The sequence below is a fragment of the Callospermophilus lateralis genome, chromosome 10 (assembly GCF_048772815.1).
Source record: "Callospermophilus lateralis isolate mCalLat2 chromosome 10, mCalLat2.hap1, whole genome shotgun sequence".
Lineage (NCBI taxonomy): Eukaryota > Metazoa > Chordata > Mammalia > Rodentia > Sciuridae > Callospermophilus > Callospermophilus lateralis.
The window spans coordinates 38,415,006-38,487,094 of NC_135314.1; positions in this window are offsets into that span (position 1 = coordinate 38,415,006).

Sequence of the window (72,089 nt, forward strand, 5' to 3'; positions counted from 1 at the left end):
GGCATACAAAGAATTAAGCACTTAAAATAAACCAACAGCTAATATTATACTGAATGAGGAAAAGCAAAAGATTTTCAAGACCTAAAACAAAACAGAGATGTCCACTTTTACGTCATTTATTCAACATAGCATTAGAAATCCAAGCCAGAGAAAATAGGCAAAGGAAATAAAGAAAGGGCATCAAAGTTGAAATATAATTCAAATTGTCGCTATTTTCCAATGACATGAACTTATATATAGAACCCCCCAAAACTCCACCAAAAAGCTATCAGAACTAATTAATTCTTTCAACAGAGCTGCAGGATAAAAAAAATTGTGCAAAATTTAGTAGCATTGAAAAATAACAATAGCGAATTTTCTGAAATAGAAATCAATAAAAATATATTATAAATTACATATTTATAATAGCTACTGCAAAAACCAAAACTTTGGAGTGAATGACTTCTATCCTAAAAATTATAAAACATAAATGAAAGAAACTGAAGATGATACAAAAGAGTGGAAAGATCCTGTGTTTATGATTAGGAAAATTTATATTGCTAAAAGTCCATTCTACTCAAAGTGATTTATAGATTCAGTACAGTTTCTATTAACATACCAATAGAGTTCATAGAAATAATAAAAACAGTCCTAAAATTTTTATGAACCACAAAAACTCTGAAAAGCTAAAGCTATTTGAATAACAAGAACACAGCAGAAGACATTATGCTATGTGACTTCAAAACATATCTCAAAGCTGTAGTAAGTTTTAAAAGTGTGATATTAACATAAAGACAGATACAAAAACCAATGGAAAAGAATACAGTTCCTAGATATAAATTTATGTATCTGCAGCCAACTGATTTTCAACAAAGGCACAAAGAATACACATCAGAGGAAGAACAGTCTTGTCAAGAAGTGGTGTATGGAAAAATTGGATTTCCACATGCAGAAGAATAAAGCTAGACATCTATTTCTCACCAGTTACAGAACCCAACACAAAATGAATCAAAGACTTAAATGTAAGACGTGAAACTAGGAAACTACTAGAAAAATAAAACATGAGAAAAATGCTTCAGGACCTTGACATGGGCAAGGAATTTTTGGACAAGACATCAAAAATACAGCAAGTAAAAGCAAAAATTGACAAGTAGGATTCCATCAAACAAAAAGAGCATCTTCAAAACAAAGGAAACATTTGACAGAGTGCTGAGACAATTCACAGAATGGGAGAAAATATTTGCAATAGACATAAACAGACATTTCTCAAAAGAAGGCATACAAATGGCTAACAGTATTTGAACAATGTATTGAACATCACTAATCATTGAGTAAATGCAAATCAAAACCACAAGATACCACGTTGCCCTATTAAAAAGATTAAAGATAACAAGTGCTGGCAAGGATATGGAGAAAAGGGAAAACTTATACACTATTGATGAGAATATAAATTAGTAGAGCCATTGTGGAAAACAGTATTGAGATTCATAAAAAATTTAAGATCAGACCTACCATGACTCAGCAATCCCATCAGTAGGTATCTATCCAAAAAAAAATAAAATCAGAATGTTGATGAGAATATTTGCTTTTTCATATTCCAAGAAGCAATATTCACAATAGCCAAAAATGGGAAAAATCTACATGCCCAACTGAGGAACAAAAAAATTGTGGTGTGTGTGTGTGTGTGTGTGTGTGTGTGTGTGTGTGTATATATATATATATATATATATATATATATATATATATATATAATGAAATACTGTTCAGAAATATGTAGAATCTAAGGAAAATTGATATCATGCAAATCAAAAGCTGAATGTTGGTTATCAGAGCCAGAAAGAGTATGGGAATTAGGAGGGGTGCAGACATGACATGTTTATCAATGGTCAATAAAGTTACTGATAAAATCAATAAATTCTAGAGCACTATTGCACAGTATGGTGACAATAGATAACAATTATGCACTTTACATTTCAAAAAGCTGAAAGAAAGAAGTTTCAATATAAAGAAAGAACAAATTTTAAAGTAGATAAGGATGTTTAACCTGATTTAAAGAGTAGGAATTTTTACACCTTGAACATTACATAGAACCTCATTAAAATGTACAATTTTATGCTTTAAAATCTAAAAATACTTCTTTTCAGACACATAAAATACAAAACAAACAAAACCCAGAAAAAAAAATATATGGCTTAATTCCTTTGGGTTTAGTGAGCAATGATAGTCACATCTAGGAATGCAAGCATTTCAGACTTCATTATCACATTTTTTGAGTAATTTTCAACTCAAATGTCTTTTTTGGATCTTTTGAACTCTAGCTTTCAAATACTTGATGTGATTTTTTTAATCAAAGATCTGCAAAGTTTCAAGCAGATGAGCAGACATTTTTTCATTCCTCACCTTAGGAAATTTAGCTAAGGAACTAAGAAAAAAATTGCTTGGAATCAAAGGCATTTGCTCTCCTTTCAATGGAGAAGCTTACTGAGCAACTCCTACTGAAAGGTGCAAGAGCAGTGTGCTGCAGGTGCAGGAAAATGATAAAAATATCAGAAAAAAAGGCCCAGTCAGGGAGCCCCAGAAGGGAGTATTCTAGTACAGATATGGTGAAGAAGTGGAAAGACAACAGGACCTAGAGGAGCTAGATTCTAAGTCAGGGCCATCTCAAATTCATTCAAGATTCTCATGACCCATGAAAATACCATGATCAAAGCAAGAAAGCCATGAATTCTCACTCAACCTCAGGCATTTCATACAACCTAAGTCTAGAACAGTCTCCTCATTGCCTTCCACTGGGCAAAATCTTGGGATGTTGGCACAAAACTATGGTATTATTCAGATTATATTTAATATGATAATATCTCCCTCCAAAAAACCCCCCAAATTCCAATTCAGAATCAGATTAACAAAGATTTAAGAAAATAATAAATATGGAAATTCTGGTACATATGAATTTGTGTTTGAAATGTCTTACCTATTGCACAAGTATTTTCACATAGATGTTTTAAATGCACATTCATTACTAATTTACTGTGCATATTGGTTATATGTCTATAATATGATCATCCAGTTTAATGACTGTTGAAACACTGATGAATACAAAGATGAGTTAAGAATTTTGTGTGACTTTTGAGAAAGAAATCATGGAGTCATTCTTACTGCTCACAATTAAATGCATTCTTCCACCTGTTGTAGTGGTTCCTGAGATGTATGTAAAGGTGAATTCTGTGTAAAGGTGAATTTTGGGTCTGAGCCTAGTAATTTAACCAGAGTTTATCTTTATGCTAACATATTGATTAGTGATATTTGTCATGGATTGTAAAAGGGTTAACAGTAGATTCTGTTTCATTCTAAATTATATTCAGTCTAGTGGTTTCTTTATTTTGGTGGGACCCTTGATTGTATTAATTTTCAATGTTCTGTCAAAATTCACGATATAGTATAAAGTTTAGTAAATTGGTGGGGAAATCAGACCAAACATTTAATAACATGTAACTCTGTTTGATTTACACATGTCTAATTTTGTTTATGTGTAAGTGAATGATTAAAATAGAACTTACTGAATAGGAAATAAATTAAATGATAATAAATTGAATGAAGCTTGGTATATAGAAAATGCTAAGTAAATTAATATGATTCTATGAATCACTTGAATATGTTTCTTTGACTTTATTATCAGCACTTTCTCTAAATATTAATTCAAATGTTACTAGAAAACTTCTGCCAATATTCTAACAAATGTCTTTTCAATGTGGGCCCTTTAAAAAAAAAGCCCAAATTGCAACATACTCAATTATTCAAAACAATAATCATCACAAACACAGAATAAGAAACTAAGACATTAACTGTATGATTAATTTGTTTCTTAATTTGTATTAATGATGCAAATATTTCTGTTTTCTATGCATAAGTGGAACTCAATAATACTGAATACAGTATAAACAATTTTTCTAAGCATAAAAATATTTTCTAGTGTTAGAATTCACCTTCACTTTCCCTTTTTAAGTTTACTCTTCAGATACCATAATTTGATTCCTTTGTTGACCTTGTCAATTTAATTCAAATACTGTTTTAACTAGCTTTTGTATGTGCCTAAGTGTATATGTGTATGCCTCTCTATATAAACCTACTTGAATTGCTTATAGGTTAATCTTTGCTTTATAACACCAAATCTTGACATCTCATTTCTGAATTAGTTACTGTCATTTCACCTGACCTTTTCAATCTTAGTCTTGTCCTTCCTAAAATATAGCAACAAGAATTAAACACAGTAGTCAGAATGTGGTCTTGCTGCAAAGTTAGAGTAATTTTTCATTTTGAAATAAGTTCACCAAGGACACTTTTACTCTAGCCCTGATTTGTTTGTTTTCCTCTTCAAAGTAAAATATTCTAAAGAAATTCAAATGTAATGAATAGAGGGGGTTTTCCTGCAGGATATTGGCTTTTGAGTCAGTAGCCTAAGGGGAGATAATCCTCCATTGATATGAGCAGGTACCAGTTGGCCAGGGGCCTGGTTGGAAGAAAAAGACAGAGATATGGCTAATTTGTGCCTTCTCTCTCTCTTACAACTAGTATAGAATTTTTCTCCTTCCCTTGTACACCAGAACTCCATATCTCATATCTCGTGGCCTTTGAACTCCTGGAATTGCAACAGCAGATTTCCTAGGTTCACAGATCATTAGCCTTAGACTGAACATTATGCCATCAGCTTTTCTGGTTCTGAGGCCTTCCGATCCGAACTGAATCAAGTTATTGACTTCTCTGGTTCTCCACCCTGCAAATGGTCTGTCATGGGACTTTTCATCTTCCTCAATCATGGAAGCCATTTTTTCCTGACAAATCTCCTCTCACTTACTGTCAACCCTCCATATCCCTATATCCATAGATTCAACCCACCATAGATTAAAAAAAAAAAATTAAATTATGTTTGTACTGAACAGTACTGCCATATTTTCTTATCAATGCATCATGGCAACTATATAATATTTATAATGTATTAGGACCATAAGTAATCTATCAATGATTTAAAGCATACTGGAAGATGTGAGCAGATTATATGCAAATACCATGTCATTTTATATAAAGGACTTGACCTTATGCAGATTTCAGTGTCTACGAGGAATTCGAAAAGGATTCCCAATGGGTACAAGGGATGATTCTATCTACTCTGTTTATCTATCTATCTCTCTATCTATCTACCTATCTATCACCTATCTACTCATCTATTCATCCATCCATCTATCTATCCACCTAACCATCTATCCATCTAATTGTTTCTGTTCTCTGGAGAACCCTAGTGTATCTACCTTTAACTAATACTTCTATCTTGAGAAATCTCCATGTCTTCCTTGTAGTCCAGACTAGTTTCTACAAATGACCTCAAGTGAATTCCTCACATGCATCATAAAATTGACATAACCTGGCCAACCAGTGCTTTACAATAACCTACAATCATTTTTCATAGGCCAGTAAATGATATTGACCCTGTGGTTTAACTCAGATATCTGGGTGTTTGCTTTATTTCTCTATCATATATACCCTTATGCAATTCCTTACAGAGGTTCATCATTATTATCTGAAAAACACATCAAAATCTGTTCACTCCCTATTTTTATATCACCACCCTAGTCTATACCAACGTATCTCTTTCTATTGTACTCCATACAAATCTCTTGGTTTATAACTGATTTTCCTTCTTTGATGCAACTAGTATCCTTTAAGTCCTTTAAATGTCACCGTGATCTTTACAATATAGAAATCAACTAATGTAATTTACCTTAAGAAGAAATGAAGCAAGAAAACTGTAATAAACACCTCTAGTTCTTTGGGCTAGATTGCAAATTAAGATCATAACCTTCAAAACTCTAACATGATGTGAACCTGCATATCTCCACACTTTCATTTCACTTAACAGCTAGTTTCTCTTAAGTCAGTGATGCCAGTTTACTTAAATGCTTTGAGATCATTAAACTATTTTCTAATAGAAGGCTTTTTACCATTGCTCCATTTCCTCTGACTGAAATGCCCTAATCTCATTCTTTTCTTGGATAACTGTCTATTGTCTCTCATACCTTAGTTAAATTTCAGTAACATAAAATTTACTTTAATTTCTTTCATAGTTTTGAGTGAAATTTGCAATTATATTATATTTCTGTTTATTTGATTACAACTACTAAATTCAAACTTTAAAGCAGAGTCATTTATCTTTATTCATTAATATTCCAGAAGCTAGAAGAATGTTTGGAACATAGTGGATACTTAATGTGTTTAGTGTGTTTTGAAGCAAAAATAATAAATCCTTGGAAAACTCAAACTTCAAAACAGTTTTTCACATATGAAAGTTTATTATATTTTACTAAAATTAAAATTTCCCAGTTTTATTGCTAATAGGATTTGATTAACTCCTTAAGAACTTTGTTATCTATGCCAGAATTCACTGTGTACTGGAATAGTACCCTCAGTGATAATGCTACTTTTCTGAGGTTAACCATTCTGGTTATCTAAAAGATCAGAATGATACCAGAATAGATTTTGCTCTGTGGATATGGCACAAGTTGATTACTAAGCAAGTTATATAATACTGTGAATTCCATCCATTCAAAGTTCAATGTAATCAGGACACTTTCAACTTTTATGAGACAGTATTTGGAGATGAAATAATATTGTAAACATGGTTGACCACAGAATCAGAAAGAATTCTAAATGAAATAAATCATAATAGATGAAGAGTAAATAATACCAGTTAGCACATAGTTCCTTTTTGAGGCTCCAAATTTCTTTCTTTTTAAACAAACACTAAAACTAAACATTTATATTTGAAATTTAACAACTCTAACATATTATAGATATAAATTTCAAAATGTTTTTCTGCTAATTCTTCATATAACTTTGAAGGTTAAGTTGAAATAAATTATAGTTCTGAACAGAGACATCATATTTAAATTAGACAAATACTATTATTGAATAGAAGTATATCAATTCTTATTTTTAATTTAAATAAAAGGGTAACTTTTCATATTTAGATGCTCGTAAGTCTTTGAATATATATTTTATTTTTAAATTAGTTAAAAATTGTACAAAAGACCCCAAGCATTATTTTCCATAAATATAAGGGATTAAATTAATATTTCTGAAAAAATGAGTATTTCTGTAACACTAAGAGTCAGATATGTGATATCCAATTAGCATTATAGATGTTTATTTCAGTTTTTGTTGTTTGTATTCTTTATAGCTGCCATTCTGACAAGAGTTAGATGATATCTTAGGGTAGTTTTGATTTGCACTTCTCTAATTGCTAGAAATGTTGAACAATTATTTATGTTTGTTGATTGATTGCATATCCTTTTCTGAGAATTGTCTGTTCAGTTCCTTGGGCCTATTTATTGATTGGGTGATTTGTTTTTTTGGTGTTAAGACTTTTGAGTGCTTTGTATATCCTAGAGATTAGTCCTCTATCTGATGTGCTTGTGTTAAAAATTTTCTCCCATTCTGTAGGCTCTCTATTCACCTCACTGATTATTTCTTTTGCTGAGAAAAAGTTTTTTAGTTTGAATCCATCCCACTTATTGACTCTTGGTTTTAATTCCTGCACTATAGGAGTCTTATTAAGGAAGTTGGGGCCTAATCCAACATGATGGAGATTTGGGACTATTTTTTCTAGGAGTAGGCACAAAGTCTCTGGTTTAATGCAAAGGTCCATGATCCACTTTGCATTGTATTTTGTGCATGGTGAGAGATAGAAGTTTAATTTCATTTTGTTACATGTGGATTTCCAGTTTTCCCAGCACCATTTGTTGAAGAGGCTATTTTTTCTCCAATATATGTTCTTTGTGCCTTTGTCTAATATGAGATACTGTAATTATGTGGGTTTATCTCGGTGTCCTTTATTCTGTACCATTGTTCTACAGGTCTACTTTGGTGCCAAAATCATGCTGTTTTATTAGTATTGCTCTGTAGCATATAGGGAAAAAGGCACACTCATACATTGTGGTGGGACTGCAAATTAGTGCAGTCAGTCTGGAAAGCAGTATGGAGATTCCTTGGAAAACTTGGAATAGAACCAAAGTTTGACCCATCTATCCCACTTCTAGGTTTATCCCCAAAGGACATAAAAACAGCATACTACAGGGACACAGCCATATCAATGTTTATAGCAGCACAATTCACAATAGCTAAATTATAAATACAAACTAAATGTCCTTCAGTAGATGAGTGGATAGGGAAATTGGTATATATACACAAGGGAATATTACTCAGCATTAAAAGAGAATAAAATCAAGACATTTGAAAGTAAATGGAGAAAGTAAAGCTAAGTGAAGCAAGCCAATCCCAAAAAAACAAAAGGCTGAATGTTTTCTTTAGTATGAGGATGTTGATTCAAAATTGTGTTGGGGGAGGGGGTAGCATGGGAGGAATGGAGGAACTTTAGATAGGGCAAAAGGGAGGGGAAAGGAAGGGACAAAGGGGTAGGAATGATGGTGGAATGAGTTAGACATCAGTTGCCCTAAGTATGTTTATTAAGACACAAATGGTATGAAAATACTTTGTGTACAATCAGTGACTTGAAAAATTGTGCTCTATGTGTGTAATATAAAATGAATTGAATTCTGCCTTCGCATATAACAAATTAGAATAAATAAATAATTTAATAAAATGGATGTTTATTTCAGCTATCATTCATTAATTTGAGTGGTATTTGAAATAGGAATACTCTTCTGGGCTCCTGTTTTCAAATTATTTTAAGATTCCTTTTTTAGTACATGAGTTGGATAAAAGAATGTAATTTTGGCAGGATATAAAAATTTTATAAGAGATACATATGACCTAGTTTTCTACTTTTTAGAAGTTTTAGAAAATAAATAGACTGGAATTAAAAAGGTAAGTAAGAATGGAGTATTTAGTGATTTTGTACACTGATTTTTTGTGAATTAAAATATTAAAAATGCAGTTTTACTCTAAAAAAAATTATACCATCTCCCATTAACTACCAATTCACTTCTATTGGTCATGCTGAAGTGGTTGTTGTTTATAACATGTTTTGTCATCACGGCCTACATCAGGATCTGAGCCTTTTCAAGGTCTACAATTAGACCAACTTCTGGGATTATACTCATGAATTGAGCCTCAGTTGAACAATGTTGGATGAGATGCTGAAAGGAACATAACAGATAAAGATCCCTGGGGATGTGTACATTCCATGTGCATAAATATGCAATAACACATATACACCATATATATTATTAATATTTATCAATTGCTATTATTTATGTCCATCTTCCTTTCTTCCCTTTTCTGAATGGAAGTTTCTACTGCATTTAAACTGCCCCCTTTCAACAGTTTTTTATATATGTGTTGAGTCATAGGCAGAGAGACTTGATTTTTAGCCCAATTGAAGATGCATGTCTAATCTGAATTGAGAGGACTCAGAAGAGATCTTATATCTTGGGTTGGACATACATCTGGATGGAGCTGTGAATTTTCTTCCACAGGAATGAATGAAAATTTATTTGATAGGAAGAAGGATACAGAGCAAATTCATACCATTGCAAAAAATGTTTGTTATTTTATATTGTTTTTGGTTTCACAGTGATTATCGCAAGTCTACATTTTAGTTAGATATGGTCACTGATTCTGCCTATGAAATGGGAATGAAATTATTGGGCACATTTTGCAGACTAAGATGTAGTCTTCTCAAGTACTTTTTCTTTTAGAGACAGAGAACCCAGATTTATCTGGAAATCACATGTCAAAGATAATAGAACCACTATAATTCTTGAGTTGAATGGATGGATACACAGAACAGTATCACTTGATTGAATTGCAAGCTCACCTTGTAATTTACAGAAGTAAGAAATAAAATTCTACTGTGTTTGAGCCATATGTGTGTGTGTGTGTGTGTGTATAAATTGCATATATATAATATATGAATCGCATATATATATATATATATATATATGTATATATCCCACTTGTAGTAACAGCTAGTATTTTCCTTAATGTCTAGAAACTAAAAATGAAGCAGAAAATTCAAGTAATAAATTAAATCAGTTTTATAAATTAAACATGTCTTTAAATTCCTAAGTATTTTCCTATTATTAATTAATAAATAATAAGCTGTTATGAAACACTCTGATTAAGGAAATGTCACAAATATCATATATGCCATTTATTTGCCTTAATGTGGAATACAGATAAAATTCTTATACACATTCACAATCAGACTTATTTAGTAGGATGAAGAGGAACAAAATGGCATATTGTTAATAATATGAGGACTAGTTTGTCTAGATTGGTGCTTCTCATCCTTGGTTCTACATTAGACCCATTTGGAGCACTGTTTGAAACATTGGTTTCAATTGAACACATAAAAAATTCTTTCACAGTTTCTGAAGAGATTACATTATGAAGCCAGAATTGAAAACTAATGGTCTAAACCGCAATTAAAGTTACAAGCTATACATATTATTTTCATTCCCAGTGTGAGTAAATTGCATGAATAATCTGTGGTTCACATATTGGTCAATATTTCTTAATGAGAAGCATGATTTAGGATGTGCAAGTCTGCATAAAAATACTTTTTGTTTCAGCTGTGAAAATTATGATTCAGTATGTCCAGAACTGGGAGATTCATAGTTTGAAACTTCTCATCTTTTAACTTGGACCTAGCTAAGGGAGGTCACTGCTGGGCCTGGAGTGATACAAAACAAATAGAAATAAAAAACACTGTCTGCACTTTAACCATTTGTCAACATGCCATATAATCTTGCTCAGTTTTCTTCCTCATAGTCTCATATCATCCTGCCAGTGTGTCTGAAATTCCTCAATACAGAAACAAAAATAACAACATCAATAATTAGTCTAAAATAAAAATATTAAAGAAGCAGCACACAGATTGAAAAATTATTTTTACTACTGTTACATCAATTAAATATCTACTTTGAATATTTAATATTAGAATTTTCCCTACATTGAAGTAGTTATATATTAGGAGGGTCACTGGAAGTAATTATAAGGACTAGATCTTCCCCCAAAGTCAAGAAAGCTTATCTTATAAAGATGAAAAGAAACCAGACTCTGTAAGTTAACAGTTTAATCATAGTTGTTCCTACTGATTTCAATTTTTTTGCTGAGGTGGGGCGAGTGGGCATAGAATCAATTCCATTTGTACTTTTTGTTTCTGATTGATTAACAATTCAAGAAATTCAAATATTTAGGGGATTTTCTCATTATAATTCATCTTTCCAAACAATTTGAGCTATTATTCTATTTAATTACTATTATATATAAAAGCAGAAAAACAACGTTGTTTTCAAATATACAAAATACTCAAAGTGAATATTTAAATCTTGTTTTAGAATTATAATGAAAATTTTTGTGAATTTCTACCCACTGTAGGAAATTTTTTTTCCCAGCTTCAGTGAGATACAAGTTGTATTTGCTTTAAATTTGTTAAGAATTGCTCAAGCCAGAACTTTCAAACACTGCTTCTTTATTTCTCAGATGTCTCTTTATAAAAGTGACTCCAATTTTCCAAGTTACTAGGCATGTAGGTACCAACAATTATTGTAAAATTATTCTAAATCACTTACTTATTTTGACCCCAGAAATATAATATTGTATCTAAAAGTAAAATATTTTGGAATTATAATTGTAAATGGTATCAGATTTTTAAGAAAGGTGCTGGTGGTTAAGTTACATAACTGGGTTACAAAGCCTGAGTATGTCTTATACTAATTGGTATAATACCAACTCCAATGATTGGGAAATAGAGTTTTAAAAATTTTTCTAACTAAAATCATGAATGAGTTTCAATTACAAAGCAGAACTGAGTCTTCTGTTGAAGCCAAATGATTGCAAAGTGGGAGCCAGTTTCATTGTAGCTATTGACAAGTCAGAGTTTCACTTTGTAGGCCTATGACTACAAATATGCAAATTTCTAAGAATTCAATGCCCAGAGAATTCTAAAGAAGGACAGGAAGAGAGCATATCATTTTAAATATGCAATCTTTCTTTCTTTTTTGCAATATCATTGGTTAAAAGCAAATAAGGCCAGGCCTTTGAAATTTGACTTAATAAGAAGGAAAAATAATTAAAATAAAGTAAATATGTCAAGCTACAAGTCAAAATTTTGTGGTTGGAGGTCATTTTTACTTTGTTTTTGTCCCGTTTTTTGTTATCCATTTCCATGAAATTTGTAAATTATCCAACAATGTCCCTCTTGAAAAAGTACAAGTTATTCTATAAAAAACTTATTTCAAGTGGCCAGGGTCAGATATCAATCTGTATTTATTTTATTTCAACAACCACTATATGATGTAGTGTTTTAGACTTGGAGGGTCTTCAGAAAGATATGAATATACACACACACACCCCAACACATACCAGTGTGTACTAATATATACATATAGTCATTAGAGATAAATGTATTTCTAATATTGTTGCTATAAACACTTGTGAAAAAAACATCATTGTCTGGTTTAGCCCTTAATTTCAATAGCTTTCAATTCTGGTGTGACTACAGTATGCATGCATGTCATCAATTAATTATTTGTCGAAATAGTAGAGATGTTACAAGGCTTATTACACTTTAAGGTTTTTTTCTTTTTTTTTTTTTAAATTGGGGCTATCTCCTACTTATTACCTTAGTTTTGTGCTTTACATAGAATAGAAAATTGATATGTCTTTCATGGCTAAATAATTATGAGCATTATAAAGAATAAGTCAGGTGGGGTAATATAGATATTTCCATAAACCAGATATTTAAAGATAAATTTAAAGAAATTAGAAATGTATTTATTCTCCTGATGGTTATTTTATGCTAATTTTAGTGAGTTGTGAATTTTGGAAAATGAGAGCCATCACTGACATTCTGAGGGAAACTATTAATACTTTTGACTGAAGAATACATATATGCATATGTCCATAACATTTTTATCTATAATTCAAGGAATTTTCAGAAAGCTTTAATTTTCCCCACATCCCCAGATACACCTCTGAGTTCCTAGACAATCGATAAATTCATCTTGATCTTTTTGTCTAATATGCTTATTATTATTATTATTTTACCTCACTAGATTATCTCCTAGTTTTTATACTTAAATAGATTTTTACTATTACAACCAATTATGAAACATCATCTATGTCTTAAATGTGGTGGTTGTTATATATCTATATATATATATATGTCATAATCTTTCAAATTATATACTCAAAATTGATGTCACGTAGTGAAAAACTCATGTCAATAAAGTCCATTAAGAAATGGCTCTTTCATATTCTATAAGTACATAACCAAGAAAAACACCACTACTCTCATAAAAACATTTCTTGAATATATTACTTGTGACAACATGAACAATTTTGTATCATCAACAACAACAAAAAAAATTGGTAAAATTAGGAGGAAAATTAGGATGAAAATCTGGTGCTGAACTGAGAGACAGACAATCCCACAGTTTACAAATCTTTTTCTGCTACTGGAAGAGAAAATAATATAGCCACAGAATGGAGTGCATTATGTGATCTATAACTAGAACTACATAAAATAAAACCTAATGTCTCTGGTCCAAAATCTTTTCTATTATATTTTTGTGGAAAATTCCTCTGGGGTATCAGTACTTTACGTTTTCAGTTTCAAAGAAATTGAAAATAAAATAAAATGAAAAGAAATGTCTAATAAAGTTTCACTGTGAATATGTGGCACATTTTCTGTATTCATCCATTGATGGATATGTGTCGTTTTTACATCCTGACTATTGCAAATAAAACAAAAATGAACATGAGTGCAGGTATCTCTCTACAAACTTATTTATTTATTTATTTATTTTGGTTACCAGAAGTGACATTGCTAGATCATGTGATAATTATAGCTTTTGGAGTATTCTCCAATAATAGATTTATTTAATATGCTCATATCACACACACACACACACACACACACACACACACACACAGATAAATTGGAGAGGTTATGGATATATTAATTAGCTTGATTGAATCTTTAAGCAATATGTATACAGATGAAAATTTCACATTAAACCCCATAAATACACCCCATTATTATTTGCTAGGTAAAAATAAAATAATGAAAAGTCTAGTAAAAAATATGACTTCTGATTATCAAGTGACCAATATGGTTAATATAATTAGCCAAGCCTTATATTTCTAATGATATCAGTTTTTATCCTTTACAATTTGAATATTGTTATTTTAAAAAACAAAAATAGAAGCCAGGGACATTCAGCTGCCTTAGGAAAACTGAGGTGAATACCTACCCATCTTTACATAAAATGTGCACATGCCATCTATCAGCCAACACCTTCTTCTCCAAATCTGTTTTGACGTATTGTAGTTCAAATATCAGGCATGTGGGAATATAGCTCTGTGCTGTTCATGGTATGTGTGTGTGCTAGGATAGCATTAGGAATGGGGTGAGTAATGACATTGCAAATTGAATTCATCTGTTTATTTTCCACATGTTTGCTTGGAGTAAGCAGCTGCACAGGAATTTCTCCCATATTGCTTTGCTTGTGACCTTGACCCCAAGAGTACCATCGTTCAAAGGGAAATGCTGAATCTCTTGAGAGAAGAACTGTATTACTAATTTATCTGTGTTCTGATTCTTTGTAAATTATAGTATATATTTGCAGTCTAATATCAATATCTTGCTTCACATGCTTTTCTTAATATGCATTGGATATTAGTCAGGACAAAATAAGAAAGAACAAAACATTAGCTCACTATTGTATGAACCCATTTAGTACCAAAAAAATCAAAAGGAATTTTGTACATACATCTAAAAAATGATATATTGTGCATATTTCATAAATGTTTGAGCAAACAAGCATTCTCTTGTTTACTAAACTTATCATAGGCAGAAAGAAATATAGCGTCAATTACCCAGTCTTGACCTTTTCCTGTGGGTATTCCAAATAATAACTAGTTTCTAAGTGCTACATTGTTGCACTATACATGCCTAACTAAATTTCTGCTTTAAAATTACTTAACCATGCATGCTTAAATAAAAGCAAAGGATAATTCTTTATTTGAAAATCAGTGGGATAAAGCTAGGTCCTCTGCACCAAATACTTGGCTACCTTTTTAAAGTTAGTTCCAAATTTGCTATTTCAAATATTTCTGGAATTGTAAACAAATTAAGTACATAGTTTTATGTTTATCCCAAAATGTCTTACATTTTATAATGATCAAAATCACTTTTGCATTTAGAAAATAAAATATAGCATATTGTAGTATAAGAAGCACTAAACTTTAAAAAACAAAACAAAATTATCTTTTTTCTATTACCACCTTTAAAGATCTGTTTGATGACCTTGAGCAAGTCACTTGATCTCTCTCTCATTTTTTTTCTGAACTTATAAATGATAATTTGGTCATTGCTAAGGTCATTCATAATGAAAAACTTCTATTTTCCATGATACATCATTGTAGATCTATAAATATTTATTTGCCAGTCATGGAGAATAAAAGAAGAGGTTATGCTGTCCAATCTTCATGACAATATTTGAAGTAAATTTTCTCCCTGCATATAGAAGCACCAAAAGGGTCCTGACAACATATTTGGTTCTTTCTGGATGAATACCATCATAGTATTATACAATCACTTCTTGACATTTTGTCTTTGGAAGATTTGTTACAAGAATGATTTGACAGTTAAACAGGAAGTATGAAGTTTCTGGATATTTGAATATATACTAGATACATTAAACCCACACACAATATCTGTATTGTCTTGAAGTATTTTACTTGACATATCTATCCTTATTTTTTAGATTGTGTCCCCTTAACTTTTAGTAGCTGGGATCATATGAGGTCAACAAAAGATGAAAAGTTCCTTGTTGGTCATCCTCTGGTGAGGATAAACCAGACAAAAATACTGCCTACCTCCTATTTTCAAAGTGACACAATTTCAGGTAACTTCTGTGATTGATGTGTGGAATTTTTCATCCTTGATGATTCCAAATATACGTGGACAATCATCAATGTCTCAGGAGATGCTTATCTTACTAGCATTAAAGCATCCATATACTGTCAAAAATAAAAATAATGATAACTGTAAGACATATGAGGATCTTATATCGGCATTTTTACCTTGTCAGCTTGGTTTCTCAAACAGCCAAATAAACTTACCACTTACTGTTTTCTCTATAGCTATTAATTTTCCTTGAAGCACATCATCCTGAAAATATTCTAAAAACATGTAGAATAGCCCGATTCAGCTTAGCGACATGATTTTTGTAAGTATTCCTGTCAGAACCTGGTATCCAATCTTTCATGTAGGCGTGGCTCTGTGTATGCCATTACTACATGTCATGGCATGCCAGTCTCCTATGTCATTTGTCCCCACCTTGAAGGAGTTGTCTTATAATCCCTTATAAGACAAGTTCCCTCAGAGAACATTTTGGTTGCAATTTTATATTTCAGCAACTCATTGCATTTCTCTGCCATTCATCTATTACTGATCAGTGGATTCAGGTTTTCAGAGATATGTACATAAATATACCTCATTATTAGATACATCACAAAGCAGAGATTTATTTAAACTGTAAGACAAGCTTCATTTTTAAGTTTTCATTTACTTGGTAAATATTGGAGACTCTTCAGAAAGAAAAAAAGTAATATAAAATTTATGAGGAAATATCTATCTCTTACTGAAATTGCTCATTTTAGAATCAGCTCACTGATAAATGAAGGAGACAGGAAATATCTCACAGCTTTACATCCATGAATTGTAGTTTATAAATGACATTGGTGAGAAATTCTTCCTGTTGTAAACTATGGATCTTGCCAGCCATAATGACATGAAGAACATGATATGTGAGCATAAGAACATCTAAGTGTCTGTTTTTTTCTGCTAATGTGGATACATCAATTACATTTGTTTCTATGAGAGGAAAAAAGTTTTCACCTTGCATCATTTTCTCATAGTCACCATGTCCCTGTAATATTTAACTTGCTACAGAAAGGACAAATGAAATGAAAATCAGAAACATGGTAAGTCTTAAAAAGAGCAACTTATGATAAGAAGCCATAAATCTCAACAAGTATTTAATTTAAAACCATTTTTAAAATCTAAAATTGATTTTAAAAGTAAAAGTAAATGTCAATCAGTCTGTGGTTGCCTAGATTTTTCATTATGAAAAAGGAAATCCTACTAGATAGTATATGGCCTCAGGTAAACTGCCTAGTAATTTTAAATACTCATATGTCTTTCTAATCAAACAACTTGTATTTTTAATTCTTTATGACATAATCTCTTTAAAGTAAGTTGTCTCCTGTTACGTGTTACTCTTCTTTTTGTTTGAATATTTTTGTTTGTTTGTTTTTTATTTATTTATTTTTAATTTTGCTTTGTAGTGGTATGAACTGAACCTGGGGCCTCATACTTGGCCGCATGGATGCTCTGCCATTAAGCTACATCTCTAGCCATGTCTGAGCATTTTTTTTAAAAAGTCAATTCTTTGCTGTAAGTTTTCCAGATTCATCTTCTTCATAGGGAATTACAAGTGTGTCTGAGAAAGAAAATTTTTAATTTAAATCTCTCACTCAGGGCTGGGGATGTGGCTCAAGCGGTAGCGCGCTCGCCTGGCATGCGTGTGGCCCAGGTTCGATCCTCAACACCACATACAAACAAAGATGTTATGTCCGCCGAAAACTAAAAAATAAATATTAAAATTCTCAAAAAAATAAAAAAATAAAATCACTCATATTCCCACCCCAATACAAGTGCATATGCATGCACGTACACACACAGAGACACACACATCCATACACAAGCACATACAGAGGAGACTTAGGGAGAAGAAGCAAGGGGGAAAGTGAAAGATAGTTAGAAGGTGCAGAAGAGATACTGCGTGTTAACAATTGCCAAGACTTTGGTTATATTTAAAATAACAAAGATTACTCTAACAAATAAAGGAAAAAATGAAGTCTTTATTGGACAAATCTGAAATCAAACCTTGCCCTAATTACTTACTAGATAATTTATTTTAGGCTTGTAAATCATAGATATGATAATGCTCATCTCATAGGTAGTGATGTCAGCAGAGTTATTCAAGTTTATTAAAGAGTTTAAAACATAACATTTGGCTCAATAAAAGCCATAATAAATAGATGCTCTCATGAAAATACTGTTTATGCTGCCCCAAGGAATGTACAGTCCAAGGAAGAACAGACAAGTGAACATAATGTACTAATAAAACATGCGAGAAACTAATTTATATATGTGCCCTGGATGTTGTGCAGAGCAGCTCCTGTGGTCTCTGCTGTGTAGAGGATTCAGGAGGCCTGCAGAAGCAGCCACAGACAAAGAGATTTTCACATAATACCGGTGTGAGATATCTTAGGGTACACATTGCAATTCAGAAGGAAGTTAAAGCATACTGTGCTTTTCAAAGGTTTTCCCAAAACAGAAGTTATTTAATATTCCCTCAAAGTCTGTGGACAGAATTGGAAGACATCAAATCCTTTCAAAAGATTGAGATCGTTGTGAGAATGAAATGAGGCAATGCTTACAAAATGCCTTGTAATGTCCTACTGTATACTCAGTGCTCAATACATGTAAGCTGTTTTATACCTTTAGAATTTCAGGTAGTCCTAACATTTTATATCAATTATGTTTTATTATATCCTCAAATGTAGATGATTATTTTGACGTAGAAATAATGTTTGCAAATACTTTTAGAACTAAGACCAATAAAGCTTCAAGATGATACTCTGTTTTCATCATACTTCATTATTCATTCTTCTATCTAATTCATATTATATGCATACTTTAGATAGACATTGAGCTAAATTCTGGAGGTATAATGATAACAAAAAGGGGAACGTCTAGCTCAATTGTGGAGAGATGTATTAATGTAATAAATACATAATTGTAAACTTACACAAATTCTCTAAAGGCAATCCTGCTAACAAATGTGAAAATGCCTTTTAGAGGCATTGAAAGGTTAAAGAAATCTAATTTAGATGAAGAAGAGAGGCATTCAGAGTAGATTTAAACAGAAGAAGCACCAGATAAGCAACAGTTACATACCCCAAATCAGTGGATAAAATGAGTAATGTGGTCAGTGCCTCCTGGCAACGGACTGGAGCATAGAGGCCTTCCTGGGCTCAGGCAAGGTGTGGTGCCTTCACAGAACAAGGGAATGGCAGATTAGCTGGGGCAGAGAGAGTGAGAATGAGCAGAGTATGACATGGAGTTGGGAGGTAGACAGCGATGCTGTGCTGAGCTTCAAATGCCCTTTTTGAAGAGCAACAGAAGGAAACTACAGTGTCTGAAAGAGCAGCGGCAAGTTAAGATCATTTTTTCATTGTGTGAAATGCTTGTATTATGGTAATAAAATGGGAGAATCCGAAAGAATGTTGCAAAACACAACTGGAATATATTAATCCAGGTCCTCTGAGATGCAGAAATCAGATGTGTGAGAAAAGGGGATGGGAGAGATGTGGGTGTTATCAGCCCACCACACAAGTCTGACCATTGTTGGGAGTGAAGGAAGCAAGAAACTTGGGTGGAAAAGTCTCAGCCTGCAGTTCAACATGATTGATGGGAAAATCGTGAGCTATGGTCTTTGAGGTGAGTCCTGGGTCTCCCAGAAAAACTCTGCTCTGGCATCCCTGTGGTCAGTTGTGCTCTTTGGCCAAATACATTCAGCCATAAGAGAGTTAAGTGGCACGTTTCCATCAAGGCCACACACACTGTATTGACTGAAGATGAAGGAGGTAAACTGATATGATCAATATTTACAAGATACAGTCAACATCAAGTTACAATTTTTTAAAAAGGTTTAAATGCCAAGATGTCATGAAGTCTTGCCTGATCTGTACCCTCCTTCTCACACAAACTCTTGTTCTCTGGTCCAGTTTTGTTTTGAGAATTGGCATTTACCCTCAAATTAATTTTCTATTTGTTTGAATTATTTATGTCTGTCTGTCTGTACTTCCCTCTACCCTCACACAATTTAAGTTAATTATTACAAAGGGATAATGATTACAAAAAACTTCCTTGCATTTTACTGGTGCTTTTTTCAGCAGCTGAAATAGCGGTAAAAGCCAATGAAGGGATAGAGACTGAAGGATGGAAGAAAGGTTGTTAAAGGAGGTTCCCAGTTTTACCTTGTTGGACTGGATGAGTGCTCATTCAGGCCCTAATGAAATACATAGTATGAATTCTGAGCTGGTGGATCAGAAAATACCAAGTTTTTCCTTATATGTGTTGAACTGAAAATTCCTTTGAGATATCCAAGTGGAATGTGTACCCTTTCTCAATATACAAAATATAGCAGTTAAAAATTCAAAACAGATAATGAAAAATTTTAAGTGAAAGTATAGAGTAGATCAGTTGTGAGATCATTTTATACTTTATTGAAAAGTTGAAACTTTACTATTACAAAATCAACATATATCCATAAGGCTCTATGAAGAGATGACTGAAGAGATTAACATTCATGTTTGGCATTCGAAGGGTGATCAGATGGTTAAGAAAGGAAGGAATAATTACTGAAGTAAAAGTTCTCAGTATGCACTGAAAATTTATAAGGAAGCTATTGGATCCTTACAATTCTCTCTGGCAGAATGTTCCCTCTGTGAAGCAGATGTACATATTTTTGTTAAACATACCATTAAATATTTGCTTTATCAAACTCCTTCAATTCTGATTTCACATTCCAAAATTGAGTGTTGTACATTTTTTTTTTCACATCAGTTGACTATTGAGAAAATAAGGTCAAATGCCAACAGTATTTCACTGTAAGTTAATGATTTGGGATCAATGCTTCATATAAAAATCTAGTGTTTCCCACACTTACTCACTCCTAATAATGGTGAATCTAGGTCACAGTATGTTAACAAATACAGCTTCCGAGCATCCAACATTCAAGTTTGGATCCAAAATCTAACAAATCCTTCAAAGACACAAAACGCCAGGCTGAGAGTAATTTGGAGAAAGCTTAGCAGGCTTTATTTTCAGTGGCAAAATTTGGACAATGCTAGTGCCATAGAGGGAATAAAATATGATGCCAAATTAAATGGCAGTTGGCTTGCTCTCCAGAGTAGATCAGTTTTCTACTCAACAGTGAAATAATTTTGTCCTTCTAGGAACAAAAAGCAATTTAAGCAGTTAATGTTTAATTGTGAGCTATGAAATGATTATAAATGTGAATTCAATTATAGTCCATCCACTTTAACACAGTGTGACATTAGCAATTCACTTTACCTCTCTGTAACCAAACATTCATGTTTGTAAGAGATAATAATACCAAATGTAAGAGACTGCTATGAATAACACATGATACAAAGTACATGTGAAGTGCCTTAACACATAGTAAACACCCAATAAACAGTATTAGGACATTATGAATATATGGAAGCTTTGGAATGAAAAGGAAAACATTAAATAAACCTTTACTTATTTTCTTTATTTTATTGGAAAATAAATACTTCCTGCCACTAATTTCTCTTTGGTATATTATATATAAACAGAAATGCAATTATACATTTGGTCAAGATAACCAAAGAAATGCCTATAAATGCAGTAATGTACCTATAAACAAAAGCCTTCACTTTTCAAGATGCCCTGTTAAGTGAGACTCCTCTCAGAGCTGTGCAAAGCAAAGACACTGCTCTACAAATAAGTTTCAGGAATCGTGCTGGACATGAGACTGGCCTACAGTGTATTAATCCATGAATCATTAACAACTGTGAACCTAATGACTTTTTTGTTCTTTCATTTATTTTTAAGAAAATGACATTAAAGCATATAATACTGCTCATTGCTCTACTCTTGTGTTGTGGCTGTTGTGTGGCAGAGCATATGTTGGATGGCATATAGATGGCCTTCTCTAAAAGCATGTGTCATCTCTCTTGCAAACTTGTCCTTCTTTCTTTACTCACTGTTAAAGAGATTAGTATCCTCCCAGTCATGAGATGTAAAACCTTGCAATTATCTTTAACTTTTCCCTTCGTTAGCCCTCAGATCCAGTGGGTGGCTAAGTACTCTCATTTCTGGCATTATGCTCTCTGCCACAGCTGTGCTTTTTGCTGTAATTTTATTGCTCCACACGAGATTAGACTGCCATTATCTTTCCCCTGGATGGCTGCATAGTTCTCAGCCTAGACTGTTCTGCCTTTTTTCCCCTCAAAAATAAGCACTGTGTTTACCAATTAATGTATTCATACACAGCTATGATTGTGCTATTTCTCTGCTTACAAGACATAGACTGGCTGTTATGATTTGGATGTAAGGTGTCCCACAAAACTCACGTGTGAGATAATGCAAGAAGGTTCAGAGGAGAAATGATTGGGTGGTGAGTCTTAACACAAACAGTGAATTAATCCCCTGATAGGAATTAACAGTGGTAACTGAAGCAGTAGGGTTATGGGTGGAGGGGGTGGGGATTGGGGGAGTGGCTTTGGGGTATATATTTGTATCTGACAAGTGGAGACCTCTCTCTGCTTCCTAATTATCATGTGAGCCACCTCCCTCTGCCACACTCTTTCACCATGTTGCCCTGACTCACCTTGAGCCCTGGGAATGAAGCCGGTGTCTGTGGACTGGCATCTCTGAAACCGAGAGCCCTCAAATAAACACTTCCTCCTCTACAGACGTTCTTGTTGGGTCCTTTTAGTCACAGCAGCTAAAAAGTTGACTAAAACACTAGCCAATACTTAGGTACAACAATGTCTTGATCCCAGGACTCCAATTACCTTTTCTGTCTTCAAAATTCACTTCAAAATTCTGTCTTCAAAGTTCACATATACCATCAACATATGTCTCTAACTCCACACTCACCTAACATTCAAGGAATATAGAACTGGGCACTGTTTTGAGACATACGTATCTATCTATATAAATATATATATATATACACAAATACACACACATTTTTCATCTGTAATAAACAATTACCTTCTTTTCTCCCACTTTCATTTTTCACATGCATCTACCATATCCTCCACATGTCTGCCCACATTTTCTCCATTTTCAAGACAGCATATAAACAACCACTTATTCTACAGACTGCCTGACTCTCCAAGCTAGATGTTCTCTCTGTCTTCTTTTCATTCTGTTTCCTTTGTTCCTTAAAATTCCTATGGCAGATGAGAACAGGTACTTTCATTCTGTAGTGATATCTCAATGCTCATAGAAGCACAATCCACAATAGTCAAGTAATAGAACCAGTGTAGGTGCCATCAATAGACAAATGGCGTGCATACACAAATCAGTTCTATACAACCATAAATCAGGATGAAATTATGCTATTTGCTGGTAAATGGATGGAACCACAAAACATCCTGCTAAGTGAAATAAGCCAGACTCAGACAGTCAAGTGTCACATGTTTTATTTCATAAACAAAAGGTAGATAAATAGATAGAAATATCTATCTATCTATCTATATGTGTTATATAGATATATATGGGGATCTCACAAAAATTGAGATTAGTAGAGTACAAGTGGAGGACTAAGGGGAAGGGAGGAGGGAAAGAAAAGGGGAAATTTGGGAAAGAAAGTTTGAAAAATTATGCTATTTGAATGTATGAATAGGTCACAATTAATTCCACTTTGATATATAATGCACCAATTAATGAATAAATAAATAAATAGAGGATGAGGATCACAGGGAGGGAAAAGAGGAGAGAAAGAGAGAATACTGGAGATTGAAATGAGGAAAACTATGTTATGTGCATTTATAAATATGTCAATATGAACTCAACTATTACATATAACTATAATGCAGTAAAAAATAAGGAAATTTAGAAGTTTCTTAGGGAAGAATCCATTTTAGGTACAGATACTCATTGACTAACAATGGGATTAGATCTTGATAAATTCATTGCAAATTAAAAACATAAGTTGAAAACACACTTAACCTACTAAATGTCCTAGCTTAGCAACACAGTTCACTATAGTGCATGGCTCTTTTTCTGGAGTTTCAATGGCTGACTGGAGACTGTGGCTGATTTTCACACCTGTGTAAATTTGAAAAGTCAAAGTTAATCATGTAAGTCTGAAAACATCTGTAGTTATTTGTGAATGCATAAGCTTCCAGCTATCTTAGAGTATCCACAAATATGGAATCTGGGTCTGTTTCATTTATGCTTTCCTTCTGCACCACACACTGATGAAGGATAGTTACATGCCAAACACTTCTACTGTAGCAAAGTAAAAGAACAATAAAGGAGTTGTCCTTTAATCATTTTAAGGATCTATATAAGTGCCGCTACATCAATTCAATAATTTGTTATGCATGTTCACAGTTTTAATTATGTTCTCTATTTAAGAAAAATAAATAACATCATAACATTTTCATAAAAAAGGAAACAATTACAAAGAATATGATTCTCAAATTGATATATAATTGTGTTTATTTCTATTTATTTTGCTATTCATGCTTAGAGAGAGGTTTTATAATTTCAATTCTGAGTCTTATTATTTAGAGGAAATATACTGGAACAAAATCAACTTAAATTCTCAATTGCTATCTACTTTAAAATCATTTCATTTAAATATACTTAGAATTCTATGGCAAACACATTAAGAGGATTATGTCTTCTCTCATAGTAAGCTCATTTTCTTTAGGGCAGAACCAATAATCAACTACCAGGTATTTAATCTTACTAAATTTATAGCTTTTTTAGAAAGTCCATTTAAGATTTTTGAAGATTTATTTTCTGTGAAATCACATATTCCATTTTTATGGAATTATGGCATCAAGAACATCACTGCACACTAATAGAGAAAAATTTCTTTTTAAAGAAAACTAGAGCACCTAGGCCATTTTTTATTACACATCTTTGATGTGAATCTTCAATACTGGCACTTTGGTACTCTGGTGATATCGGGCAACTTTTTTAACCCTCAGTAGTTCAACATTTACAGAGAATAATGGAAATAGTTACCTGGATGCTATTCAATGCTGATCTCTGGCCTAGGGAGACACACATATAAGAAGATGTGGTGCAGAATTGGCAGCTCATTTCAGGAACCACCACATTATTTTGCATTACCAATTATTTTTGAGAAAGATCTTTATCAACTCAAGCCATGTACAAAGTACAAACAGATGGCTAATATTTTATGACAGAAAATTTGAGAATTATTGTCAAATGAGCAGAATATATCAGATGGCATCCTCACAAGAAGACATTTGAACATTCAAATATTAACGGCCAGTATAGATTAAATATTTTGGTAAAATATATTCTTTTATTTTAAATCAAATTAATGTTTTATAAATTGATGTTTCATGAATGTTTTATTGCTTGTATTTCATTGTGTACACTTTTCAATCTAGATGTTACTGTTGACCTTGAATTTGGAATACCTAAGTTTGTATGTTTCTCATTGAGATTGTGTGGTTCTGAGCAAGGTCCATGGCTGCCTGAAACTTCATTTTCACTACAATGTTTCCTATAAATCTTACTCATTTTCTTATGAGAGAAGATTTATTAACTTCTACATCCTGATCAAGCATAGAATAATGCTGAAATTCTTTAAAACAGTCCAAAGTTGAAGCAATTAATTTTGCTTATTATGAGAATGCTATGGACTGAAGTTTGTACTCCCTGAACTCATATGTTAAAACCCTCACCTTCGATTTGACAATATTTGGAAATAAGAGCCTTATGGAAGTAAAGTTAAATGGGGTCATAAAGGTGGAGCCTGATCCAAGGGGATTATTTTCCTTATGAGAAAAGATACTGGACAACTCTTTCCCTCTGTTCTCTCCAACTCCCACCTCCCTCCCATTGAGCACCAAGAAGGTGGCATGCCAGGAAAGGAGCCCTCACAAGAACCTGACCATTATGGCAGTCTGGGCTTTGATTTCCAGCTCCCTTAACTGCAAGAAAATAAATACTTGTTGTTTAAGACAGTTCATGCCATTTTATGACAGGCTTAGCTGATGAACACAGAGAAAATTGAAGAAGACAGCAATAAATACAAGTATTTGTTTTGAGTATTGATTGCGTCAAATAAATTGACATAAAGAAATTAACTGGAAGCATACTTCTTATAATAATACATTCATAAAGTAGATTTCTCTGCAGAAATTAAAAATGATATGCAATTACCTACATGGGTTATATATATATGTGTGTGTGTGTGTGTGTGTGTGTATGTATGTGCGCGCGCATGTGCGCGCGCATAAAATGAAATTTCCAGTGTTAGTTTTTTTATTTGGTAGAAATTTGAGCCTCTTTAAATTTCTTCTTCTTTGGCTTAAATCTATTGTTTTGCATAAATGTGGATTAGTTATATAATAAAAAAAATCAGTGATGTTTATGAATGTGGTTTGACCAAATTACAAAATATTTCATGTTAGCAACACAAATAAATAAATAACAAGAAGAATATTTTATGGAAATAATACCCAGAACTTCAGAAAGATTTTGAAATATGCAATATTTTAAATCTGTCCTTCTCAGATTATAATTCTAGGACATACCTTTATATTTTGAGTATCTCCCTACTTACATATGAAACATAGTTCATATATGGTATTTATATGCATATCTGATATTACACATTTAAAAGTTTTCATTATATATCATCAAAAATAATCCAATTTTTTTTCTTAAATTCTAATTAATGAACTGTTTACTAGTGTAGTTACTAGCAAGCAACTTATGCAGTGGACACTCTTTCAACAAATGCCGCCTTTACTCAGTTTTTATTATCATTTATTATCATATAATCATTCAACTCAGCCTTCTTTTAAGTTAAACATGGTGACAGAGAACACTGAAGAGTTTACTCTAGATGGATAGAGTTTTAGTAGCAAAAATTATCACTATTTTACAATATTTGGTGTTGAAATATTCTGATCAGGGTTATGTTGGGGTGAGAAGTCAGTCAAGAAGTGCCATAATCTTCTTTATTAAGATACATTCAGGAAAATTACTATGGTAAGTGTCAAGGGAAGAGTGGAGGTCAAAGGTGGAGCACTTCATACTTAGTGGATGTCAAAAGTATAAATTCACACTTACTGATTAACAGACACTAATGCAGGTACTGGAGCTATAAAAGAGAATAAAATTAATAAGGTATACAATCATCTGGAACTGCCTTCAAGGAAGATAATAATATTGCTTACTAAGTAAACAATAAACAATAATATAAGTTTTGATGGCTATATGACACCATGTTCATAGGACAAATTGACAGCAATATTATAAAAAGCACTAAGAAAGAAGTATCTTCAGTTTATGCAATCAGGAAAGGTGTCTATGAGATACTAATGTGGAAGGACTTAAAGGACTGTAAATTGGCTTCTATGAAAAGATCAGAGGAAGGATATTCAAGACATACAGTACTGAAAAGACAAAGACAGTAATAAGATTGGCGTTGACAAAGAACAAGACTTTGTACAAATCTGTATATTGGGCTTATGAGTATGCAAGAGCATGGTAAGAGAGACATAGGATTTGTAGACTAAAGCAAGGAATTCAATTTTTCTTTTGTGTGTAGAATAAAAAGCTATTGGAATGTCTTAGTCAGAAGAGTAATATAGTATAATTAACATTTGAAAATGACCTCACTAGTTCATCAACTGAATTAAATTCTCAGGGGTTGGGAGGTGAGAAATCAGAATGGTTTTTACAACTGACTCAGAGGAGTTTTCTAATCAGTCACATTTGAGTGTCTTTGTTTTAAATGGGGAGTGCCAACTTTGGCCACTAGGGAAACAATGCTTAAGTCAAATCAGATATCACAACACTAAATTTTGTTCACTCTGACTAAGGGATATTCATACAAATCAGCATTTTCAGCACATCATTATTATACATGCATGGTGCCACAGCATGAGTGAATAGCACCTCCCAGATCAGGGAAGAGTTTCTCTTAGTCATTCAACAAATGTCATTATGACTTGTAGAAAGAAGTGTCTGTAACAAGGTCCTGTATCCAAGCTCTTTCATTTGATTTTTAAGGTCTTTGATGTTTAGTTATTGGTAAATATTAATATATGTATAGGTGCCATTAAAATGTTCATATCTCATGAAAATATACCTGTTAATATATTTAAATATGGTGATTAAAAATTAACTATGATTTATTCTTGGTATAAAAGTATAAAGTGTACATATTATATTGTACACAAAAATCAATATAAAATAAAAAGTACTTCTAATCTAAATCTAATGGCAAAAATTATAAAGTTCATGTGAAAGAATACATCAACAAAATTAGAAAACATCAGAACCATGACAGTCAGTTGAAAAGATAGGAAAACATCACCATTAAATAGAAAATAGAAGACTTTTAGAGTGAACTATAATTTCATACAGTTAAGAACTAAGGCCATTGTTTAAATATAGTATAGTATAATAATTAGTTTAATTAGAAATTATATCATAGTTACTTCAGTAGTATATAGATTAAATGTACACATTAGTCAATTAATGTACATATTAGAGGTCAATTCACATTCATATTAGTAATTATAAGTATGCAATATTTACTAGTATGTAAAATTTTATTTTTTCATATAGAGATTTAACAAATAAAAGGGGGTTTCTCTTAGGAAAGTTTCATATGCATTTTCAATGAATGTTACACTAAAGGCTAGGTTTTTGTAAAATGATTTCTAAGGGAGTTTATGGTAAATTTTTGTCTTGATCTCAAGAACAAATTCTTATCAATTATTTTCCTGTAGGTATACATTATTTATCAGAGCATAAATTTCTTTTAATATTTGAGATAGATCAGGACAAAGCATGAGTCTTCAAGGGTAGAGTAATGCACATACATCAAAGAGACGATGATACAGTGATAAATAGCAAGGAAATTCATCCTGAAGGGTTGAACAGGTCTTTTCATGAGAGATTTATGTATATATTGGAAGAAAGGAAATGTCATTTGCTGGTTAAACTATGTGGTAGCTTTTTGTGGACGGATGAATAAATATATGCTCCTAGTGGAAACTGACCCTTACTGAGGAAAGCTGGTATAGCACTTGAATATTCACAAAGAATTGGAGTGGATTTAAAGGTCGCATAGGTAAGAGTTGGTTCCTTCTTATGCGATTCTTTATACAATTTTGCAATATGATTAAAATAGTGTGAATTATTAGAATAGTGTTCTTATTCAGTGCTGTTTATTTGAGGAGATCAAAGACATTTCAACATTTCAACTAAATGATCTACTGTCGTAAGCATTACAGAAAATACATTTGTTCAAGAAACTGTCAAACAAAAAATATGCTCTTGACCAAAAGAAAGCAAGTTTATTTGCCTTAATGTTTGATATTAAGTACAGAGTTAATTTGCCTAACAATGCTGAATGGGTCTATGATACATCTAACTGTAGGACTCAATGCCTAATAATTAAATTTTATCAGATTCTTCCTGATTTTTAATGAACTCACAAAAAATGGTTATATCACTGTCATTGTTTAGGACTGAATTTTTTTGCGTGAAACCCAGCAATTCAATTCTAAGAGGCACATTCTCTCTAATGTACTCACTATTTATGAGGATTATTAGGAAAGTTTGAAAAAATCATAAACAGGAAAACTATTTTATGATAAATGGAATGATATCAGGATTAGAACTCTGTTAAACAGGGTATGTACTTTCAGTCTGAGTTAAGTCAGTCAAAACAGAAATAGATAAATATTCAAAGAAGTAATGATGTTTTGCCAAGTGTGTGAAAGTTATTGGCCATTTTTCATTTCATTCACATCTAAAAGCAAAAAACTAACACTTATTTTTAGTGAATCTCAAAGTGAATACCTTTTCAACCACAGACAGAGAGTCCAAATTTGTAAATATTTTCATTAATATGAAATAATTTTCTAAATAAACATTTTAATAGTTTTAACATTTGTATGAATGTTGATATTTATTGCATCATCTATAGTTTGTCAATTATATGAGCCACTCAATAAATGACTATGAAATTATAAATTTGTGGTATTGTTTTAATTCACAAAAGTATTTGATACAAACTTTTGCAGTACATAGCTTATCTCATCCTAAAAAGGAACAATGTTGAAGTTCTAAGTTTTATTATAAAGACATCATTTTTATTATCATTTTCAAGATTATATTGCATATTCTGCTCAAAAGAGCTTTGGTAACATATATATGTGATATACATATATATGTATATTTCATAATGTAAATATATACACGTATATTAATATATGTATTACTATATACATATATATAAACATATATATAATTTGACCATAAGAATAACACTAATGTCATTTCTAAGTTTGAAATCATTTTCCCTTTTTATGTGAATACTAAAAGATGATTAGCAGGTCTCCTCTAGGGTTCTCTTCAAGAAACCAGGTGTCTGGATTCTCAGAAATTGGTCCTTAAGGGGAGATCTGTCTCTGGAATGAGAACAAGGTTAGAGAATTATATGAGTTTTATGCCTTCCTCTTCTGATTAGGTGCCAAGTCAGCTGCATAAAACACTGCTAAATAGGCAGCATTAGGAAATTTTAACAGTGAGGAAAATGAACTCAAAAGACAAAGAGTGAGAAGATTTTCATTAAGATGTCAAGTAAAGCAAATATTAGCCAAGTCTGTAGAACTAAGTCATAACACACTGCTCAAACCCTTTTAAACTACCTAAAGCAAAAAGTAATCAGTAACATTCTTTTCTTCTCTAAGAATTATTTCAAATATCTATAACTTGTCTATATTTAGAAAAAAGAATTATTTATAATAACCAAGAATATTTTTATAATAACCAAGATATAACCAAAGAATTATTTATAATAACAAGAATATTTTATAATGACCAAGATATAATTTTATAATAACCAAGATTTGCTTCTCACAATCATTAGCTATGGTTAGCATTGTGTAGGGAGGTATAAGATGAAGGAGTATACAGATATTTAAGAAGTAGCTTCTATTATAAAGAACTTCACAGACTTTTAAAAAAATTAACTAAAAAGCAAAATAAGATGAATTATAATGGCATGTTTCTATTTTGCCTTTGATCATTTTCTATTTCATAATTATCTATATGTTTGATATAATAATATTTTAGTTACAAAGTAGTGCAAAATCTACTTCAAGAACATTAGAGAATATTTAAGAACTGAAACAAAACATTTCCCTAATTTTTCTTTTATAAACTTTCCTTTTTAAGAACAAATAGAAACTCTTTTTGAAGAAGAACTGCTTTCTTTAATGTCCCATATCTCACCTTGAGTTCCTTATTACAACATACACTTTGAAATTGGTGATCTGATCACCAAGAAATATTTAATCCAATAAAGATTTCAGGAAACTAGATCTAAAGCAGAGGAGTTAAAATACAGTTAAAGACCCAGGTATCACTTTTCTAGTAGACTACATACATTAGAATGTGACAATTAGAGTTACACAAAAATAAAATTAAAATTAAAAGACAAGTCATCATGGATCAAGACTACTATATTAGCCAGCATGGTGGCACATGCCTGTAATCCCAGCGGCTCAAGAGGCTGATGCATGAGGATTGTGAGTTCAAAGCCAGCTTCAGCAAAAGTGAGGCACTATGCAACTCAGTGAGACCCACTCTCTAAATAAAATACAAATATGCTGGGGATGTGACTCACTGGTTGAGTGCCCCTGAGTTCAATTCCTGGTCCCTGCCGCAGCCCCAACCAAAAAAAAAAAAAAAAAAATACTACTATATTAGTTATCTTTTCCTCAGTAAGTAGTGTATTATGGATCAAGACTGCTAAATTAGTTATCTTTTTCTCACTGTGACTAAAATACCGGCAATAAGGGAGTAAAGGTTTATTTTGGCCCATGGTTTCAGAGATTTCAGCCATGATGGGGCGGCTCCATTGCCTTAGACCGGGATGGGGCATAAATATCATGGCAGAAAGACATGGTGTAGAAAATTCACTCAGCTCCCAGCAGCCAGGAAGCAGAGGAAGAAAAAGATGCCAGAGAGAAGATAAACATTTCCAGGGCACATGCAGAGCAATGCACTTCCTTTATCTAGGTCCCAAATCCCAGTAGTCACTTCAGCTATCAATGCTGGATTAATCAACTGAGGAGACCAGAGCCCTCATGATCCAATTGTTGTCTACGAGTCCCACCTCTGGACATTGCTGCACTGGTGACTAGGGTTTTAATAGAAGACTTTGGGGAAATTTTAGATCCAAACCATAACAAATACAGACTCAAAAATTTTGAATTATGCCCTGTTTACATACTATCTGAAAGAAATGAGAGGAATTGAAGCCTAGCTGTCATCACATTTCTGTCATCAACACTTCTAGTGTTGGAGTGACCCTGCAAAGTCTTCTCCATCCCATTGCTATATATGCCACCATCACCTGGGCCCATTCTGTCCCCATCCCCACATTATCTCTAGAGAGAGATTTTTTTCTGACACTTCTGTGGCACATAGTGCACCCCAAACTATTGATTATAGCCAAAGAAGCTATAAGGACACTACAGTACCTAGGGAACATCTCATACCAAGTGGACACCCCAAGACATACCTTCAGGAGAATTCATTTGAGAAAGACACCTTATACAAGGGGGAGAGATACTTGATCCACCAGATGTGTCAATCTCAACATAGGGCGATAAGAAATATGAAAATCAAAGAAAGATGATGCCTACAAAAGAACATAATACCTCTTGCAAAACATCTCAAGGGAAATATATCCATGAAATTCCTGATAAAGATTTAAAAGAAATATTATAAGGAAGCTCAATGTGATTCAAGAGGATACAGATAGCTGAATAAAAATAGAAAAATATGAATTAGAAATTCAGCAAAAATATAGAAGTTTTGAAAATGTGCCAAATAGAAGTCTTGGAAATAATGCAGTTGATAAATCAAATTTCAATTAAAAGCCTCAACAACAAACTAAATTAAGTAGAAACAATGCATCTGAACTTAAAAACATTTTTTAAATATCTCAACCAGACAAGAAAGAAAAATATGAATAAATAGAAAAGAGAAAAAAACTAAAAAAATGAAAACAGACTCAGCTATCTTTTGAGATAATATTAAATGAATAAATATTTAAAATTATTTTATGGTCTCAAAAGAGAAAAGGAGTGTGACATAGAAAAACTATTCAATGTAATAATAGATGAAAACTTCCTCAATCTTGAGAAAGATGTGAACATCTAGGTACAAGCATCCCATAGAACACCAAATAGATAAGGCCAAAAGATATCCTCACTAGGGTATAAGGTAGTCCAACTTTCAAAAGCACAACACAAAGAGAGAATTGAAAAGGTGCCTAATTGCATTTAAGAGAACTTCCATGAAATAACATCAGATTTATCAGAAGAAACACTATAGGGCATGAGGGAATAGAATGATGTATTCTGAGTTCTGAAAGAAAGTAACTGTCAACCAAGAACACTATACCCAACAAAGCTATCTTTTAGAAATAAAAATGAAACAAAGAATTTTCAAGAAAAACTGAGGGGCTGGGTATGATGGAACATGCCTAACATCCTTGCGCCTTGGGAGGCTGAGGCAGGAAGATCATGAGTTCAAAGCCAGCCTCAGCAAAAACTAGGTGCTGAGCAACTCAATGAGACTCTGTCTCTGAATAAAATAAAACAGGACTAGTGATGTGGCACAGTGGTCGAGTGCCCCTGAGTTCTATCTTTAGTGTGCCCCCGAAAAAAGAAAGAAAAATTGAGGAAATTCATCATTTGCAGATTAGTTTTACAGAAGATACTTGAGTCCTAAATCCAAACGCAAAAAATAATTAACTATCACCATGAAAAATGCAAAAGTACGAAACCCACTGGAAGAAAAGATATATAAAAGAGAAGAAAAGAATCAAACCTTATCAATACAATAAACCATCAAACCACAATGAAAAATGCTGAGAAAGGAAAAAGAGTTTAAAGATCTGTAATAAGACAGAATATCCACTGTTTCCACTCTTATTCAGCATTTTAATGGAAATCATAGCCAAAGCAATTAGGCAAGAGAAAGAAATAAAAGTATATAAATAGGAAGATAGGAAGTCAAATTATCTCTTTCTGCAGATAATGTAATTCTATACATAGAAATATTAGATACTGATAAAAGACTATAATATTTGATAAACAAATTCAGTGAAGTTAAAGGAAATAAAAATAACATATAAAATCAGTAGCATATCTATACACCAAGAATGAGCAATTCTATTCACAATAGCTCTAAGAAAAAAGTAGAATAAAATACATAGGAATAAATTTTACCAGGGAAATAAAAGACCTATACAATGAAAATTACTAAATTCTGGAGAAGCAAATTAAAGAAGACACAAAAAGATGGAAAGGCTACCAATGTACATGGATCTGAACAATAATTATTAATATTAATAACTATTAATAATTATTAATAATAACAAAATGTACATACTAAAAGTAATTTGTAGATTCAATTTCCATCACAATGAAAATCACATTCTTTTTTAAAAATTGATTTTATTTTTAAAATACTTGATAGTGGAATGCATTACAATTCTTATTACACATATAGAGCACAATTTTTCATATCTCTGTTTGTATATAAAGTATGCTCACACTAATTCATGTCTTCATACATGTACTTTGGATAATGAGGTCCATCACATTTCACCATCATTGCTAACTCCCTGCCCCCTCTCTTCCCCTCCCACCCCTCTGTCCTATCTAGAGTTTGTCTGTTCCTCCCATGCTCCCCCTCCCTACCTCACTATGAGTCAGTCACCTTATTTCAGAGAAAACATTTGGCATTGTCTTTTGGGGATTGGCTGACTTCACTTAGAATTATCTTCTCCAACTTCATCCATTCACCTGCAAATGCCATGATTTTCTTCTCTTTTATTTCTGAGTAATATTCCATTGTGTATATATGCCACATTTTTTTAATCCATTCCTCTACTGAAGGGCATCTAGGTTCTTCCATGGGTTAGCTATTGTGAATTGTGCTGCTATTAACATTGATATGGCTGTGTCCTGTAGTATGCTGGAAAATCAAATTCTTTACAGAAAAAAGATATACTCTTGGAAATTCATATCAAAATAAAATAGGCTCTTAATATTCAGGGAAATCTTAAGCAAAAAGTGAAAAGCTGAATGTAAAACACTACCTGAATTCAAAATATACTACAAAGCTGTATTAATCAAAACAGAATAGTATTGATATAAAAACAGATGCACAGAGCAATGAAATAGAATAGAGTGCCAAGAAATATAACTCCATGTATTTATGGACAAAAATAGATTATTGACACAGGCACTAAAACCACACAGGAGAAAGGACAGCCTTCAATAAATCCTGTTGGGAAAACTAGATATTTACATGCAGAAGTTCTCACCACATTTAGAATTGTGATTATCAAAGATAAAATTTAACAAATGCTGATGAGTTTTTATTAACTCACCAGATGTGGAGAAAATGGATATCTCATGGAAATATTGGTGAGAACGTAAATTATTATAGCCATTATGGAGGGCTGTATAAAGGATAAACCAAAATTAAAAATAGATCTACCATATAATCTAGTTATCCCACTTTTAGGCATACATACAAAGTAAGTGATATCAACATGTTAAAGAAACATCTGCATGTCCATATTTATTGCTGTATTTTTCACAGTAGTTGAAATATGGAATCTACCTTAATGCCCATCAATTGGAATATGGGTAAAGAAATTGTGGTATATATATACACAATGGAGTAGTAGTCAGCCATAATGAAGAATGAAATACTCTCATTTGCAGCAAAAAGGATGGAACTGGAGGATATTAGGTTAAATGAAATGTGAGACACAGAGAGACAAATAACACATGTTCTCTTTCATATGTGAATGTAAACAAATAGTATCAGGCTGGTGCAATGGCTCCACACCTGTAATCCCAGTGATTTAGGAAGATCATATATTTAAGAACAACATCAGCAATTTAGTGAGACCCTGTCTCCAAATTAAAAAAAAATAAAAAGGGATATAGGTCAATGGTAGATCACCCCTTGATTCAATCCAAGTACCACCCCCTTACACACACAAAAAGACTATCATAATATATAATGGTTACTAGAAGTAGGAAAGGGGTAGGGAGGGAAGGCCTGATACAGATACCAAACACAGGTAGATAGAAGAAGTAAAATCAACAGAATTACTAGAAGAGAAGAATTCAAAGGCTCCAAACAGAAAGCCATGATAAGAGATGGAAATATTAGTTATCCTGATTTTATCAATACATTTTTTCAATACATTTTTATACATTTGTGGAAATACCATATTGCTCCCTAGGGATATGTAAAATTACATTTTAATAAAAAGTTTAAAAGTCTGAGATGATAATGTTAACTATTCTGATTTAATCACTATATACTATATCCATGTATCAAATTTTATACTGTGTCCCATAAATATATGCAATTAAAAATAATAATAATAATAATAAATCATATTTTGGTGTTCATTTTGATACATAAGAGAAAGACATGAAATAAAGATACTTCTTAGGTTTCTGGTGTAGAGGATGGGGATAGCATCAACTCAAATGTAAAACATTCACAAGGAAGAGCAGATTTAGAGGAGAAAAAGATAGTCAATTCCAGATATCTGAAATCTGAAGTGTTAGGAAGTGAAGATGTATTAGCATATTAATAAGTAGAGATGGTCAGAAGAATGTTGGCTAAGATGAAACAGTAAAATGTTGAACAAAAATAAAAATCAATAGCATTGACAATATGGGATCAAAGAAAAGGATTTGGTGAGTTTTTACCTTAATGTTTGGGAGGTGTTATAACAAATTAGTGAGACCCTTAGAAGATAGGTGTCATCGGTTGCATTCATCAGAAAGATAAATGTTCAATAAAAGAAATATAAAAGCAACACAATTTAATAATTGGAAAATTTGAAGCAAACAGAAGATGGTAGTTTGTTACTTTTTCTTTTTCAAGAAGATGTACCTCAAAAATTAAATAACTCATGGTTCATAATTAACTTATAACACATGGAAAGTTGGTTACATATTTAGATCTACTAAATTTGTTATGCAGATCTAAAAAGTAGAACTGACGGGATTTAGGCATAAAAAATATGAAGTATTCAAAATAATCAAACCCAGAAAAGCCCAGGGTAGAATGTGCTTACCAAAAGCATCTGGGAACAGGAAATGGCAAGGAGATGCTCAGTGGTACAAGTTAGAGAAGATGGATGATCTGCTGTACAGTATAGAACATGTCGTTAATAATACCTTTATGAGCACTTTAAAAGTATTGAAGGTGGAGTTCCTATTGAGTGTTTTTACTACAAAACAAACAAGTACCACCACAAAAGAACACATAGAGATTTTTGGTGCTGATAGACATGTGCAGTACTTTGATTGGGGGTGATGGTGTTATGGATATATGCACACCCCAATTCACCAAAATGAATACTTTAGATACATGTAATTTCTGCACATCATTTACATCTCAATAACTTTAAAATATGAATCAATACTTGTGAATATTTCAGAAAAAAGTAAACATAAAAAAATGCACTAATTTTCAAAATGTATTATAGACAAGATGTGGGAAATTCAAACCACTAAAAAATTGAGAAATGGACTGCTGACAGAATAAATTTGTATTTAAGAAATTACAAATATAAGATAAGGTTAAAACTTGTAGATCAACTTTCAAAATAGCATGTATTTTAAAAAATATGCTAATATTGGCAAACTTTAGCATGCTGATTAATATCTATAAACCAGAAAGAATAAGGGAGAGGGAATTAAGACTTCAACAATATTTTTTTTTGTACAAAGTAACTTCATAGGCAAAAATTAAATTATTAGAAAGATTTAGGAAAGAACATAAATAAGACTAAGTAAGAACAGCTCCTCTAAACCGCTTGGACTTACATTTTTAAAATTTTTGAACACATAATAATTTGTGCAAATTTTGGTAAAAATCCAGATTGCTGGGTATAAGCCCAGATTATTGTACAAAAATATCCTGGGCTAGAACTTAAAAATCTGTCTTTTAAACAATAAGTCTTCTGGAAACATTTTTGAAACTGGTCCATGGAATAAAAAGTGAAAAAAAAGACTGTCTTAGAAAACACAAGAAATATATGTAAATAAGATCAAGGGGTTCTTAATAGAGCTGTATCTAACAGGGAAAACTGTTGTAGGAGAATATTGGAGATGTAAATAAAATAAGACTCATATCATACTTCTAAAATTAACAGAATAATTACCTTGGAAAGAGACCTAAGAGTGAGGCAAAAGCATTTGAATCTCAGTTTCACATTGACTTTTATAAGGTTTTGTGCATTGGCCTGAACAAACATTAAGGAAGAGTTCTTCATGTTTTAAATAAACAGTTAAGTTTAAATACTTTCAGTCTTACAAAAAAGTAAAGATAATATTCAAGTTCCTATATACCCTATACTAAATTCCTCATATTACAATCATCTTATATTATCAACATACATTTGTTCTATCAGTGAGTCAACATTGACACATTATTATTAATAAGACTGCATAACTTATTTTTATTTCCATAGTTTCAGGATTCCATCCACAATGTCACATTACATGACCTCATGGTATTTTTGAACTTCCTCTTTACTGTGACAGTCCTTAGAATTTGTTTGTTTTTGATAACCTGGACAGTTTTGAAGAGTATTGATTAGGCACTCAGTGGAATATTCCTCCATTGGGACTTATGATATCTTGTTCATGGTTAAACTGAGTTTATGTGTCTTTAAAAGGAAGACCACAGAGGTCAAGTACTGTTTTGTCACATCATGTGAAGAGCACATGCTACAGACAGGACATGATGATGATGATGACGATGATGATGATGATGATGATGATATAGTACCAGGAATTGAACCCAGGAGTGCTTCACCAATGAACCACATCACCAACCCATTTTACTTTTTATTTTGAGACAAGGTCTCATGAACTTGCTTAGTTCCTCACTAAATTTCTGAGGCTGGCTTTGAATTTGTGATTATCCTGCCTCAGCCTCCTGAGCTGCTGGGATTATAAATGTGCCCTACAGCGTCTAGCTCAGTACATTACTTTTGATATTGACCTTGCTTATCTTTCTAAGATTTCTTTATAACTTAACTGGAATTCTTCTCTACCAAATGTTTGTCTTTTCCCCTGGTACTGATTTGTTAATTTCTCATTTTATTGACAACACATACGGAATGTGGGACATTTGTATTTCAGATTGGATTATAATCTGATAATACATTTTGTTGCTGCTCAAATAGTTCCAGGTTCACTAGGGGAAGTTCTTTCAAATGACTTTTGTATGTCCTTTAAATTTCCCAATACACTGTAGTTTTTTCTGTGTTTGCTTGTTTCTGGTAAATACCAGAAACACACACACTCTCTCTCTCTCTCTCTCTCTCTCTCTCTCTCTCTCTCTCCAGTTCTTCTGAATTTTCCTTACTGTAATATACTCAAGGTTTATCTTTTAGGTTTTCTTTTCGTTTTCTCCTCTTTTCAACAGTCCTAGTTCCTTTTCTTATAAATTGGTATTAGAAACTGAGAACTGTGTTCTAGGTACACAAAGAAATATATGTGTGCAGTCTAAAGCACGTATGTACACATATCTTAAATATTTTTTGTGTGTAGATATTAAGCTAAGCATGAGTTTATCCTGTGAGAGACCAGAATATGACATCCCAAAATATGAAGAATTGTTGAGTCAAAGGCAAAGAGAAGCAGATGCAGGAAATCTTTCTGTCCTCCCTCTACTTTCTAAAAAGCAGGACAAAAATTTACAAAGACAAATGGTAGACTGTTGTCCTTCTACCAGGACGAACAAAGGCCACCCAGTGAAGGCCACAGTAGGTTCTCAGGAGCCAGGAAGTGGCACTAGAAGAATCTACGTTAGCATTAGTGAATTTTATCAACCATGCTTTTTTGGGTCATTTCATTTTCTTCCTGTAGGTTGCCACCCCTAAAGACTAAAAAGTCCTTTTCCTTTATCTTGTTAATACTCTAAAAATTTACTGTCTTTGTTAAAACATCTATGCAGCTGAAATTTAAAGCCACTTCTTTGAGAATTGCTCCTTCTCTGGGTATCTCCCATATTTAAATAAAATATGCATGCTAATAAAATTATGTTTATTTTTCTCTTTCTACTCTGCCTTTCATTTTTTTAATTTTCCTTGAAATACTGATGTAAATCCAGCACTCCATGGACTATCACAACCTCCCTCTTTCTTGTCAATAACTGCTCACTTCAACAGTGACAAACCTGACTCTCATCTTGTCATCCACTTACTTAACTAGTCACAACTCGAACTCCCTGGGAAACAACATCAACTAGAGTACAGAGCATTTACCATTTTTACTGATGCTTTAATTTTACAATCTCCACTCATATCCAAAATTACTTAAGTCAGTACATTTTTGACTAGATATAATCAGTGAGTTATTTAAGTACAGTTAGCATTTTTATCTTCATTTGCATCCCATCCTGGAATCCTTCAAATTTCTACATGGTTTCTTAAATATTTGTGTCTATAGGATTCAGTGTTTATTCTCTAAAATATGTGGATTTGGACACATGTGTTATGTTGTGTACCCTCCCTTATAGTATCACGCAGAATAATTTCACCACCTTATTTATTGCGTTTGTTATATATATTTAATCATCCCCACTCTCTAAACTCTGGAAATCATTGATCTTAAAAAAAAATTCTAGATAGTCGCTTTTTCCAGAATATCATATATTAGAATCATATAACATGCAGCCTTTTCTGAGAGGTTTCCTTCATTATTGGATGCAATTAAGATTTATGTATATTTTTCCATGACTTGCTAGCACATTCCTTATATAACATCATAATATATTCCATTGTGTGTATGCACTATCATTTATATATCTATGTCTTTATTAAAGGACATCTTGATTATTTCATTTTTGGCTCTTATAAATTGATCTTCTATAACTTTCATGCTCCATTTTTGTGTGTGTGCACATGTAAATTTTCAAATCTGAAAGCAACTATCTAATAGTGACATGACTAGTTTGGGTGGAAGACTGAGTTTGGGCTTCCAAGAAATTGTCACACTGTCTCCCAAACTGACTGTATTTTGGTGTGTTCTCACTAGCAATGAATTAGAGTGACTATTGCTCTGCCTGTTCTCCAGCAATTTGTGTTATCATATTTTTAAAATTTTCAATATTCAAATAAATCTATAAAGTTAATCTGTTGTTCTAATTTACCTTTTCCTAATGATGAGTGATATCGCAGTGTCTTTGTATGCTTATATGCCACAATAGTTATGTATTCCTTTAGAACTTTCCTCCATTTTTAGTCATTTATTTCCTTATTGCTGAATTCTAAAGGTTCTTTGTCTACTTTAGATGCAAGGAGTTTTTCATATTTTTTTTTCAAATATTTTCTCCTGGTCTGTAACTTGTCTTTTTATTCTTTTAACGATATTTTTGCTCAACAGAAGTTTTAAATTTTAATAAAGTTTAAGTTACCATTCTTATTTACATTTGTAGTTATTTTGGTAGTGTATCTAAGAACCCATCCTGTATTCAGGCTCATGTAGATTTTCTCGTATGTTTTCCTCCAAATCCTTGATGGGTTTGTACTTCACATTTATTCTTGTAGAGTTAATTTTTGTGTGACATGTAAGGTCTGGGCCTAGGTTCTTATTAAGGACTAGTTGGAAATATATAGTGATGAAATGGCCAACAGGTTGCATCACAATGGAGTTTTTTAAAGGGAAGATAATGAAGTACTCAATGCTGAAATCACTAAACTCCAGCTATATAATCTGTGCAAAGTTGTTTCTTCAATATAATGAACATGGACCAGGCATAATAAAATAAAATCTGTGAATCTTACGTATTTGGATTTGGTACACTTTAAAGGAACCATTAAACAAGTCAAAAGAGTATCAAAGGTATAATTGGATGTTAATGTATTTTTTTTATTTATTTTTTTTTTAAAGAGAGAGAGGTAGAGAGAGAGAATTTTTTTAATATTTATTTTTTAGTTATCAGCGGGAACAACATCTTTGTTTGTATGTGGTGCTGAGAATTGAACCCGGGCCGCATGCATGCCAGGCGAGCGCGCTACCGCTTGAGCCACATCCCCAGCCCCTTAATGTATTTTTTAACTTTACAACATATACAAAAGTATGTAAGCAGTGAATACCAAAAGGACCCATAGTTTGATGCTTAAACAATGGCATGGTTAAAGATGTGAGTGTGCACATTTGGGAAAATGCTTTTATAGGTGGTGAGTGCAGTCAATATCCCTGTCAGGAAATGCAAATTAAGAAAATTAGAAACACAGATGATAAAAATAGATTGGTTGACCTGTTAAAATTTATTCAGACAATATCTTTTTGACAGTGAATTGGTGGGAATTTTGCTGAAATAGCAAAGATAAAATGAACCAGGATTCAGTACAAAATTAAAGACACAGAAGAAGGAAAAAGAGGCCAGTGGTTTATGACTCAGTTAATTTTTGTTCAGCCACTATTTATTAAGACATTTTTCTATTCTCTGATGACAGAAAGCTCAATAGTGCATTGGGTTTTTCTTAAAGAAACTTACCAACTAATAGAGAAGTAAAACATGTGTTCAAATAATGTAAGGTGTATAGCAAAATGCACTTTTTTTTTTTTTTTTACAAAAATGGTGACAGCTTACTGAAGAATTTATAAATGTATTAAAAGGGCAGAAAGAACAGCAGATGCAGTGCTACAGAAGTGTGAAACTGCAATGTGTATTTAGAGACTTATAGGCACTTCAGTGATTTGTGCTAAATAAAAAAATAACAGATTTTTAGAAAGCATTTTTCTTAATCTCATAACCTTTTGCAAACAGATATCCATGTGATATCTTAACATCTTAATGTGCATCCAGATAGAATTCATAACATTTTATCCATAAAGTATAATTACTAGAACTCATCAAACAAATGATTCTTCTCTTTTAACCAAAGAATGAAAAAATCCTTCTCTCAACTGTCCACCTCTTGGGAACATGAAGCTTATAGAATGAGTCTATTCAGATTCATTTCTAACCCTTCATTTTGATGCCAATCACATACCATATAGAGCCCAGACATACCAGTTAAAAAAATAAAGGAAAAGAAATAGTTTAAACATAAATGTCAACCAAATAAGTGAGACTTCTCAGATGATAACCCACTATAATTATAGTGTATTAAGCACCATTATCTGTCATCTCAGCATTTCTATAACATTGTTCATCCAAGTTTGTAAGATCAGAGACAAAGCTGCTGTTTTATAGCAAAATAGTATAAAAAGCAATCAGATGTTCTCAGTTTTGTGCTAGAGCAGACTAGTAAGCCTCATGATGCCAAGTGGGTAATTTGCCTTCCCAACTCCACATTCAGAGTTATCATGTTGGCAGCTTGGAATTGACCAAGGTAGCAATAGATACACCATGGAGATCAGAAAGCACATTGGTTTTGTTTTCTTCTGGAAGAAACAGTTATTAAACACTTTCTGACAGTGTACTGAATATTCCTATATGAATATCTTTCAATATTGAAACAAATATTATGCCATCATTTCCAAATCAACTGAATGTCATTTTAAAATTATATGTGAATAATAAAATTATATTTGAATAAAATTATATATGAATAATAGACAAGGATCACTTTGTTTTATAAAATGATAATGCACTTTGGAAATGATTACTACTTTTGACAATGAAAATCTTTCTTCCAACGTGAAACCCCAAAATAATGGAAGTTTTTTTGTCAATCTAAAATATTGGCGTTCTACATTCTACCACATAAATTCTAAAACAGTTAAATTACATTTTTACATTAATTTCCTTCATGTGAACCACACTGAGATTCAGAATCAAATATACTATGTCTAGGGAAAGGATAGGCTGTGAATTTCCACAATTTGCCTGTATTTTGTGTATTAAGCTGTCAGGGACTATCTAAATCACTTCCTTTTCTGTCACTCTGTCTTTGGACAACATCCTTTGAGGCACAACAGCATTCAGCAATGACCCCCATCCCCAAAGTCTCAAAATGATATGTAAATCCTGCAATTCATCATGCTCTGTGTAGTACAGGTTTAATTCTTCCTCCTAGGCCTCAATCTGCTGAAACATTACTCTGATATACAGTACAAAAGCAGTAACAAAGATGTTCATATCAGCCCATTGTGAGGTGGTGGCAGGCAGAGAAATCAATGAAGCCATGGGGACAATAGCAGGAGTTTAAACAGGCTGCTGAAATTTGCTAAGAAGCAGACAAAGGGCCCATATTGAAAGGCAAGCTGCTGTGGAATTCCTTGGCCCCCATTATGTGGCTGAAACAATCCTTACTCAGAGAGTGGATTTGCATCTCTAATAGAGTTCAGGCTCTGTTTGTGAAAGGCTTTCGCTAGGCCTGACCCCATGTCTCAGGAGCACATTGATACCCAGCGTCTTGCCTTTGCCTTGTCCCACACTACAGAGAGCAGTATCATGGGAAAATGCACTAACTTAAAAGAAAGCAAAGGAAGGCAAGAGGAAGGGAAAAAATTAAAGGCTTGAGGCAGTTTTGGTGGTACTTAGCAGTGAAAATTACTTTGGCAAATAATAGAACCTACTGCTGGTAATTACTGCTAACAAGCTTCCCCCAGCCCAAATGTGACACTTGGGCTGATGTGAGAAAAGCTGATATAGGCCAAGCTTATTAAGCTTGAATGAAAGGAACCTTTTCCCTATGAAAATACAGCAACTTGGGGGCTTGCAAATCATGTAATCTAGTGTTACCAATTATTCAGTAAAACAGAAAAATAGTGCTGCAATATTTCAAATCCTTCCTGGGTTTAATTCAGTCTGGTGCCCTAATCCCAAGCAACTGTAATCATGAACATCCTTGGTTTCCCAAACATGTACACTCGGTTCCAAACAAAATATTGTGGGTACTTAATCTACTTCATGCTAAGGACCACTGGGGAAACCTTTCATACTAGATGCCCAGCAGATAACCTGGCAAAACATTTCTGCTGTGAAAGATAAAAAATAAAAGTAAACAAATGCTCATGATCTGAAACAAGGCAATAGAATCTTGTCCAAAGTTCGTCCCACAACACTGTCATGATGTATCCATGATCTTAATTTCAAATTTAATTTGGCATGGTTTGACATAGTAAGGTAACTTTGCCAATTTTTCAGTTGCTTTAATTACCATGAGAAAATGAGCAGAGGAAATTATAGCATCTATTAGTTATCATTAATAAAATATCGTCCTTTTTGAGTGTAAACTCAGAGTTCATGAGTAAGAATGGGTAGGAAAATTTTTAAAAAGTCTTAGAATTGTATTTTATTTATTACTACATTTACTACATACAGGAAAAGACCTTATTCTTATCTTCCCTATTTAGGACAAAAGCATTTGTTAATAGATGACTACTTGTTGTGTGCAGCAATAATTACACAAAGATGAAGGCTTTACTCAGCATTTTTAATTAAATCCCACTGCAAATCCATATATTTAAACATTAATGTTTTCACAGTTTTTCAATATTAATTGATATCAAGATATAAACATTACTGTTATTATCTAGGATACTACAGGTGTTTTATTTTTAAGCTCATTTAAGTCAGTGAAACAAAAGCCTGGGCTACTGTGGATCTAAAAGCATGCAATTATGGCAATTTTTAATTTCTCAATGTGAATTTTGTTTTTTAATACCCAAGTAGTTAATTGCTTTACTTGTTGGATGAATTTTTTTATTATTTTTTTGGGGGGTGTTGTATATAATTACACTGGGCACATAGCAATTCTATTATTTTAATATTTAATATGAACACTTAATACATATTCTTATGTTTTTTGCAAAAAATGTAAAACATTTAAAATTTTAAACAACATAATAAAGCCAACAAATCATGTACTTGTCTAATAGTTCATTTTGAATATACATATTTAGTTCTAAAACTATTGCATTTTATGGTTATTAGTCGTTTAAACTTAAAAATTTCCTTTTTGTGACAAAATGTTAATTATTCAATTCCAAAGAATAGTGCCATGTCTTGTAGTAAAGCAATTCCCTCAGCAATCAGGAGAGTGAAAATGAAATTTAAAAAATTCATATATAATCAGTATAAACATTTCAATTTTTGTTAGACAATGACTAAATCATGCTTGAATTAAAGATCTAGAAAAATAGAATTTTACATATTAAATGTATGTAGGACATTAACTCAAGATAATTTAAAATAATTTTATCTTTATAATTGGTTAACTAAACTTGTGTTTTCCTTATATTTAATTAATTACTATGTAAAATTACCTATTTTTCAACTTGCGCTGTCACAAAATCTTACAGATTTTAAAAATTTTATTAAGATGTTTGTATAGGTTATGTTGTTGTTATAATATAAAATTTATATTTCAGTATCTCTGAAGATAGCTTACTTCCTCCCCTTCTCCACAATGATAGTGAATGAATTTCATCAAATAATTCCTTCATTCACCAAATGTAGTAAACACAAAATTACCTAGTATTTGGAAAAGGCTGTATCACCCTAAGTTTGACCAAAGATAGGTATAAAAATCTTTCAAAGGAATATAAAATTGTTCAGGTGAACAATCATTATAGTCAATGAAGTAAATTATGCAAAATTTAAACTTTATGAAGTGATAATGACCGTATTATACTATATGATAGCAAGGAATTCTGTCTTCTGTCTGACCAAATAATCACCGAAAAGAAACTCAGGAAATATTAAAGAAGTCAAATAAATTATCATTTCTTTTTTATGTAATATAATTTGTTTCAGACAGAAGGTGTGTGTGGGAATGTACATGTTTATGACATTTCTTTGCATTAGAACAAAATATGTTACAGTAAAAAATTTACATGAACATTTTTGGTGAGAATGAATGCTATAATTAATTCATGTAATTTTTGTCCAAGTAGAATATTGATGCTGTAAGAAAAGTATGTATATGTCCTCAGTGGTATTCCATAGGAAAGTATAAGCTAGTCATATAAAAAAGGAATGAAGAAAAAAGTAATAGAGAAATCAGGGGCTTGGAGGGTATTAGGTGAGTAGAGGCTAATGGATAAGAGAGAAAGATGTGGTTGAGAAGTAAGGAAAAAAAGAGTGCAGAAATAAAAATAGAGAGGAGAGAGAAAATAAATGTGTAACTCAACAACATGAACTTTTATTTCATTATATTTATATACATTCTATATTCATTATAATATTTACGGAAAAGTCCTGTTTTGTTAGTGATGCCTTTTCCAGTTTTATTAAGAAAAAAAATTGACCAATAAAAAAATGAAGATGTTTAAGATACATGATCTTATGTTTCAGAACCCATGAATATTGTAAAATTATTGCCACAATCAACTTATATATCCATCACTTCAATACTTACTTTAGGTATGTGTATGTTTAGAACCATAATTCCCTCTCAGACTGCATCTTAAACCTGTATTAAGGCATTTTGTTTTGCCACTGTGAAAATTTGTGGTTGAAGATAGACTATGCAAAAATGAGTTTTTAAAATCTCTGTTAATACATTTCCATGGAGGAAAAAATACAAACTTGATGATAGACTATAAAGAGTTTGAAAAAAACATGCAAACAAATTTGTTGGCTCATCATGTTCCTTAAGCCATGTATCATTATATTTAAGTATATGGCAGAGAAAATTAAAGCAATACCAATTTATGAAGGAGAATGTGGAAATTATATTTAAATATTTTACTTATTCTGTAAAACCAAAGTTGTCCTAGATTTTACATATAAAATTATATATTCATAACATGCTATTTATTTACATATAATTTTATCTATATTGTACATGTGATTGTGTATACACACGTAAAACATAATATTTATAAAATTTTACATATAATTTGGAACCTGGAAAATGATCTCAAGATCAGTGAAAACAAGAACATGCTGAGATTTTTGATATCACTGATTCTCAGATAGAAATTTTAATTATGTAATTCTGTATAGTGTGTGCTATAATTTTGTCCAATTTGGAAAGAGATGCTTCCTTTGAGAACTTTATTTTCATTCCTCTCTTTACTAAAAGTCATAAAACCCTATAGAAGCTCCGTCTTGTATCTCTGATAAATGTTACAACAGCCCCATTTCTCTTCTTTGGTCTGACCACTCCTCCAAACTCTAAATCTATTCACTTCTCTATTGTTCATCTGTTCATTTCTCTCTACCTACATACCATTATGTGAAACTTACACTTAAAAGTTTCCATTCTCCCTATTGTCTTCTGGAAAATGCTCATTCCTCAAGCAAACATTCAAAGCTCGCCAAGATCAAAACCTAACCTCGGTTCCCAACTTATTTCCACTCTATTGTACCAACTACATGTACCCAACTGCCTTACAAAAGAAGACTGCTGTTCTGTAATTCTACCAACATGAACTTTGTACTATGACCATGTGCCAGATTTGACCATTTATTTCTACTTGAAGTTTCTTCTTCCTCTCTGCATATCTACCTATTAAATTTGAAATGCGACTTCTGTCATGACATTTGCTCAGATCTCATCAACTAGCAGTGTCTCTGAAACACTAAACAGGCCTCCCTTTATTATTATACTTGTATAATGAAAGTTTGTCTTTAATTCCCAAGAGTATCTAAGAAATTTCCTTTCTATACTAACACTAAATTAAAACTTAATGGCTTGAATAATGGACAGAGACACCAAATATTTTTTAAATCAAAAATAATAATAAAAGGTATTTATAATGTGAACAAATTTGGATTATCAAGAGTAAATTTTTTTCCTTAAAAAATTTAAAATAATTATATTAGCTTTGGCAGCAAAAATCAGTATGTCTTTAAACAAGTATTTTCATTAATAGATACAAATTATTATGTTGAGAAATTTATTTTCATGTTGGTTTTCAAAATATTAGAAAGTGCAAAATATTTGTGTCCAGACTAGAATTATAAATGCTGATAAAGCTTGTGCAATAACCTAGCAATTGGGATATGTTTTTAAAAGAGCATTATCTTCATGTAGTTATTTCTATCAAAAGGATACTTTAATTTTGATATAGGACAAATATATTTATCTTGATATTTCAGAATTTTATATATATATATATATGTGTGTATATATACACACACACACACACACACACACACACACACACACATATATATATATATATATATATATATATATATATGAAATTTATAAAAACTAAATTTTATGATACTATGGGAAGTTTTACACTATGAGATCAGAGATTGATTATCCTTAAATGTTCCATAGAACAAATATTCCAGGAATCCTAGAATTAAAAAGGTATTTTTAATGATTACTTTAATATAATTTTTTATTTCTTCTTTAACTGCTGAAAGGCTGCCATATTTTAGTTCTTCATTAAGGATGTCAGCATATAAAAATCCACAGAATTTTTATAACACTGGAATTTCATATTCAAGTTAAGTAATTGTTTAGATATTTTATAAGAGGCTGAAGGATTTTTTAACCCACCCTTTTCCAAAATTCAGGAAAAAAAGATTATTTGAAGTGCTCTCATTCCATATGTTATGCTTTGTAAATTGGAGTATGTATTAAATTTCTCTTAACTGTGAAGATACTAAACACAACCCTTCAGAAGCGGAGCATCTTAATTTGAAGATATAAGTGAGATCTAAAAGTATAAAATCTATTTGCCTATTTTATTGTTTCCTTTTTTAAAAAAATGCCTTTCTAAAGAATATATCTTGAATTTTAAAGCTAATCTCAAACCTTAATTCCACCTAAATTTACCTAGAATAGCACATTTCTTATATTTTCCTTAGTGTTTTGAATACTATGTAAAAAAATCAAAATAAAAATAGCAGCAATAGTGTATATTGTTTCTCTATTCTTTGAAATCATATTGTATATTGCATGTGTCAATTTCCTAATGTCTTAGAGAAAATTACTAAAATCTTATAGAATTCAAATTTTCCACCTATGGCATCAGAAAGTGTGAGTCATTAACTGATTTTTTAAAAACCATTTTAAGATTTAAATATTGTCAGTAATGCAAAACAATAGATCTAGAGTAGGTTTAGCTTCAACAACTTAGATATCTTTTGTATGGTCTCTACAAATTTTTGTTTCACTACGTGAAAGTGTTTTAGGCCCAAGTTATGTGATCCTATACAAAAGTGACTTGAGTTTGGGCATGCGTTTCATACATGATGAGATAGCCCACTAATTTTTCATATTTAACAAGTAAGAGAAAAGCACAAAATGACTTTGGTCATTTTACTTCAACAGTTTACATTGAAATAATAATAATGTAATGCTTAAAATGTTTTATTTTCTAAAATTAATCTTAGGTTTCTGAGAGTTCAAAAAAGAAGAAGAAGCAGCAGAAGAAGACTCTATTACTTATATTCCAAATAGAATAGCACAGTGGTCAAATGTATTTTAGTGAGAATTTTAAGGCTCAGTACGTAAGAATGCCTCATGGCCCCATTAATATTTTAAGTCTTCTGTTTGGGCTGTCTCTTCTGTTCTCACACAATAATAAAAAATGGTGCATTTAGTTTTTGTTGTAGCAAAGAACAAAGACAAAATATATTTCTGAACTTGAATTTTTCAGATGATAATAGCATCTTGTCTCCTTGGTGTTTCTTTCATTTTACCAACTGGGTGACTTGTTGAAGGGAATAAAGAGAGAAGGCTTCATACAGGGGAAGCCACCGATATCATTGGCAAGTGAAGCTCGCGACAAATGAGATATTGTACAGGCAAACACAAAATGAGCTTTCACGCAGGGCTCTGTCAGTGTCATTCAGCTTTGCCTGAATGGATAACCCTCTCATGATTTATCTTCCATTCATCAAGTCAATGCCTGGTATCTTTTCAGTTGTGATGGATAAGACCTTACTAAATTGACTACTGCCTGCTGAGCATTGTGGAGCCTGAGAACTGAACAGGAAAGGGGATCCAACCATATTTCATTCATATAGTAAGTCAGCCATGCTCAGTACATCTAAGGACTAAGAATTATAAAGAGCCTTGTCTAAATGGCCCATAGGTCTACACCAGAGAGTGGTCAAGGATCCATCTAGTTTCCTGGGACATGAAAGAAAACTAGGAACAGAGGTGGAAGGCATGCCATAACAAGCCAACTGGAAAACTGAAAACAAATTGATTAGGAAGGAAACACTATTCCTAAAGACTTTATTCTAGATGATAGATATTTAGCAAAATTCTTTTGAACATCATGTGTATTTCATCATGAATAAGAACTATATCAGTTGTACAACTATTCCCATATCTGACTGAAAGAAGCTAAAACTTGTTAAGTTCCATTAAAACAGAAAGTGAACTTGAGAAATTGTATATTCCTTAGTTGCTAGAATAGAAAAATTCAAATTCAATAAATACCTATGTGTAGATGAAAATAATGACAGAAGTGGAATGATAGAGGAAGGAAATGATGGAAGGAGGAAGGAAGAAGAAAGAAACTGAAATATACATACTGGCTTTAGAATTCAAAGTATCGACATACATTTCTATGTACTGTATTTTTATCCACTTTAGTAAAAAAACACACTGGAAAATTTCTGAAATACATGCTTGAATATGAGAAGGGTGTGCACAATGTATTTACTTAAGTCTTCATTTACTTATACCTTTGTCACAAACATTTAACCATTTTTTGCCCTAGAATATTATCCATCCCCCATATATAAAAAATATATGCTTATTATTTTATTTCACAAGTTAGGCTTGTTGATTGAGGATTTATATAACTGATATGATTGCTTTCCTCTTTGAATAATTTTTTTTTTCAGGTACACGTCCTTATTTACAGCTCCTAACTTAAAGTATTAAAAAAAAAAGAATAATCAATTATCCTCTGTCCTTAAGGTCATGAGTTTAAAACGTTAGTGAACTTAAAATCACTGTCTCAACATAAGCCTATTCAATAATATGGATACTACAAGTGAAGTTTACCTCTAAATATAAATAAACACAAAATCTGAAATGAATAACTGAATATTTATACCCTAATGTTACAGAGATTAATTATATTACTTATTTTGTACATTCACAAAAAAATTACTTTAAAAAATTAAGGCTGTCATATCAGTAGTTTAGGAAAAAGATACTACTAGAGAATTGTTAATTCTGGAATGTGTTAACAAGGGCTATTCATAAGTTTAATATATTTATTTAAGTATATAAAAACTAGAGACAAAATATGTATCTCTTTTTATATTTCCAAGAAAGAATAATCTTGAAATATTTTCACAACTGTATGTACCCTCTGTTTGGCAAGATAGTTTTGTTTCCAGGCATGATGCATTCATATAGCTAAACGTTGAATTTACTGCAGGCTGGGAATTGTGGGCTGCAAGTGGTCAGCAAAATCATAACCGATCTTGCAACAAGAAACATTATGAAAAATAATGGCCACACAAAGGTGGGGGTGAGAGGCTAAAATATGTAATTTCCTTGTTGGTGTTTTTAGATTTTTCCGGCTAAACTATCCTCCTACTTATATTTGCTTTGAATTTTCACCCAATAGAATGTTCTTTCTGTTGCAAGCAAAGCAAGCACAAGGGAATTCCCTACAACAGCTTCATATACAGAGAACTTTTCAAAATAAGTCAAATGTATAAGGAATGTCCATAGACTAAAGCATGCATGCACAAACACAGGTGCAGATAATGAAAATGTAAATTAAGCTATGGCCTCTCTTCTAGAATTTGGTGGAAAGCTTATTTTAATCAGTTATTACAAAGAATGGGGAATGGATTGTATAAAGAGATGAAGAACAGCCAGTTTTTTTTTTTTAATTTGTGCAAATAATAAAATAATTGACTAAGAGGACTTTAACAACATAGCTTAAAATAAGCTTTTGGAATTGTCTTAGTATATGAATTGTCCTTCTCACTGTTCTATTATTAAAAGAGATAATCATAAGCTAGTTTGATTTTTATTACATTTGCCTTCTAGAGCATTATTGTTATGATGATTTCTTTTTTCAATACAACGTTAATTGCTATGGAGGAGAAACAACCAGTTTTCCAACTTCATGCTTGTTCTCTCTTGAAAGAATAAAACTAACACCCAGTATGCTCTACCACATATGCCAAAGCTCACAAATGAAGTTTATCCAACTTTTATTCCTCAAGCATTTTTTGAGTGTTTCTATGTGTTAGATATTATTCTAAAAAACAAAACAACAACAACAACAAAAAAAAAAAAAACCCTGATATCCTGAAGCTTACATTCAAGGGGTAGAAAAGGACATAGAATGCAATGCATTATGAAAATCAACCAAGATTTGGAAAATCGGGAAAGTTTAATATGTTTTGATCATTTATCAATGTGTTCTTCAGATAATACATCTATTGCTTTTACAAAATATTTTTTTGAGGACCTTGGATACTTAAATAATCAGAAACATCAAATGTATAATGTTTCAAGATTGTCAAAAGTAAAAATGATGCTGGACCTAGAGCAAAATCTGGTTTCTTGCCTAAACTTTGTTGTCAACTTTCTGAGTTTCATGTAGTTATACACCTTCCCTGCCCTGAAGTGTAATGGAAGAGTAAATGGTGACTAGTATCATGTGCCCAGACTTGTAAAGGGCATTATTATTATGAAATGGTAGTCCATCTAGGGTGGTACTTTTGAAAAGATGAAGTATGTAACTTGCCCTGCATCTTAGCACCATGCTTACATTCAGTGGGTATTCTATACGCATCTCTTGAATGGACTGATAAATAAATGAAGAAAAGTGAATGCTCAGCAATATTTATATCATTCCTTGATGACATGCTTGGTGAATAATTGATCTTTCAACCCAAGCTTAGTTTTAAAAATAAAAATGTCAATTTCTCTCTCCAAGGCATCACGGAGCACAATTTTTACAAGTTCTAACTTCACCTCAGTGCTTTCGTTGAAATAGACAGAAGCACTATACATTAAGAATAAGAAAATTAGCATGTTGGTTATTAAGCAAGAAACTTTGGTTATTATAATTAAGGTGATTTTTAAGTATCATTAGTTATGTAAGAGATTTAAATTTTATATTTTAGCATTAGCATCCAGCCATGAAATTCATTCAAAATTAATGATTATTCATTTCAGCAGATGCTGAAGGATTAAAAAGTAACAAAATAATTTCCATGAGATTCAGTATAAATTAAATTTTTCTTTAGGTATTGTGATTTTATTTTATATTTACAATTAGTTATTTCCCCTCAGTCTTAATGTTTTACCTTTGGTGTGATAGAGTAAAGAATTACCTAAATATTGGAAAACAATTCAGTTTTTCTACCAGGGCTCCAAATATAGAGACCTGACAACAGAGAGTGGAAAATGGAAGATGGAAAATCCAGACTTGGGTGCACTGTCACTTGGCTTCAGACTAAACTTCAGTTATGTGATCAACCACGCGTGTGAACAAAAGAGACATTCTCAGAAGAGAGGAGGGGCTTCTGATGGAAATCACAGAGAAAAAGGAATATAGTTTGGGGAAAAAAAGCAAAAGATGGGTGTCAGGGCCTTGTGGATTTTGCTAAATGGGTAGACGCCCCCATGATCTTTGCAGCAATTCTTTTCTTCTTAATCTCATCCTTCTTTTTCAGAATGCATTAGGCCCAATCTCAGAATCTCTTATAAAGGAAAGTTTTGTATATTTTTGATGTCTGTGGGAAAGAAGTGCCCCTGGGGAGGCTTTATTTGGGAATGCACTTTGGAAACATTTTGTGGGAGGGGAAAGAAAAAGGTTTTAAGGGGAAGACTTACTTTGTCATTAATTATTTAGCCTGAGCTTTGGGGGCTACATCTTGGATACTTTTCTCAGCTATGATGCTTCAGTGTGTCTCTACATGAATCAGCTCCCCATCTCTCCATCCAACCAAAGCACATGACATTTTCAAAGGAAATGTCATGGGCATGGATGATATCAGTTTGCTCTTTTATCTTTAGCTACTTTAAAGGAATTAGGGAAATGAGCTTGCTGGCAAAAATATCAATTTAAAGATGAAGCATTATTAAATTAAATCAACATTATAAACCATGTTCAATTTAAGTTTACTATGTGAAAACACACACAAATACACACGCACATACACACACACGTTAAAAAATGTGGAAAAACAAAATACCACAGCCCACCCAGAAAGGGGAAAATTTGTTTACCAGACACCATAGTCAATGTTTATTCTACTTGAAGTTGGAGAAACAGAGTCAACACTGTGAAATTTGGTGAATTACCATGATATAAGATGTATCTTAATAGATTCTCACTAAACAAACTTACTCAAGACTGAAGGGTTGGCTTAACCTATTTGCATCATGAACTAAATAGAATTACAGGTCTTGAGGAGCTTGGTATTTAAAATGAATGTTCTGAACAATGTTCATGTTTCTCTTTTAATTCCAATGAACACATTATCTACCAGCAAGGTCCTTAAAATTTATATAAGTAGCTGAAAATGCAGAAAATTAGAAATAGAATAATTAAAATTCATTGACTCCAATGACCAAGTTAAAGTTGCTAAAACTAGCTTATGTACGTGACTTACTGGGAAAATTACAAGAATGTTAAAATGTCTAATTCAAAATATCTAATTCAAAACTAAACCCTTTCCATGTGTATTAAGGATTGAGAATGGGAGCAGTCAGTGAAGGAACAGGAAAAGGAAATACTTTTTACTGATTTATTCAAACATCTAAACAGGCACAAGTTATCTCTGTATTCATATATGTTGCTTCAAAAAGCTCTCTAAGTATACTCCTTGATTGCAAAATAACTTTATGTTCTAGATATTAAGAATGAACAATAACAAAGAAAACTTTTAGAAAATAATAAGGTTTCACGATTCATTATATGTTAAGTTTTTAAGTTGTACTACTAATCTGGGGGGAAAAAAGTTTGAGAGCCTATCTACTTACTGCCTCAAATTAGAGCATCTTCCCAGACATATCATCTCTTCCCAGACATATCAGAAGAATTAATCATATGTTCATACCTTCATTGACATAACTGTTTATCTCCCACTTGGTCTATTTTCTAAATTTTAATAAAGCTTTTCCCACTATACATACTAACATCAGGATAATGATAATCATCAGTGCTAGTAACCCTATATAAATCCTTAACAATAGTCTTCCAGTAAGAATTTTAATAAAAATATGTTCCATTATTTTTTAATTAGGTTGTTTCCATTTTAAAAAATATTCCAAAGTAAGCTGGCATGATATAAACATTTGCTATGTTTGTGTCCCGAGGAAAAGAGGACTTTTTAATGTCATTGGTAAATTGTGTTTTTGCTGAAAAGAAACAAAAAGACAAGAAATCTTCCTTATATTATTGGTTAAGTCTAATGTACAATATGCTGGTTTTTATTTGACTTTTTAAGTCAAATAATATGTCAATCACAATTTTCCTACATAATCTGGTTTTAATCCATACTTGAACCTCAAAAGTAAATACCACTACTAACATTTTGAGCACTAACTAAACTTTCATCTCAGTGTTTATGTTCAAAGTTGCCAGGTAGGGATGATCATTTCTTTTTTGCCACTGGATAGCCTATGAAGTTTTCCATACTTTCCAAAGCTACTTGTGTGGAAATTCTGCCACATGTTTTGTTCACTCAGGTGGTGATGATAGTTATGTGTAGTTTGTGCCAGTTACTAATACAAGCACTTTACACATTTTGAATAACCTACTCTTTTTGAAGAGAAAAAGGGAAATCTCATTGGTCCTTTTATAAATTGAATGAATCAAATTGTCATTTTTGTAGTAAGAAAAGATAATGATAATGGTAATCAGTCAATTTTACATTGTTAAACCTAATGTACAATATGCTTTGGTTTTATTTGACATTTAAAGGCAGTTATATCATAATAGACAAATATATGCATGTGTGTGTATTCATATAAAATTTTATAATCATGAAAACTTATTAAGTGAAGAGATTTATTGACCAATAAAGTATGTGTGTGTGTGTGTGTGTGTGTGTGTGTGTGTGTGTGTATATATATATAATATTGTTTCAAGAGATATTCTTAAATGCAGGACTTTGTCTTTTAATCAGTTTGGATATACTGCTTATAATATCATATGTACTTAACCAATTAATTATCCTTTCACAATGTGATAAACACATTTTCACATTTTTATTGATCTCATGTTTACAAAGTCTCCCCACTATTTAGCAGCAATATAACTATAAAGTATACTGGCTATAACCTGACAGTAGTTTATGTCATGAAGCAGATCAGATGTCCAGAGTCAGAGATAAGACCCAAATTGATTTACAATGAGAATACCTATTCTCATACAGTACTGGGAAATAGGCCAATATGCCATGAACTCTATATCATTGACAATACAGATGATGAAGAAATGAATGCTGATTAATATTTTTTATCCATCATATTTTTCTTATTTTCATTGTTAGTGAAAAATATGCAATCCATTTTTTCAGTATGTATTTGCAGTTTTTTAATCATTTACCACTATATTTAGCTACTATTTTATTCTGTAGCTAACATCAAAATGACTGCTAGCTAATTCTATCAAGGAATGATTCCAATTTTATAATTAAAAACCAAAGTCCTTCTAAGTGATTGAGTCAACAAAACTTAATGGTATTTTAAGTAATTAAATTTGATCATCAGAGCAAAAGTATTTTAACAGCAAAAGCTTGTTTCCTAAGTAAAGTTCATATTGTTTCATCTAGGGCAGATAAAGTTTTTAAAATATTTTTAGTATATTCCCTGTGAGGTTGAAAAGACAGCATTTTCTATCATCAATCATTCTCATTGCTAATAATGAGCCATTTCTAACCATAAAATATAGATCAGATTTGTTGCCCTCACATTTGAAGTTTCGGTTCTCCTCCTGCACTGATTACAGTGTTGCCATGCCTAAAGGAGAGGTCTTCGAAGAAAAAAAAAAAAAAAAGGATCCATTAATCATGAATCATTACATTTTGTCAGTTGGCAAAGGAATACTTTGCTCATTTATCCTTTGAATAAAATTAGTTCTGGCTCAGGCCCTGTAGAAGGAAATTCTAAATTGTCTTGGCATCTTCCTATAGCAGTTTGTGTATGTGCCATAAAATGGCAGATGGGGTTTATTAATGGCAGATGAGTTTAGTTTGCAAGGCTTTTTTTTTTTTCTATTTGATCATTTTAATATCGAAGCTAAGATTCAGACATTATAGCTATACCTATGGATACATTCTTTATCTTATTTATGAGAGGAAAAAAGAAATCTGGCAATGTTTATGTTGCCAAATATAAGCAAACTCTTCTATGTGCCATGTAGGAAATGGACACATGCTTCCTTAAATTTAAGAATCTTAGCAGAACCTAATAATCAAAATTTGTTGAAAATATTTATAATACGTATATGAAGATGATAGTTTAATTGTAAACAGGAGTAGATACTTGACAGAGGAATAAGAAGCTTATAGCCATGTCAATTAATGTTTATCAGACTTATGAGTGAGTTTTGAAGAACAGGATTCCTTCATGAGTAACTTTAACAGAAGTTTTCCCACTTTTACGAAGTCATCCTAAATAGAGAAAACTTGAAAGTCTTTACTATCAAATGTTGAAAACTAAACCATATAAACAAAATAATTAAATATCTCACAATTATATTAATTGATTGTTCAGGTCACACCTTATATTCCTGACTTACCATGTGGTAGATGTTTAAATACATACATGTATTCATTTGACTCTCAGAGTGCCTGGCAGCAATCTCTAAAGTGAAATACTCCCTCAAGTACTTACCTAATGTTACAAAAGTGACACTGCTGCTGGAGAGAACACACAAACAAATATGCTTTATCATATGTAAATATCTACATACATGAAAGTTGTTACTCAGCCTAAAAGCAGAAGATGTTAGGGATGTACAAATAGTTGATAAAAAAAAGTTCATGTTTGTATCCGTATATCAGATTTGGTGAGAATTGATGATGAAAATTTTATTTGCACAATTTAAAACAGTGTTGACATACTTGGGAGAGGATGAAATAAGGTAACATCATAAGTTTAATATCTAAAAAAATTAAGAACAAGGAAAAAAGAAAATAGTATTTTAAATAAAATAATTCTTGATCAAAGAGAATCTGTAACTGAGTAGATTCCCTAATATACAAGTACACTAATACAATTTATACTTCTAAGAAAGGATAAAATAAGAATCTTCTATTTTTATAATGATACTTGAAATAGTAATTAGTATCTATGATAGGACGGGAGGTTATTTTTATTTTCAAAAAGACAGGAAGTATTTTTAGTTTTACAACACGTCTGAACATCAACTAGCTAGATTTATTTATTATCTTCTTTATCCATGAATACAGTTTTATTTTGTGTACTTAATATTTATTTTTATTTCAATATAATAGAAATAACTATGCTTAAATTTAGCAATAGTCTTGAATAATAAAAGAGTGATAAAATTTGATTTCATCTCTTTAAAATATATTTAAATAAAACTCTGCTAGTATCATTCAAGATTTATTCAATGCCAATTCTTTCCCATAATGACACACACAAAGACATTTAACAGCTTAAACCAAGGTTCAAATGGGAACAATTTATCCCTTTTTTCTGGTCATACTAATGTCAGATTTAGAATCCATCTATCCATACTATTGCTAAGTACTCATTTTACTGAAATAATATCAACATTTTCTAGTGTCAGGAGAAGACAAGTCACATTTTGTGCCTATGAAGAATATGATTCCACAATCAGAGAAATTTTGCTTCTGTTTAATAAATCATTATTGAATTGAAACATCTCTGCATCAATGCAGACCTATAATGTTTTTGTTCCAGTAGTTGTTACCACTACATCCATTCCCCCGCAAACCAACACATCTGTAATGGAGGCATCTTACCTCTATATAAGCCCAAAGGGTCAGAATCAAGCCATTAACTTCTTGTTTCAGATTTAAGATAGTAATGAGTTGTTTATCTCATTTTGACAGACAAAAGATAATGGAATCTCCGGAAATCTCATTACCTGAAAATATAATGATAGTCTTTTAAAAGCAGAATAGCAGGAAAGGAAGTGGGATATTACAGCAAAAAAACTGACCTTGTAAGTAGATATATATGCACATTATTATTAATGTAAATATTTCACATAGAGAATCATTTCTTTTCATACTTGGGCCCAATTTTTAGGATTGCACAAATTCTAAAATTATTTTGTTCTCTATGTTGGAGACTAAATCATGTAACTATGACTTCTAGCCATTCCTTGCTCCTATTTCACAAGGTGTTGGTATGCTGCATTCTATTTCTTAGCAACTTGGATGCAACCTAACCAGTAAGAAGTTTGTTATGAAGATAAATACTTATAGTCCCAGAGGAACCCATACAATTTGGCCCAGAAATTTTCTGGTGATAACAAGTACTCACTCATTTTATACCAGGCTCTGATCTAAGTGTTTTCCATGCACTCAAGTTTTTAATCCTCCCAACAATCCTGTGAAGTACAATTGCCAATACACTGTAGTTTTACTTAATGATATTTCAACTTCGGGATGATGCAAAAGCACCACTCATTTACTAGAAACTGTACTTCAAATTTTTTGTCTTTCTTGGGTTATGGATATGTGGTTGTGCATTCTCTTGCAATACTGGGCACTGGCAATTAGCTACAGCTCCCAATCAGTCATATGATCTAAAAGGGAAATAACTAATGTTCTGCTAAGCTATGAGTCCCCTAGTTTTGTTGTACTAAATGCATTCTTAACTTGACAATATTTTAATAATTTATCAGGGTATAATCTTATCATCAGTGAAGGAGCATGTGTATTAAGAAAAAGGTGTGTTCCTCTAATTAGAAATTGAAATCTAAAAGATCATAAGATATGCTTCTTGTGGCCCCACAAGAAGAGTGTTAGCCTGAGAATGGTACCCTCAGAGAAGAAATCTGAAGATCATGTTTTGATGATCTTCTTTGATCTCCATGTGACAGAAGCCAGAAGACGAAAAAAGTAAAACGAAGCAATAACAATGTTCTAGGTAGTACACAGAACAATTTTGTGTATCTACTGCCATAATAAATTCAGAACTTTTTATCTTCTGATAGTATCACTATACAACTTATTGAAAAATAAGCATTAGTTTCCCCAATAATATTTATTTAATGAGAATGAAAATGTTAAAAGAATAAATCTATAGCTAACAGCATTTCTTGTATATACATCCCTTTATAGTGAGTTAAATGTCTCCTTGAGATCTTTCAAATAACTCCAGATTCAAATCAAGCACACATATATTTGGCACTTAATATAGGAAAATTATTGTGGAAAAGAGAAATTACAAAGTCAGAGAACTACAGGGGTCAGCATGATGTGCACTTGAGAGAATCAGATCATGTTTTGAAAGCTCAGTTAGGAGCAAGGAAAATGGCACGTCTTTGAGCTTCTGAAAGCAAATGAGACCAAAGTTTGCTAACTAAAGTGCAAAATGGACTGGGCAGAGAGTGGGGGACAGTGAGGCAGGAAACAAATCCAGCTTACAAGCTGATAACTATAGCCTGTATGAAGATACAGACAGTCTTAATGCTATCAGTTAGATATCTACAATTTGCAATATGTCTTTTTATTTTATTTGTTTTATTTGACTATTAAAATAATCCACTGGAAAATTACCTCCATTTTACAGATGAGGAAAATTAAGTTAAAGAAGTTAAGTGATCTGTCACAGTAATGCAGCAGAAAGATTGCTGAGTTTAAACTCAAGTTCAAATACTCTAACCAAGAAGTCAAAAAAAATCTATTAAACAAAATGACTACTAAATATTTTTGAAAATTCAAATATGTGCAAACTGCAGTATAAAGCCTTTTATGGTTTTATTAATTATCAATTCATTCACTTATTTCAGAAATCAGCAAATATTTACTGGAAAGCTACTAGGTGTCAGGTATTCTAAATACTGAGGGACCTACAGATTTAAAAATGTAAGGATATAATAAAAAGAATACCCCTCACCTTATAATTATTATAAAAGCTTGTGTAATTGCAGATAGGAATGTACAGAAAATAACAACAACAACAAACCACATCAGAGTAATAGGTAGAGAATGTTGAATATTGACATACAGGGTTCAGAGTTGAACGTTAAGTGGAGAAATAGCTTAGGCAATAAATTATCATAAAACTAGTAGATTTTGAGTTGTGGGGATGTTTTTATGAGGAGAGTAAAATGGAAATCTATTAATCGGCAATTTGTGGCCTTAGGTGTCAAACCTTAATTTTTATATTTCGATGAATATATCTGCATGAGTGTGATTGTTTTCTTGGAGATAGGTTTTAAGACTTTCACATATTCTCAATGGAGTCTGACTCCAAGATTACCAACTACTAAGGTCGAGATTTTCCTTAAGGCTACTAATGTTGTAGCTACCGGGAAAGAGAAGATAATCAAAACCATTTGAAAGATTAGTTAGGGTAGTTTCTTGGTAAGATGTAAACAAGACATTGATCATACTGTCTTTGGGGAAAAATAATAATTTGCAAACAAACAAATAAACACCAGTGGAACTTATTTCTTCTTCCCTCCCTTTCTTCTTTTTTTTCCTTCTTCTTTGTCAACTTCCCAGCCTTGTACTAAAGACTTCAGACTCATTTTGCAACAACCAATTGTGGACATTTCTTCCAAATTGTCATTTCTTGTTGTGGCTAGAAATAAGCTGTAGTTGGGAAACTTTCACCAATGTGTTGGGAAGCAATACAAATCAGGTTTGAAGAAAAAGTTATTAAACATTCACAGACACAAGGTCCCACCCTCTTACATATCCTTCCTTTCATACTCCTTCATTTATGATTTGTTTTCTGATTCATATTTCTCTTGATTTGAACAAGATCAGGAAGAAAATGGACATACGTGCATATATTGGAAAAATCAAATTAAATAATTTGATTAACTTTTAGCCCTTTAAACTAAGTTCTGTATGTAATTGTATACATTGTATATTAGACATCCTATCTTCAAATTAATTCCAGCCATCTTTAAATGTTGATATATTTTTAAACGTTATTTTGACTTTCACCTGTGTGTGTGTGTGTGTGTGTGTGTGTGTGTGTGTGTGTTTGGTGCTTGGGATTAAACCCCTGGCCTAATGCATGCGAAGCAAGTACTCTACCAGCTGAGCTATATCCCCAGCCCCTACCTATGTTTTTGATGAATAAAATGCAATAGCATAAACCTTAAACATGTTTAAATAAGTAGCTAGAGGTTATTGAAAGAGCAATTAAATCAACCACAAGATATCAAGTACTAACAGTGCCATCTAATCAATTTATGATATTGATCATGTCACTATATTTCTGTGCATTTGTCTCCTAACCTACAAGAATGTTAGTTCCTTTAGTAGCTCTAAAATTCAAATTAGGTAAGTCCAGAGCATTTAATATGTTATTTTTTTTCTATTTTACATATGTATCTGTATTTTAACGAAAGGTCTAGAATAAATCTTACATAAATACTTAAAGGCATACTGTTAGTAAGAATAAGAGTATTTTGTGTATTGTATACAAGTCTACAACACTAAATCCACATGTGATTTTCTGAAAGATCTCTTCTGATTTGAATCTTCATAACATATCTCTACGTATCTTTTAATACCTGTGCATTCATTGGCCAGTATCTTCAGTTTTATTTCCTTGATGTCTCCCTCAGTTATATGTAGTTTAAAAGCTTTCTGAATATTTACTGTTAATTCCTGTTATTATCTTTTCTCCTCTGTGTTTAAAATAATTATGAGAACTAAACTTCAAGAGTCACCCAAATGAGAATATTAGAGTTGTTAAGATAAAATGATAACATAATATTAAGAAAAAAAATTTTAAAAAGGATTTTATATGTTACACATACATCAAAAAGAGACAGAATAACATTGAAGAGAAAATTAAAAAAATAAAAATTATGTTCTTGATTTCCTTCCTTTTTCTGAATGATAAATAATATTTAAATATACCTTTGTAGCATAAAATTTTAGCATAACTTTTTATCTATAAAAGGAAAATGTATCTAAATTAACTATATTTACTTAAATTTACATAATTTTTGCTTGGGTTTCACTCTTAAAATTGGAGAGTTTCCTTGCCTCTAATTGGATGAAACACACAACAAGCATTCTGTATTACTTTGTTACAGCTACCTTCAATTTAATTATGTTAGTGTAGTGAAGTGTTTTAAAGATTTACTGGATATTATAATAAATGTCATTTGAATCTGATGTTGGACATTAAAATGTCAGTTATTCGCTCTTAGGTTAATAAAATGTTTTTACAGGAACAAGAGTGGTGATATGAAATGCAATGTATAAACCAGTTTTGATATGCATACCATGTAATTACAGAAACACTCCATAAAATATCTAGTTCATTTCTCTAGAAAAAGTTGTACTAGAATCTCTTCTTTGCACTAACATTACATGGAGCAAAAAAATCTTATCATCTACTTTATTCAGTATCAGGCAATTTCAGAATCTTGGAGGAGTATAGAATCATTTCCCTCATTTCTACTTTGCCAATGAGAGATAATCATTTGTCTGATAGGATAGCTATTAGAGACCATAGCAAAGTGACTAGGGTATCTTTTGAGGCTGATAAAACATAGAGTGGCATCAGATAGTGGCTGAACATCATTACATAAAATTGGAAACCTACACCCCAGAGACCTCTCACTTGATCAGGCACGTATTTTTGTCTCCTTGCAATGCATACTTTCGAGAGAGGACAAAATGCTTAAGTCTACCAGATAATTATAGATTACTTGTGTTTTTGATAAATGCACATGGGTATGAGTGTAAACATTCATGTGTAAACCTGAGGAAGCCAAAGATGCCCTAATTCCAGGGAGGCAGTGCTAGTCATTTGTGAGCAAAGTCAAAATCTCCTTCAGCCTATTTCCTCAGATTGCCCATGATGGTTGTGGAGGACTTAGCAAGGAAAATACAAGAAACTATACCAAGGAGGGAAAACTTGAGAGAAGGGAGAAAACGCAGCTACTTTAGGAGAAGAAATAAATAAAGCACAGCAATAAGCCTCTAATGCATTTGATAGTTTTATGAAGGCTGTAATTTTCCGAAAATTTTTTGATGCTTGAATTCTGACAACGTTTAAGCCCCAGTCTGTCCCCATTTTCTCTTCTGCCCACCTATAGAGAAACCAGATAGGAAAGCTTGGTGCTTCCTTTATTATTGATGGCAGGAGATTCAAACAACATAAGACCCTGCCACCTATGGAAATCCCCATCACACACTCATCCCCGAGTCACTAGAAAGACCCTAGGGTCAGTGTTCTCTCCTTCAAGTCAACTTTGGACTGGCTTAGAAGACCTGCCTGATTCTCCCCCCAAAGTCTCATTATGTAAGTAATGAACCCTTTTTATATACGGGTGTTTGTGTAGCATCATCATTCTTCCTCTCCAAACTGTGTTTTGGGTGGGTTTCCATTCTAATTCTACAGGCTAGCTACAAAAGAGACAAAAATTTATAAACAACACAAGGATCAGAAGTAGGTAGACATTTTCAATAACTGCATATGATAGATGATATCTAAATTATAAGATCAAAGGTTATTATCCTTTTCAGTTAATGTTGTTCTTTTCATTTCACTTTCAAATTTATGTAATATTCTTACATGGGAGACATTCTGATGAATATTAATAGCATGCCACAAAAATATTCATATAGCATTTAACAAAATGACATATTTTCTTTTTCCTCAAATCACAGTGAGAAAAAGTTGACATTTTTCCTATATATTATTTTTCTGATGCTGCAAGCTATATATTAGTTTTCTAATGCAAACTTGATGGCATAAAGTAACAGATTTATTCTTTTACTATTGAGGAAGCAAAAATTCTCAAATAAAAGTGTATACTTAATTTCTTCTGAAGGCTCTAGAGTAGATTTTCCCTTTGTCTCTTTGTTGCTTCTGACTATCAGCATTCTTCCGTTGTGGCTTTTTCTCTCTGTTCTGTTCCCTATACTCTTCTATGTGTATCGGTATCTTCTGTGTGTTTGTCTTGTCTTCCACTGGCTACCTCTTATAAGGACACTTGTAATTACTTTTATACCCCACAGGAAATCCAAGATTTATGGAACCTCTCTACATTCTTAACTTAATCACAACTTTCACTGTTATAAAGTTAATATATAGGGCTGGGGATGTGGCTCAAGCAGTAGCGTGCTCGCCTGGCATGCATGTGGCCCGGGTTCGATCCTCAGCACCACATACAAACAAAGATGTTGTGTCCACCGAAAACTAAAAAATAAATATTAAAAATTCTCTCTCTCTCTTTAAAAAAATAAAGTTAATATATACTTTCTTTTATCATATAAGGCAATATTCAGAAGTTCTGAGGATCAAGCGTGGATACATCGTGGAAGGGCCACTGTTCATCCTTAACATCTTAGTTAATGATGGATTTATAAAAATAAGCACCAATTCCATGTTACTGGGAGGGAGAACATTCAGGCCTCCTACCTTATTAATGGAAAGAATTCAGAAATGTGAAGATAGGGTTGTTCGTTAATACACAAATACCTTCATAATTTCAAACCTTATCTTACCTATTTATTTCCTTCTGTGTACCCTTTTATCATTGCAGGGAACCACCTAATATTCCCTATGTAATTACCACATTTCTACACACTGAGTTCTTTTTAAACTGTTCCTTTAGTTCACACTGTTCTTTCCATCATTTTATGTTCATATTGTACTAACTTGCATGCTTTATTAAAATGTCAATTATTCAATCAAGTCTAACTAGACCATAAATGAACTAAAGAAATAAATTGTATTAGACACATTTTTCCAGCACCAACATAATTCCTTTTACATATGTTTGTATAAATATTTGATCAAATGATGAATAGAAAGTGCCAATTTTCTTTTTGAATCTACACATGCATTTTCAGTCTCTTTATCCAGAGTATTCTATATTTTTGACCTTATTTATACTAGGCTCAGTGTATGATTGAATTTTCCTCATACTTGCTCTTGGTCTGACTCCTTGTATTGTCTTTTATATTAGGTTGGTTTCTTCTGAGTCCTCAGTTTTAATAGCAGGTTATCTATGTTGATCAGATCCCTGAGCCTTTCTCTGTAGGACTCTGATATGGTTCTTTCATTCTGAGAAGCTGTAAATTATCTAAATTACAAAGACATGAAATTCTTAATGACATAATCATGCCTTCTGTATATTACTGGTATCAGATGAATGAGGTAGTTAGAGAGGGTGTATTTTCTAGTGAAGTCCAACAGAATTGTGCCATATCTATTGCTTTTAGTTTAGATTCCAATTGTTTTTCATAAAAAGGAATACCCAGACACATTTTAAAAGAAAGATACAAAATCTATTTCTATTAGAAATACATTATAATTATGTTATAATTATAATTATATTGAGTCTAGAGGAGGCTATTTAACAATATCAGGGTTAATGCTTATTTGACCGTTTGTGTAGCAGACTCCAGAAAGCATGAACTTCATGGTGTCTTGCCTAATATGAAGGATATAATAGGAAACCATTGCCTTTGCCATCATTGGCTTAGAGTTCAGTGATCTGGGACCAATTCTTACCTTTGCTGAAGACTCCCTTTAAAACCTAGGAAAAGTGTTGACTCTATCTTGTCATCAGTGTTCTAGAAAAGCAGTAGATTCAGCATAGAGCCAACGCTTCCTATGACTATTATATGGTTTACATATGATATGTAATTTTACATTATTGCTGTCATCCTAAAAACACTCTTTAGTTGTATAACATGCCAGGCACTGTGCTCTGTGCTTACAAAACATGGAGGAGATAAGATCACTCCAGAAATAGTTTGTCAAGGCTCAGTGGAGAAAACACTCAAGTAAAGAAATTATTAATTACACAGAGATTGTGATAAGTATTACTGAAATTTTTACCACTAGTACCGAGAAGGACAAAGCAGATGCCATGAAAAGACATATGAAAAACAAGCAATGTGTTTCAGATGAGAAAATCCTTGGAAAGACAATGGCAAATGATCTACAATTTTAAAGAAACAAAGTCAAAATCCATACAAGGCAAATAACATGGAATCCCAGGTGAAGGGAATGAAATATCCAAGGCCAAGGAAGCAAGATAAAAAGATTCATGCAGAAGAGTTGTATATTCATTTTTATTTTTCAAAAAGATGTATTAATTGGGGCTAGGGTTGTGGCTCAGTGGTAAAGCATTTGCCTGGCACATATGAGGCACTGGGTTGGATCCTCAGAACCACATATAAAATAAATAAATAAATAAAGTTTTTTATAAACAAGAAATAAAGTTTAAAAAATATGTATCAATTGTGTATCCTCTAGATTCTAGTTGGCAATAATTGATAGTTCAATCTCTGCCATTACAGTCAGTAGAGATCAATGTGCAGGAGTTATAGGTGCAGCTTTAGCCAGTGCTCTTTGAGGGTCAGCGTGTAGACTGGATCCTGGAAAGAGGTGAGACTAAGGAAATAGGGACCAGATTCCAAACACCTGATCTTTTGTACTGAGTCTTATTCATTTATTTTTGGTGCTGTGGGTTGAACCCAGAGGTACTTTACCACTGAGCTCCATCCTCAGTCTTTTCTATTTTTATTTTGAGACTGGGTGGGCCTCATAGAGTTGCTGAGACTTGGCCTTGAACTTGTGATTCTCCTGCCTCATCCACCCAAGTTGCTGAGATACAGACATGCACTACCACACCTTGCTGGAACTTACACTTCATCACCAGTAGAAAATAGTAATATATAATAAAAATAGTAATATATTGTAAAATATAATTGATTTTAAGTAGAGAAAGAAGGCATAAAATTGTACCTTTAAAATACCACTTAGTAGTCAGAAAATAATAAATTCAAAGGAGAAACTACTGGAGGACTAGAAACTTACTAAATTATAATCCAAGAATGTAAGAAATGGGTACAATTTCTTAATACATAATACATTTTTAATAAATAAAAATAAAGTTATTTTAAGAAGGTAGTGACTAAAAGAGTTGAATATGTATTGTTTTTAGAGTGTGACAGATGAGTTTGACTTGAGTGGTACATTTTATTCATCAATGATTTATTCAACATCTGTACTATTAACAATCTAATTGAAGAGCTAACATAGTCTAGCAATATGTGAGTAAAGAAAAACAAACAAAAATTTCAGGTTACAAGGAACTTATACCAGGTTTAATGGAAACCAAACTTAAGCAAAACAGGTAAGTAAATCATATAACCAGAAGACTACAGGGAGTATAGAATAGAAATAAGGGAAGAGAAGTTTGTTACTAAATGTTATTAAATTGCAGTTACAATTTAATAGCATGGCCAGAGGAGCCTTAATGCAAAGGTGACAATTGGGCAAAGACAAGAAGCAGATGAGCCATAAGCATAGCCAAAGGATGTCAGTCCAGAGGAAAAACTAAGTATGCAAAGTCTTTGAGGCACAGCATGTCTGGCATGTTCAAGGAACAGCTTGGAGGACAGTGTGCACAGGGATGAGGGACAAAGGAGCAGAATGGAACGAGGTGAGTGGCAGGCAAGAGCAGAATGGAACTAGGCCACAGCAAGAAGTTTGGATCGCTTCACATAGGAAGGCTTTTTGCCAAAGTGTGGCCTGAATACAGCTTACTTTCTGTGGCTTCAGTTATGTGTAGACAAAAAGAAAAAAGGTGAGCACAGCACACACAATAAGATATTTTGAGAGAGAGAGAGAGAGAGAGAGAGAGAGAGAAGAGAAGAGGAGACTTCACATAATTTTTACTATAGTATATTATTATAATGGTTTATTTTATTATTATTATTATTAATTGCTTACTGTGTGTAGTTTATAAATTAAACTATATTATAAGTAGATAGGTATAGCAAAAATTATACTACATAGAAGGTTCAGCACTATCCAGTTTTAGGCATCCACTGGGTACCTTTGAACATAGCCCCCAGTGCTTAAAGAAGTAAATGTACAGTACACTTAAATTATAAAAGGAACATTAAGTCTGTTCTTTGATAAGTAAGCTAAGGAAGGCAAATATGCAAAGAAACAACACAGTTAATATCCTTTTACAGTATTCCAAGTAGGCAAGACAACATTTGTAGGCAAGAACTGATTGTGATTTAGATATGCTGGTGGCAGTGAAGAAGGTGACAGTTATATCCTGGGTATATTTTGAAAGTACAGCCAATAGGATTTGTAATTACCTTGGCTGTCAAATAACACCTTTGCATTATTGTGAAGATGCTGTGAAAAACTAAATTTGAAGTCATAGGTTAGAGAAAGGAGGGTGGGTAAAGTTTGGTAAAAATATCATGCTTAAGAGAAAGTTTTGTCTTAGATAGAGGCAAATACATTTCATTCTTGGAAAGGGAATAGAAGTGGGGAATGTGGATACCGATGATGATAGGTGAATAGGTGAGGTCAGTTTGAGAAAGTTCTCTTCTGATGATGCCACTTCCCTTAGTAATATAGGAATAGTTATTATTTGAGAGTGAAGATGAGAAAAACAAGCTGAACTTTGAGAAAAGAAATAAATGAGTAATACAGTCTTTTAGAAAAGTGGGAGAGTGAAGAAATTTAGCAAATGTTTCAATGTTGGAGAGCATTGTAGATGTACTTAATTATTATGTTGATAAATACAAAATGGTCATTTTCTCTAGACATGAATAAAAGTGGGAAATACATAAAAACCATATGTATGGAGAACTGAGAACACAGTCAAGTATTATGTCTTAGATATCAGGTGTCCTCAAAATTCATGTGTGAGACAATGCAAGAAAGTTCAGAGGTAAAATGATTGGGTTATAAGAGACTTAATCTACCTGGTGCATTAATCTCCTGATAGGGATTAACTGGTTGGTAAATGTAGGCAGGTAGGGTGTGGTTGGAAGAGGTAGGTGCTGGGGGTATGCCTTTGGGATATATATTTTGTTACTAATGAGGAGTCTCTCTCTGCTTCATGGCTGTCCTGGGCTGCTTTCCTCCACCACACTCTTCTGCTATGACGTTCTGCCTCATTTTATGCCACAGCAATGGAACTAGTATCTTTTGACTGAAACCTTTAAAACTATGAGCCCCAAATAAACTTTTCCACCTCTATTTTGTTCTATGAAGATAGAAAGAAGTAGCAAAAGAGATGAGGGTTTTTTTGAGGCAATGGTAATAACATACTATGGAATTTAAGCTGGGTTTTGATGGGGAAGGAGAGGTACCTTGAAGGGGAAAGAAACAGTGGAAATGATATTAAACCAATGAATTTTAGTCTCAGTGGGTCTGGAGGAATGCTAAGCTGAAAAGAGAGTAAACTGCCCAAACTTGAGGGGGTATTTATAGAGCTGGATGCATGACACTGTAATTCTATTTGAGCAACACTGTCCAGAGGAAGCATTTAGTTTCCACCTTTCTATTGTGAGCAACCCCCTCCCCATAATGTCACAATCATAAAAGCCTGAGTTGATGGAAGTCCATGAAGAGAGGTGACTTAAAACTTGACTGGAGACACAACAGCATCTCTATGTGAAAAATAAACATTTTTGCTTTAATAACTTGAGGTTTAGGGATCATTACTGTACCTAATTTGCTGCCATCATGACATGGATAGCCAGTTAGCTGTTACTAGCAATACAAGATATCCAGTATGTTCCTGAGAGATCAAAATAGATTGTAAGAGAGCATTACTGAAATGACAGAATTAAATGAATTGTAATGCCTAATGTGTTACCAGGCTTGTTGATCTGTTTATTTAAATCACAACAGTATAGTGAGGAATTAATGAGTAAATGTCACAATGAAATCATGGGGGAGTGAGTAAAAATTGGTAGATGGCTGCAATAGCAAGAAGAGAGGATAGAGCAGAAAAAAATCCCAGGAGCTTGTGTGAAGGAAGGTATGGATAATAGAATACATGGATGTAATTAGGTGGAGGTAATATACAGGAGGTAACAGGAGACTGTGGAGTCTAGGGTCTCTTTGGTGATGGTTACTAGTAGGCATAAATGACACAGATTTTGATGGATTTTAAACAAACACAGGATTCTGGTGAGAATTTGAGTGTCAAAATGAGGGGCAAGGAGAACTGAAGAATCTAGATCTGCTTTCAGAACATTCAGACTCCTTCCTAAGCAGATCACTTTTTGATGGCAT